This window comes from Crocodylus porosus, unplaced genomic scaffold, assembly GCF_001723895.1.
Source record: "Crocodylus porosus isolate Cpor-Errol unplaced genomic scaffold, CroPor_comp1, whole genome shotgun sequence".
NCBI lineage: Eukaryota > Metazoa > Chordata > Crocodylia > Crocodylidae > Crocodylus > Crocodylus porosus.
This window is the reverse complement of record NW_017728906.1, coordinates 79417076-79474278: the sequence shown is the minus strand read 5'-3', so window position 1 is coordinate 79474278 and position 57203 is coordinate 79417076. Positions and strand designations below refer to the sequence as shown.

The window sequence follows — 57203 nt, the reverse complement described above, 5'->3', positions numbered from 1 at the left end:
GCTGGGTGACCCGTGCCTTTCTGGAGGAAGCTTAGGCCCCTTTGAGTCAATGAGTCTTAAAGGGGCTGCGGCTTTATCCTCCCTTCCTGACTTCAGGCTCTCCGGGCTAGGCCCTCTCCTCTGGGGAAGAGGAAGAACAGGCTGGCTCATCTGGACTCGCTTTGCCAGGGGAATATGGTGTGTGTGTGTGTGTGTGTGTGTGTGTGTGTGTGTGTGTGTGTGTGTGTGTGTGTGTGTGTGTGAGAGAGAGAGAGAGAGAGAGAGAGAGAGAGAGAGAGTGGGTTGGGGGGCTGGGTGATCAGCAGGGTGCCAAGCCAGGTGCTGTCTGCCCATAGCCGCCCGGCTGCATGCACTGGGCCCGGCTTAGGCTGCAGGTCCCCCACCTCCCAGTGTGACCCTGAGTCTTTAAGGACTGGGAGATGGTTTCACGCTGGAACCGCTGGAAAGCAGCTGGCAGAGGCTGCCCTCCCTGCAGTGTGTCTGGACGTGACACGAGGGCCACGGAAAGACTCCGCTCCCTGCCTTGCCCCCAGCATGGGCGCTGGCATTAGCATGCGGCTGGCCCCCATCTCCCCCGCTTTGGCGCTTTCAGGGTCTCCCTCCTCACCAAGGTGGGCGGCTGGCTGCTGTCCAGCCAGGTCGAGCTGTTCTTCTAGCCCTGAGCTTCGCCTCAGGCCAGGAGGCTGTGCAGTGGGGAGGTGGGGGGGATGGCCAGGAGGAGCTGCCAGCCAGCCCTGCCTGGCCAGCCTCGCCCATAGCAGGAGCCCTTGCAGATGGAGCCCCAACCTCCCAATTAGAGCTTCAGGCAGGGGCAGAGGGGGGGCTCCCATCGCCTTTTTATCTCCTGCCCGGTGGGAGAGGGATCCACTTCGGGCTTCAGGATCCAGACAAAGGCGGGGATCCTCCCTCCCCTTTTGCCTGCCCAGTCGACCGCAGCTGGCACCATCCCTGCTTCCCTACACCCTGCCCAAGCGGGTGCTCCCTTGCCCCTGCGCGCACAAGCCATGCATGGAGGCGCCTGCTGCAGAGGTGGAGCACGAACCGCTTGGACAAGACTTAGCATCGCTTGAAACACTCTGGACAGAGGGGTCCAGTCTCCGGACTGATCAATGAACACAAGGGCCACAGTGTTGGGTGCATGGTTTTGTGCCTGTGGACAGCCACCTAGAGCCAAGGAAACGCACACAGCAGGGGTCATCTTTTGCTGTGTTTTCCAAAGGCAGCGCCGGGTAAAAACACAGGGAAACCCACGGGCTGCTGCTCATCATGCACTTCTAAATGAAATTATTCCCCCCCCCTTGCATATTAACCCACTGTCTGATTTAAGTTGGCTCTGTTTCAACGGCTTCACTCCAGCGAGGAAGGTAAAAAAAATAATAACGCCCCCCCCCCCAAACCAAACAAGACAGTTGTCTATTAGACAGAATAAATAAATAAAAACCTTCTCTTCTGTGGGGAAGAAGTTAATAGACTCAATTATTTTTTCCCCCGAAAAAGATCACAACATCTGGAAATTGATATCAAATGGTGGGCAATCCCGGAGAGACGATAAACTTCCACTGTATAATATTTCCACTCGAAATCTTAATAATCCCATAAATCTTCCCTGTGAATTGGGAAAATGTAGCAGTTCATTGAAAGACTCATTGGGAAATCATTGGAAAAAAATTTAATAGGTCGCTGGACTTTTCGCATGTTTTGTTTTGGGTTTTTTCTCTCTCTTTCTCTCTTTTTGTGCTGTTGCTAATTCCATACATGTGTGTAAATATTCCTACTTCGTTTCTAAAGACATACAGGGACTATTCCCTGGAGCACTGCATACCATAAAAGAAAAATATGCCCTTTTGACTTATTAATCATTATTACAGTCCAAAAATTGCAGCGTCCCCAGCACATTATTGGAGAAGTCAAACAATGCTCTGTGTAATTTGTGTTGCTAAATCAGTACAAACTTTGCAGCCCCAAACTTTTTTTTTTCCTTGCAGATTTTATGCCAGGCTCTGTCAAATCCTGCTCGGTTTACTCAAGGCAACTGGTCTTACTGAAGGCAATAGGACAAATCGCCTAGTAGAGTCCGCTAGTCCATTATAATTAATTACACACAAAGGCTATTGGTGATGGCTATTACTTTAGTATTTTGCTTTGAAGAGGAGCACTAACGGCAGGGATGGATCTGAACACACCTACGTTGCCTTGCAAAGACTATATGAATCCTGAACATAGCCAGAAAAATGTAACAAAATGAAGCGTGTATGTGCATGCATGTGTGTGTGTGTGTGTGTGTGTGTGTGTGGATAATGAGAGAAAAAATTGTGTACACGCGTGTCTTTTTTTTTTAATTAATTCTCTCCCCCCACCCTTCTGGCTTCCTTTAGAAATTGGGGATAAAAAGACGAATTTACACCTTTAAAATTATGTCACACTCTTTTAATTACGATAGACATTCCTGTCCAGAAAGCTTCTTAATATGTTCCTCAGGTATAATATCTCTCCAGCAGACTCAGCCTGGAAAGTAACCTATTGTTAGTTTAAGCTATAGCCATTAAATTGTTCTTTATTTTACTTTTCATCTAATGTTGTTTTGCTCTCCTTTTAACATGTTTTTCTAAAAATAAAGCTCAACATAAACGTTTTAAGATTAGATTTGCGAGGAAGCACTTTAATTTTCACCATGTGTTGCCACAGTAGATTGGACGTTTTTAAAAAAAATCTTTCCACTGAAACTACCAACAAAACATGTTCTAATATAAAAATGTATTCATCCCCATGCATTTCCCTCCTGTGGACCATTTTTATGGGCCCAAAATAAATCTTTAAGTTGCGGGGGGGAGGGGGGGGCGAAGAGGGGGAATGACGGAAAAGCAAGCCCTGCCATGATAATGTCTTTTATTAATATTATAGATGTGTAGTGTGCTGGATGGATCAATCATCTCCATTCACAATCAGGATTAAGAGAGCCTATTTTAATGAAAATCTATTAGCCCCTCATTTGAGACACGGGCGTTGCTTAAATCAATAAACAGCATAAAAGAGAATACGGCGCAGGTTTCTAAATTAAAAAAAAAATCCCATCTATGAAATGTGTTAAGACGTCTGTAAAATCCTGAAACCCTCGATCGATACTTATAAATATTTAATGTTTTTTTTTAAAAAAGAAAACACAAATTGAAAACCATTAACACTGCATCCATTCTTATTATTAAAACAAATTGTCCTTGGAATTATGTGCTGTGAAAATGGAGGCAGATTGAAAGGGTATCCTCTGAAATATGTTTACTCGCTTTCATGTAAACCAATAAAATCTACAGGAGTCGGTAGCAGGACCAGAAAGGTTTGATGTACAATGTCGATGATTACAGTCTCTGAATTAATCACGGGGTCGGGGGGCGATGAGGAGGAGGGAGAAAACTGAGTACTGAACCAAATCTTGATCTTCAGATTTGGGTTAATTAAGGCGTGGATTAAAATGTTAAAATGGTTATTGCCTATTTAGTTCATGTGGACAAAAAAAAAAAGTGAAAAGAGTTTCACTCTAAGTCACATAACAAGAATCCGAAAATGTTAATTTCCTTTATAAATATGAAAGCCCAACACTTTGGCATGTTTAAAAGTATGAACTCCGCATTCGTAATTAGTTCTCTGATTAACTAAAAGAAACCCCCGATTGATCGGAGGGCCCTTTAAAGGGCAGAAAGAATAACAAATATTTATTGATATTATGTTAAATATATGCTCTGCTCTGAAACCGCTTCCGAAGCTGTTACTGAAGACGGCTATATTTTACGTTAAAACGACTTTCTTTATATGTATTCATAACTGTATTCAGTACATTCCCAGTGTGTTTCTTGTTCCTTCTACAAACACACGCATACAACCTATAAATCTCAATCACGTGTATAATATATGTGTTTACTACATGTACGCATTTACCTCTATATAGGATCACACACATTACGATAATACATATTATGTAGCTCACGGTACATATTGCATCCTGCATAATATACCTTGCCTACTGCATGCTATATTCTATTATTTGAGCAGGAAAAACATGACGAGTTCAGTAGCATCAAACTGATGATGATAGTAACTTTTCTAGTGGGGTGCTTGGAGGAGTCTTAAATCATAGAGGAGTTTGCCTCAGTGATCCTGACAGTTTTGTTCTCCTAGTTTCCCTGTCCAACGCTGTTGTTTGCAAAAGCTGTGCTGTGGCCCAGCTGCCCTGATCCAAACAAATCCCAGCCACTGTCATTTTGTCATTTTTAGGGCTAATGGCACTGGATTTCTCTGGGTAGGACAGGCGGGGGCCCGGCCCCCCTTTCTCAAGAGGCTGTGATCTCAGGGGTGCAGGGCAAAGCCCCCGCACCTACAGAAACTGTTGTTTTCTCCCCTGCCTTCCCTCGAGGTGGGGCTGAAAGGCTGGGTCACTAGGCTGGAAAAAAAATCGACTTGACTGTGCGCCAGTTCGAGAGGGAACGATGCTGGCAATTACTTCACCGCTTCTGGAGTGAGCAAGAAACATCTAATGGACATGGAGAAGTAGGGGTAGGGAAGACGAAGAAGGAGAAGGGGGAAAGAAGTTGGGTCCCATTTTGCACTGGTCCATCAGCCTGCCCCTAGCACTAGCCCACACTTGCTCAGAGACATGACTCACTCCTTTAACCCGGAGCAGGAGGGAGGAGGGAAAGAGAAGACCAGTTTCTGCAGGTCATTTAGGAGGCAATATTCCGAAATGACTGAAAAGACCCTGTTGGGGGGAGGGGATTGTTTCACATGCTCAGGTTATCATCTGCCAGTTTTCTCTTCCTGCTCTCTGAAGTCGGGGACTACACGGCACCCGAGCTTTAGATTTACCCTAGAAAATGCATAGGACGGGGCCCTGCGATCTCGATCAGGTTTGGGTAAAGCTGCAAGCAAGACACCCAGAAAGGCCAGCTTGTCAAGCAAAGTTTCCAGGACAGTTTATCACCTCTTCTCAAGTTAAAGCAGCCTGAGGACTTTTCAGACCCTTTGGTCAGGAGGCTATTCCGAGGCAGCGCGGTGCTTGCTAAGGTAATTCGGCATATATGCCGGTAACAACCCGGTCTTTCAGCATGAGCAGAGGTAGCAAGTTCGTGGCTGAGTGTAAAACTGACTCTTAACCCCCTTGGAAAAGGCGATGGAAACGTTTGCCAGAACATGATGTTTGTCGAGTCACTGTTGGGATTTGATAAGCAAACTTCCTGTGAGAGTAATTTGTCTAATACTGATTTCAGGAGCAGATGATGCTCTCCGGACAACTTGTGTCAAACTAGCATCGCGTGTGTCCGTACACACGCACACGCACATTGGGAGTAGTGTCGATGTATCGCTCTCTCTAGACATTGCAAATCACCCGCACGCAGTTAGACGAGCTCTTTTTGGGGGGTGCAATGACAAGTGTGAGTATTTTCCAGTAACTTTGTTACGTCTGTTGGTGGGACTAGTGTTGAGCCTCCGCTTTTCCCAGTGCAAGACGAGCACTTTTGCTGTCCTAGCAACTCGGAGAAAGTTCACACGACCAGAAAGTCCCAGTCTGTAATAAAAGACCAGTTTTTGGCTGTCAGGACGGGTTCAGAGGGTTAAACGGCTTTAAATAACCCAAGAACATGCTGGCACCTTTTTAGTTTATGCAGATTTTTTTTTAATCACCCGTTGCAAATATTAAAAAGACATCAGGATCCGTGTTGCGAACAGACGAACCTAAGTTTTCCAGGGGAAGCTCGTAAAAATGTCATTGGAAAAATATGGACCCGCTTCCCTCAGTTTATTTCAGAAGGGCTCTTAGATGGGACTAACGAGTTGCCCCTCTCCGCCTCTCTTCTCCTTCTTGGGACTGAGGACTTGGGAGTGACTCCACATCCAGCCCTTCATTTCTGTGCAAGTGCCCAGAGCAAACCCCAGGCCACTTGCCCAGATGGATAAGAAGGAGAAGGGCAACCTCAGGACCCGGTGGGTTTGAAGCAATGAGGGTGATCACAAGGCAGGGGATGTACTGCCCTTACCTGCAGAGCCACGGGAGGAAGAAGGGACAGGGGCTGAGGTTATTGCTGCAAATTTTCTCGGATAATGAAAATAAAATCAAAGCCATAGGATGCTAGGGCTGTGGAGCACGGGGCATATGAATAAGAACCATAGGATGCAAGGGGGAGGGGGTAGCAAATGCTTACCCTTCATTTTCTATTTACAGAGAGAGGGGGGGAAGAGGCTGTTAATGGAAAGCGGGGGGGGGGGGAATCGATAATGAACGAATGGAGGGATGTCAGAAGTTTCCCTGATGCACAAACTGCAGCTCAAGTCAGTTCAGCTGAATCCTGACCTAGAAGTGAAGAGGGAGACACGTGGAAGCTGCGCTCTCCCTTCAGCCTGGCCTTGCCTAGGAGCCTCCTTTCCCATCAAGAAGAGTTTAACTTGAAAACAAATCTTTCACTACAGAGGTGCGCCTGGTTTCTGAGCCACCTAAAGGGAAAGAAGCGCAAGCCACGACTCGCGCACCTTAGCACGACTTGCATACACCCATCTGCTAACAAAAAATATATGTGCATAAGTGTGTATATATGTAAATATAGGTGTGTAATATATATTACACACACACATATATATACATACATACACATCTATGTAATATATATACTTATGTATACACATACATGTATAATATATACCTATAATATCTAATATACATATATAATACATGCATACACATACATATATTATACACACACATATATTGTATACATATAAAAATGCCCGCACGCGCACACACACAATCAACATATTTTACCAATGTCTTTTTATCCAAGAGTATATCATTTCCATCTATTATTTATGCGGTGCCGTGTGATATCCATTAGAGCCTGGGATTTGATTGGCGTTTGCGATGACAAGACCTGTTTGTTAAGTTCTAAGGCTTCCTCGGCTCCCCTACTTGTTAAATGAACTCTCAAGGAAGGATGCCATTGAGACACAACAATATAATAAATGTCAGGGATATCCGCAGTGCCAAGATCAAATGATCAATCCTGGCCCCCTAGATAATCACTTTAAAATTCACACTGGGGGAATTGATTTTTTTTTAAAAAGCTTTTTATTAATTGTTTCCTCGATTTTCTTTCTTTTTTTTTTCCTCCCGCGGAGGTGTTAACTCTGGTGTTGGGGGCACCACTGGATTAATTAAAGGCATTTTTTTTTATTGTTTTAACGTACTGTTAATTTTCAGAGCAATCACACACACTTTTCCTAGAAAGGAAACAATGGCCCCGTTGCTCGAGCAAGGAGATCTCATTTGGATACAATTCAGAGGAGGGGGTGGACACGATGATGTGGTTTGATTAACTAATGCTCGAGACGAGGAACTGACATTAAACAAAACCCATGGAAAACGAAGGCCAGCGGTAACTACAAAATTCCCTCAAATGCCAAATCCTTTGTGTTAAATCCAAATGGGGGGGGATGAGCTTTACATTCCGATTGAATAATGCAAAAATATCACTGCTATTATCTGGAAATTAATTTCAGGCAATTATCCAAACGTACAGGATGGTAATTAATATACGGTGCACAGCAAAAAAATAAAAATAAATTAAAAAATATATAGCAACAGCCCACATTGAATAAGGCGAAAAAAATAGTGACAGTTCCCTCTTATATATGACAGCATTTGTTTGTCGTTTAAAAAGGCAGACAATTTAATACTCCATTTGATGTGTACAAACAGGAGCACTCGTGTTAACAAATGATCCCCCTCAACAACCCTCACCAGGACAGGTTTGCATTAAAACGACACATTTTTAGATCTTACATTTCCCGGACAACATCTTCAGGCGGCATAATAGCATTAGCAAGAAAACAGATCCTACAATGTTTACAAGCATCTGGAGATCTCCATACATATAGGTACAAACTGATAAGGACCTCAGAGGTTTTTAGCAACTTGTTCAACAGTCATAAACGCCCCCCGCCCTCCCCTTACAGAATAGACAAGACGTTAAAACAGCATTTTTTTGGCTCACTTGCATATTTTGACAATGTTTAATTAACAGAAAACAGCAAAGCATGAGGTAGAATCATAAATAATTACAACAAATCCGCATCTCCAGCTTTTATTAATTACCTTTTTATTGAACAATCATTTCCTTTTCCTCTTGATATCGATACATTTAATTGCACGAACAGAGCTATTTGATTAGCCAGGTCCGTTTTTACTCACAGTGTTGGCAAGCATAGGATGTCCTTACAATCAATAAAGTCTTCCTTGACTTTCATTTCTGCAGCCCACTTACAGACTGCAGATACCTGTTTTTGTGTTTTTTCCCCTCTTTCCCTCCCTTTTATTCCTCTCTCACTGTTTCTCTCTTTTTTCGCGTGTGCTCTTTGCCTGCCTAAATCAAGGTGCAAAGATGCCAAACAGTGATGAAATGAAAAGAAAGCCAATTGCTGGACTGAGGTGGGGGAGATAGCTGCTAGGAGTCCGCCTGCGACTATGGAGCAGTCAGTAATTGCTGGAGACAGGGAGAGCTGGGGGTTGGGCTGAGGTAGCCATGTATAAATAGTGTGATCTCAAATTGAAAGGCATAAATAACAGCAGGAGTGATCTAACCCTATACAGCCCATCTTCTACGTGCAAAAAAAAGCGTGCAGAGGGCGGCCAGATCTCCTACTGAAAACAAGTGGATCTCTGTGGATACGATCACCGGGCAGCCATGGAAGAACTTACAGCTTTTGTATCCAAATCTTTTGACCAGAAGAGCAAAGAGAGCAGCAGCAGCAGTGGCAGCAGCAACAAGAAGGAGACTATCACGTACAGGGAAGTTTTGGAGAGTGGGTTGGCTCGATCTAGGGAGCTGGGAAACTCTGACACGAACCTGCAGGACATTACTGAGAGCAGCAACCATTGCCCGGTGCATCTTTTCAAGGAGCATGTGGAGAGTGACAAGGACAAGCTGAAAGAGTTCAGCACGGGCAGGACCGCGGAAGGTAAGCACGGTGCAGCCGGCGGCCCGGAGCCCTTCTCCCCCCCTGCCCACGCCGAGGCCCGGCAAGCTTTTCCCATCGCCTTCCACTTCGGGGAGAAACTCCAGCCCCTGCCTTCCCGACCAGCCACCGGCCCCGGCTATCTCCTGCCCCCCTGTGTAGGCAGCTGCATGGCTTGGGGTTACCCTTGAAAATCCCAAAGTAGGAACTGGAGTTTCCCCGTTTTCATCCGGAGCCCCGCGCTCCCTTAGCTCTGTGCGGGGGAGAAGTTCAGTGGGTAGGAAAATCCAGGCGATCTCGTGTCCTGGGAGCGTGAATATATGCGAGGACCTGCTCTCCCTGTTCCGGGCCATCCGGGATGCTGCTTTTCTGGGAGAAAGCTGAACCTTAAGGAGCTATCCTTGGACATTTTTAAATGCCCCCCACCTCCCTCCTCCCTCCCCATCAGCGAGTCAGTGCATGGTCGCCAGATCTGTAGGAAAGCAGCCTGTCTGGGGAAGCACTCGGCAAGGGGCCTGAGCCAGGCGTGGGGACCAGACACCTTTCCTGAGCCTCATTGCATCGTCACCTGGGCCGGGCTAGTGCCACCTCCAGCAGCCAGTGTCACAAGGCTTATTCTTAGTATTTATTTAAAAAAAAAAATTTAATTCGCGCACACACCGGCAGGAGGAGAGAATCACAGGGAAAAAATCATCATAAAAAATAAAACAAAAGAATTGGGGGGGGGGGGGGGAAGAAAGTTGAGAAAGTGTCTCCAGGCAAGTCAGACAGGTGGAGCTGCCAGAAGGGGCTAATGGCAGGGCCGGGGTAATAAAAACCAGTTAATAGGTTTGTGAGCCACAGCCAGGCTTTCAGCTGTTTTCTGCTGTTTGATCCCGTTTAATATAACGCCGGGTGAAAGGCATGTGAACACAGAGCTCCGACCCTTATTTTATTACTGAAATTACTCTTCTTCTTGTGATAAAGATGAGATCTATATATTTTTTTTTAGCAGCAGAAATCCCCCTTCCTTTTTTTTTTTTTTTTTTAATTTCGCTTAGCAACTGCCTGCTTTTATTTTGGAGTTCTCCAGCCCAGCCATGCTGCATGGAAGAGGCAGTCTGCAGGATTAATCCACCGAGGAAGTCTTTTAAAAAGACGAAACCTGGATTTTCTTCAAAAGCTTCCCCCCCCAACCCTTTTTTGTTGTTGTTGCTATGTGTATCGAAATCCTGCCATGTATGTTTATCTAATCTATGAAGAGGGGTGGGGGTAGGAGTAGAAGGGAGGAGTTGGACGAGATGAGGCGCTTGACAGCTTAAATTCATGCAAAGGCTCCGTCTAATTTCACTCATTTAAATATGTTATTTAAATCCCGCCGAAAGATGCTAGTTCATATTTCATGTGGACGGGCTTCAGCGGAGAAAAGGGGAGGCGGGGGGGAATAGCTCGCGAAGAGCAGAGGGGCTTTAAACCCCTGCGTGGATTAATTTTGTTAGCCTGAACTAAATGGGGTTTCCTGACAATCGCACACCTCCCAATTAGACAAAGGGCGTTAAAGTTTCAAGCAGTCGAGCATCAGCCCGCTGTGGAGGTAGGAGGAGGCGTGACACTGCTTTGCACGGCCAGACTTTGAATTTAAGAAGTACTGACTCGCGTTTGGGTCCAGGGGCTCCCTGGCCCTCGCCTCCTTCCAGGATGACACTGCTGTAGACCCCACGCGCGGCAGGATTTTAAGCGAGCCCCGTTTTTTAATGGGAGATGTCGCCATCGCTTTGGTGGAGGGGCGCGGAGAGCAATCCGGATTCGCTCTGAACAGCGGTCCGTGCTCCCGGTCCAGCAGAGCAAAAGGAGCAGGCACAGACGGGAACTTCCCAGGACTCCTCCGATGCAAGGGCCACGCACAGATCCAGTGCCTCTTGCAGTGGTCAGGCTGCATGGAGGAGATGCCGCTGGAGCCGGCTGCATCACCATCTGATGCTCTCTCCTTTTATTCCCTGCCTTCAGATAGGGGTTTGGGCCCCTTTTCAGGCATACCGAAGGGGTGGAAGAGAATAAAAAAAACCACTCCAAACAACGCCCCCCGAAAGAATAAAACAATACAGTGCTCTGCACCCTCCCACTCCCTCATTTTCCCGGGGTAAATGCCCATAGAGGTCGATGTCAGACGAGAAATGCTCCCCCGGCGGGGGCATCTTCCCGACTCTTCCTTTGCCCAGAGGAGGGCAAAAATCGAGGTTGAGGTCTAGAGCCAGAGCCAAGTGAGTCCCCGAGCTGCGGGAGAGCTGTCAGCCTGCCCCAGCCGGGCTTGCAGCTGCTTGGGGGTTGGGAGCTTCCTCCAGGTGTCATTTGGGGCAAAGCGTCTCGGGCCCACGTCCCTGTGCAAGGGAAAGTTTCTCTTGCAACGAAAAATATGTTGTCTGCGCTTCTCCATAGTTACCGTGGGCAATGCCTTGCATACCACTATTTACTTAGAGACAACAGCAAGGCAGGACCCTCCTACGCCCCTTTCAGACCTCGGGAGCATCATGATTTTGTGGGCTCTCCCCTTCGAGCCCTCCGCTTGCTAGCTGGCCCGGTTATGCTTTCTTTTTTTCCTTTTTAAAAAAAGGTCTGGGCTAGTGGAAGTAATCAAGGGACCCACACCAAACTGTATCTCCCCCCTCCCTTCTCCTCAAAGATGCCTTTGTTGTTTCAGATCCTCCTGATGTTTCCAGAGGGTCCTTGTGGTGCTTCTCAGCACCTTCTGCAGTGCAGCCACACCGTGGTGGCCGGACGCTGCAGCCTTTGCTGAGGCTCAGCGGCCAGTGGGCCTGGAGATGCATTTTTCTCTGCCAGTCGGCTTCCCCAAATTGTTACTCTCAGAGGATAGCTGAGAGACCTCGTCCTCCCCTTCTCCCCACTCCGTGCCAGTCTTGTTACCCATCGGATGGGGCATCGCATTCTTCTCCACCCAGCAGTAGCCCCCCATCCCTTCCCCGATGCACCCTCTCTGTGCCTGATATAAAGGGGGGAGGGGGGGAGGGATGCTGTTTCGTGGCACTTTGCTCCTGCTTGGGGAAGAAAAGAGAAACTTGTCCCTGGTGCAAAGAAACTTTAGTGAGGTATGAAAGTAAAGCTCTCTTGTCCTCCCTCCCCCTTCCCAACAGGAATCTACGAGTGCAAAGAAAAGAGGGAAGACGTGAAGTCAGAAGATGAAGATGGACAGACCAAGCTCAAACAAAGGAGAAGCAGAACCAATTTCACACTAGAGCAGCTGAATGAACTGGAAAGACTTTTTGATGAGACTCACTATCCAGATGCCTTCATGAGGGAAGAGCTAAGCCAGAGGCTGGGACTCTCTGAAGCTAGGGTTCAGGTAAGAGAGAGGCGATTGCGCTGTTCCTGGAACCGTCCTGGCATTCAGAGCAGAAGGGACACGTGCGATAGCAAACGGCTGGCAGTTTCAGTGGACTTGTCTTGCTAACTATATTGTGTTCCCCTTAAGATCCCCCATTTGCTGCATTTACTGGGGACGCTTTTGCAATTATCTAATTAATAACGGCATGAATTACTTTAGCAAACGCATCGGATCAGTAAATAACCTCTCGTCTAATCCTCCTCTTCTCCTTTCCCCTCCGCTCCTTTTATGGGGATGTTATGAAAAAGCATCAGAAAACAATTGTCCTGGCTAAGGCTAGACGGGCTGGGTGCTTTGGGACCTGGATTATCCAGAGCCGGGGGAAAGGTGCCCCCATCTGACTCGCATAGCAAGCATATGAATTCATGGCACTCCATCTGGTAAATTTCCCTCCTGTGCTTAAAAAAACAACAACCAAGTGATTTCATAAACCTTGGAAATAAGTTTTATTGGCATATTTTTGTGGTCACCAGACCGTCTTCTTGTTGTGTCTATTTTTAAGCATATTTTAGCTTTTGTCCCTGACAGCCAAGGGCGGGGGGGAGGGGAGAGAAAGAATAAACAGGGAGGCCATTCCAAAAACAGATGTCACGTTAAAAAAAATTAATAAGATCAACCTGTGGAGTAATAATCAGGACTACAAGGAAAAGAAATTTTAAAGAAAGCCGCTTATTAAATTATTATATGGCTCTTGGCCAAGGGATGGGGAAAAAATCCTTCCCTTTTGATCACATTAGCTTCTTTCTGAGGGGAAAGTGTGTGTTTTATTTGTTGAGAAATGCTTTCACACTTCCAGATAGGAGGTCTTTTTGTTTTCCCTATTAAATATTATAAACTTCTAGGGTTTGAAAGGCACAGAGGAAGAATCTGCTCCCCTCTTCCTCTTCCCAAATCTGTTCAGTACTTAACTGTCTGAGTAAGTGGCTATCTAGTGTTAAATAAGTGCCTCCTCCAGGCATTTTCCGAAATAAATAGGGTAGCTAGTTTTCCCCAGCCGTGATGTCTTTCTTCTGTATAAAACAGGCTGAGGAAGGGATCATGTCGGCCTTATGCCTGAGAGAGGGATGTTTCTAGGGGAATATAGCAGCGGGTGGAAGGGCCCGTGGCCTACATCTCCCGGAAGATTGATCTAACCGCACCATATACATTAATGAAAAGATTAAACTTTTGCTGAAGGGGACATCAACTCTTATGTCATCTTCCCAGGTCTTCTTGCTCTGGCTCTGTAATATCTTTCCAGGGCCTTGATGTACTGTTTCTATAAAAATAAATTACTTGTAATTGAATTCTGCACTCTTTTCTTTCAAGTAGTTTATTACTGAGTAGCAGCACCTTAGCAGGATGTTCATAGTTTCAGGAAAACTGGCCCTTCAAGTGCTTTCAGATCGTGACACATCACCCCAGAGTAACTAACTAAATAAAAAATCAGGTGGGAATGGCATGCACGACACAATTTTGATTGTTTTAAAATAAGGGCTGCTCAAAAAGAGTGGGGATATTCGTGAACAGAAAGGAAATAGAAATAATAAAAATGAGGGGAATAAGTAATTAATTATAGAGGTCTACGGATATTTAAAGAAGGGGGAGGACAGAAAGAAAGAAGTGGGGGGGGGCGGAGGATATTTTAATACTTTCAGAATGGTTTTCTAATCCCTCTCTGCAGTGCCTGTCCCTTGTTGTTAAAGGATATAGTTTCAATTTAGTGTGGAAATTTGCTGTAAATAAATTGAAGCTCCTATGGTAGCTACTCCTTATTAACCTTTTATTTTTAGTGTTGTACTGGAAACTCATATCACCCAGCTGTCAGGGTTATAATTGAAAGTTATGAGACCATAGTGAGGAGCAGGCAGTAATTCAATTACAACAAATATCTTTGGGTTTATGGTGCAGGGCTAAATTAAATGTCATTATTCACTGTCTCTAATGGAAATCAAAAGGAAATCAGATTAGAGCATTTGTGAAAGAAATCACTGAGTGATCCTTAATGAAGAAATAACTGTCTAAAACAGTGTACTGTGCTTTACTTAGCATATTCATGACTAATTGGAATTGATCGTGAATCACACCGAGCCTGATTTATTATCGCTTAACGCAGTGGCTAATTCATCACTTTTATTCCTCATAACCTTATTTTTTCATAGCTAAAGGGAAAGGGCACTTCGTTTTACAGATTTAAATGTAATTTCTGTTTGAAAGAGGTTGAGATTTGCCAAAGAAGTTGTTTAAACGCTGCTTTAAAAATGACAAAGACAAATCCCCCCCACCCCCCGCTGCAACATTATATTTGAGGTGTTCGTTTTAAAATCCCTGCAAATTGTAATAGCTTGGGAAAGAGTCTTCAATGTTTAATATTCTGCACTTTTGATATGAAAAATGTGATTGATCTCTCTATATATATTTCAAGGAAGTAGTGACAGTTAGGTGAAGACAAGCTGGTGCGGGTTTGAAAGACAGATGTTTTATTAGCACAGGGAAAGGTCGTGCTATTGAGGGATCCGTGGTAGAGGTTTCAGCCAGGCCCACAGTGCTGCACAGCTCAGGGCTTGCTCTGCTTCTGAGATGCAAAATGCTCGGTATTATGCATGGCATCATCTGGCAAACCTGAGCAGGAAGAATTGTGCTCCGGAGTAGAGAAGGCCAATTCCTACTTAAGAAAATCACTGAGGTACCTTGGGTAATTAATGCCGTTGGAAGCCTTTCTTTGCACTAATTACTCCGTTGTAAATGACCATCATTAAGGCAATTGAAGAAAGCTTGAAGGGAAAATTTGATGTAGGAAGTGCAGTTAGTATTAATTAACCGTATGATCACTTGGCAAGTGTAAGAACTTCAAAGGTTGCAAGTGTTTACTTAGCTACAAGATCTTATCAGCCTTGCAAGTCAATGTTTGTCCGCAGCTGCTAGGTTTTGAGCTAGAAAAAGCCCCGGCAAAACATTTTTATCGGGAGCCTCTGATAATGAATTAATTTGACCAGATGTATTCAACTAGCCACTTTAGAAGGGGAGGAGGGAGGAGGTGGAATAATAATTCAAATATTTGAAATGTCCTGGAAAAGGGGGGGGAGGGGAAGAAATAGAGGGGCAACTGGAATTTGGGCATTTAAATTATAATGACCTGGATTAGATGAGGATTATTGGATTACAGACAGGGGTTTTTTTTTGTTCCTTCTCGTGGCTGTGTAAATAATACTTTAAGTTCAAATTTGGAAAGGTTTGGCTGTTGTCTGAAAGTAAGGATGTGCGGAAAAGAAAAAGTAGGAGCATTTCCTCCCCCCCCCCCAATTAATGTACTGGCTAGTGATTCAGTCCATTTGCTCGAGTTGGGATTGATTGTTTTATCTGAGACCTTGAAACCTCTCAGGCCCCATAAAACTGAAGTTTGAGAGACCGGAGCAGATAATCCAGCTGGTAGCTGGTTTTATGGGCTGGAAGTTGAGCACAGAAGTTTGACAAAACCTCGGAGGCTCCGTTGGACGCAGCGATAGCCGCCTTCATGCAGGGGCAGGCTGCAAGGAAGAGCACTTGAGGGCTTGTCCCAGCCATGGCAGACGCTCCCCCTGGGGGGTGGCACGCGCGAGTGCCAGGCTCGGGGACTCGGGGGCGCCTCGCAGGGCTGGGAAAGAAGGGCATTTGCAGGCAGGCAGAGGGCTCCGAGGGCCAGTCCGAGGGTCTCAGCCGAGATTCCCCTTCCGCTGGTTTGGTGTCAAGCCTCTGGGCTAAGCCATCCTAGGGAACTGACAGTCACAGTCACCCGAGCCCTACCCAGTGCTCAGTGCTGCCACTTGCCTCTGCCCCGTGTGTGTGTGTGTGTGTGTGTGTGTGTGTGTGTGTGTATTACATGCACTCCACAAAAGTCAGGTGGCCTGGGATCGCTACTCGGGTTTGTGTGCCTTCCTTTCATATCATCACTATTATTATTACTACTATAGTACTAGTGGTGTTGCCATTGCTATTATTATTGCCATTGCCAACATTACCATTATAACTGTTATTGCCCTCACTGTCATTATTGCCATCGCCATCATTACCATTATTATTGCCATAGTCAGCGTTGCCATTTAGCATTGTCATTATTATTATCACCATTGTCATTATTATTGCCTTTGCCATCCGTGTCATTATAATTGCCATTGCCCTCACTGTCTTTATTGCCATCGCCATCATTGCCATTATGATTGCCATTGCCAGTGTTGCCGTTACCATTGCCATTATTATTATCACTGTCATTATTGTTGCCATTGCCATCATCGCCATTATTAGTGCCATTGCCTGTCGTTATTGCCATTGCCATCGTTGCCATTATTACTATCACTGTCATTATTATTGCCATTGCCATCATTGCCATTATTATTGCCACGCTTTTCATTATTATTGCCTTTACTATTATCACTGTCGTTATTACTGCCATTATTATTGCCATCATTTTCATTCTTGCCATTATTATTCCCATTGCCTTTACCATCACTATTGTTGTGATCACCACCATCATTCTTCTTGCTATTATTATTCTTGCTACTACGACCACTGCCACTGCATGTGCCCTGACTCTTGCTCGCTTGCCGGCAGGTCTGGTTCCAGAACAGGAGGGCGAAGTGCCGGAAGCAGGAGAACCAGATGCACAAAGGTGGGTGCGGGAGGAGGCGGGTGCGGGAGGCGGCGGGGAGAGCCCGGCGCGCTGACCCTGCCCTTCGTGTGTCCCCGCAGGTGTGATCCTGGGCACGGCGAGCCACTTAGATGCCTGCAGAGTGGCCCCCTACGTGAACATGGGCGCCCTGAGGATGCCTTTCCAACAGGTAGGCAGCACCTTTGCTCCCTAGCCGTGTCCCCCCGCCCCCCGCCTTGATCCAGCTGTGCTGTCCCCTCCAGCGGGATGCTGCTCCAGGGAGAAGCTGGCATGGCACCTATGCAAATACACTGTAAAACTTCCCAAGTCTCCTGTTTCTAAGTGACCCCTCCCCCCCCGCTGGCTCAGGCACTGGTTGGGGTGGGGGAGGAGGCTGGGGCTTGCCTGGCTTGCCCCCCTCTCCTTTCCCCTCTCTTTGGCTCTTCCACGTGGAGCCACCTCTGCCCCAGGCTGAGCCGGTCCTGCAGGACCCAGCTCTGAGCCAGCAAGAGCTGCCCAAGGCGCTGGGAGGCAGCCCCGGGGCTCAGACTTGGGCTCTCCAAGCCCGGGGAAGGCAGCTGGGTGCAGAGGAGATGCTGGGAGGCTCGGGACACCACCAGCATGACTTACGTGTGCCCCAGCCCCTGGCCAAGGCTTACGTTAGGGAAGCCTGGGGAAGGGAAGGCTTGGGGGCTTTCCCTGCCCCTCCAGGAGAGCTCAGCGCTGGGGGTGTGGGCACTGCCCCTGCCAGCCTCACCGCCCTCTCTCTTGGAGTGAGGGGGAAACATCTGCACCGCCTTTTTTGCTTGCTTATCTCTTTCGCCTGGGCAGAGTCTAGATGCTTGGTGGCATGGTGACCTCCTTGCACAGGGCACGGGGTCTTCACCCAGCACAGTCATCTTGGAAGCTAATGCAGAGGAACCCCCCCCCCCCCCAACAACCCAATTCCCGTAGTTTCTGGTACAGACACGGGCCTGATTCCTCTCCCTCTTACAAGGGTGTGAATCAGGAGTAACCGCACTGAAGTCAGTGGAGTTACGTTGGTGTACAGCTGGGGCAACGGGGAAGAAATTCAGGCCCACTCCACTTACACTTGGTAACTTCTTTTCTTTCTTCTGGGCGGCTCTACTTCATTGATGGAGGAATCGGGTTAGGTTTTTGGATTTTTTAAAACTCCTAACTAGTGGAATGGACAGATGAATTGTGACGATTTAAACACAAAACAAACACACACACATATTTGGGGAGAGAAGGGGTGGGAAAGCCCCTCCACCCTGGGCTAAAATCTGTCAGTCCAATGTGTTTGTGTAGGACTAGAAAGCTCCAAAGCAAACATTGGCTACTGGTCCCTTGCACAAGGTTAAAGAGTTTTTAGAAAGGTATAAATAAACATCCCTGGGAAAAAAAAAAAAAGCTATTTAACACTTGCTGGCGCCCGTGCGATGCTCAACTTTATTTTATTTTTTTTAAATATTAGAAACATTAAACATGTCTCTATTTCACTGTGGAAGTGCAAGGGAGAGGTTTAAGGTCAACTCATGGGCCGGTTCTCGTGCCTCTGCGGGGCTTGCTTAAACCATAGGAATGCCTTGCTGGTCTCCCCCTCCCCCCCCGATCATCCTTTCCTGCCTTTGCTGGGTGCAAGGAGTTAAACTGGCGCTTCCAGGAACAAGTTCCTCTTTCAGATTCACAACTCCGATCCCTACCTGGAAAACGCAATAGCCTCCCCAGATGGGGAAAACAAACTGTGCTCGACCAGTTGCTTTATCTTCCCTTTTGGACATGAAAACGAGCCAGGGCTCCCCTCCAATTAAAAGGGGTGGGTGAGGCAATGCTTTCTTTTCTCATCAACACACCTCATCTTCTACTTGATCACGCTGTCCACGAGAAAGGCAGGGGTCAGCGGTCTCCAGCCCGGCCACCGGTGCAGAGTATGTACAAGCTGAAAACCCCCTGAAATTAGGCTCGGTCTGTCTGTAGGTTGCAGAGAGACAACTGCACTGAGATCGGGTTAGATCTGTCTGTAGGCAGCCAGCTACACTGAAATCAGGCTGGATCTCTCTGTAGGTAGCAGAGACAACTACACTCACATCGGGCGGGATCTTTCTGTAAGTGGCCAAGTCACCTACATTGCAATCAGGCTCAATCTGGCTGTAGGCAGCAGAGGCAACTACAGTGACATCGGGCGGGACCTGTCTGCGAGCAGCCCAGTCCCCTGCAGCTGGGGAGTTAGGTGCAGCCAGGAGCCAGGCTGCGGTGCGGGACTTAGCGAGGGGGCTTGGAGGGAGCTCAAAAGCAAGATCCCTTCTCCCCCCCCCCCTTGGACCACGTGCCCCCGCCGCAGGTACGCGAGAAGAGAAGGGGAGCCGCCCAGAGAGAGCGAGCCGGAGCCACATGCTGCGTGGGGAGGTGTGGGCGGGTAGGGGGTGCCGCCGAGCGCTGGCCCAGCTCGCCTCACGCCTGCCCCTCTCCGTGTGCTTTGGCAGGTGCAGGCTCAGCTGCAGCTGGAAGGCGTGGCCCACGCGCACCCCCACCTGCACCCGCACCTGGCGGCCCACGCGCCCTACCTGATGTTCCCGCCGCCGCCCTTCGGACTGCCCATCGCCTCCCTGGCGGAATCCGCCTCCGCGGCTGCTGTGGTGGCCGCTGCTGCCAAGAGCAACAGCAAAAACTCCAGCATCGCCGACCTGCGACTCAAGGCCAGGAAACATGCCGAGGCTTTGGGGCTCTGACACCGCTCAGCGCCCCCCCACACCCTTCCTCCTCCTTTTTTTTGTTTTTTTTGCTCTGTGTGTGTGAGACCCAGGATGGACTTGTAACTCTCTCCTCTCTCCGTTTCCTCTTTCTCTCAGCACCACCTAAGCTTGAGTCTCCAGGCCCCGGGACAAACAACGATCGCTACTTTTTTTTTCTTCTTCTTCTTCTTCTTTAAAAGGCTCTGCAAGTCCTTTGAGAGACCATCTCTACAGCCCCTTCTTGATGATTACTTTTTTTTTCTCCCTCCCCACCCAAAGACTTCACCTCCAATTGATCTGAAGACTGGGCTGCCCATCTTTTTTGTTTTTGTTTTTAAGTGACTTTTATTTTGCAGTGCTCTGACAGCTAAAACTGTTCGACCAGATGAAATGCCAGGGTGAAATCATCCAGAAAACCTAGTTAAAAGTCATCAGATTAAACACACAAGCACACACACACACACAGAGAGAGGGAAATCAAAGACTCCCCCTACCCCCAGGATAAAGTAAGTGGGGGAAAAAAAAAATCTCTAAATTATGCTAATCTGTGAACATTGGGACATTTGGATTTTGAACCTGGCAAAAGCGATCCTTTCAGCGTAACATCATCTGCTGCTGTCAGCTTTGCTACTTTGTGTATGCGTCTATCTAAACACATTGTTTGAAGATCATAAAATATATTAAAACCAAACTAAACAAAACAACAAAAATAATACTAATAAAAAAATCCTTGGGGCTGGTCTCCATTAAAGATGACATTTCTTTGTTGCCAACAGTATTATTTCACTGCCATGAATATCTTCCATCACTGAGGAGCTGCTGCTGCAGAACTGGTTTGAATTTAAATGTGGAATTTCAGATCTGAGGCAAGGCAGTTTTTTTTTTCTAAAAAAAAAAAAGCAGCAATAACAAAAAATGTGCGTCTCAAATGGCTATGTCCTTTGAAAGAAAAAAAAAAGAGAGAAAGAGAGAGAGAGAGACAGAGAGAGACCAGAATTTACCAACCATTAATGGTGACTTGAAAGATGGGAACAATACGAATGCACCTGTTTTACCCAGAATCACCTGAACTGAGATGCATTGTGCCATAGGAACAGGTCGACTTTTAAATTTTCTTTTCCAAATGTCTGGATCTTTGAATTGAAATCTTGCTGTTTTACAGGATGTAGAAGGAATGACTTACACAACAAAGATGGACATATGATTTTAAGGCATAATACTGATGCAGCATTAATTTTAGTGAAATGCAATTAAGTGCAGTAAAGTGCAATACTGTAAATATTATAGATTAAAAATAGCCGTACTTATTCTGTTAATAACCAATTCTGCAAGAACTACAACTTAAATCCTTTATGCTCAGACTGGTGCAGTGCAGTTTATTGCCAAAATGACAGTCCGAGTCTTGTAGGAATGGATAAAGTAATATGTATCACATATGGAAAAAGATAGATGCCATGATTTCTAGTCAAGTTAACGTGCCATATTTCTGGGAAGTAAGCTGAAAAGCCTGTATGACATTTTTTGCAATCATTTTAAGTAAAAAAGAAAAAGAAAAACAAAAAAAACTGAACCCACAAAAACAAAGTAAATGTTTTGTAGAGGTGGACAAGTTCAGTATTGGATATTTTATGGTTTTGCCAGTTATATAAACACCAAATATAAACTTGTCTAAGCAGCATAGCTAGCATAAACTGGGGGAAAGTCCTTGAAATTACCAAAGTGTCTGGGTTTGTAAAAAAAACAACCAAAACAAAACCCAGAGCTCTAAGTTTTATGTAACTCTCTTCTAATCAGTTTATTATGATGTAGATTTGTTTTCTATGGGATGACATACTGGTCTTGTCTACTTCTAACAAGATAGCTATTTGATTGCCTTTGTTATCAAGGCCTGCATTGATGGAAGCTTATCCTCTCAATAGTACTGTCATTAAGCCTATTTTTTTTCTTTCTCATCTTGCAATCTGTTACTAGTTTTGGCTTTTGCTGGTATTTATCAAATCAAAATATTACCGTTGGGCAATTTTTTTTGCATTGTCTTTTCCGTTTTAAACACTTGCAGGTTTATTTTCAAATTTTGATATTTTCTGACAAATTTCTGAAATGTCAAAGTACTGCCATTTCCCACCTATTTATTATGTGAAAAGTGGTTATATTTTGAGCATGTTAGAGTTGATAAATTTTACCTGCCGTTCCTACCTCCTTGTGAGAGTCCAGTACCTCTTTAAGCCATGGCCATAAGGATAACATGACATTAATCATTTTACACGGGGGAAAAACCCAGGCAATTAACAATTTTGACTTGTACAATTTTATCTAGAGTAAAATTGAGGCTTATAAACGTTATTTATAATAGCATCTATATAACATTTTACAACTAAAATAAGAAATATTTTTTCCCTAAAAAACTCCAGCACTTTTAATATACAGGTAGGACTAAATCTTTCAATTTCACTATAAGGAAGCAACAGTCTATAATAAGTGAGCAGTTATACCAGGTACCACAATCCTCCTGGGTGATGTGATGCATACTGTTGGAAGCAAAAGGTGCAGCTGCGCAGCCTTTATTCACTTAGGTTAAAAATCACTGCTCTGCAGAAAGCCAGTGCAAAATTATGCATTAGTTACATCCCACATGAACTCTTATTATGAGGTTTTAACTGGAATTTATGTGATCCATAAGCCTTCTGCTGGACTTCTACAGAAAAGTGAATTTTGCTTTTCAGTTGCATAAACTTTTATGAAACCTAAGTTCAGTAGATGCTGCGGAACTGAGCTTTAATATCTCCCAATAATTCAGGAGTGAGGCAATCTGGCATAAATCTGGTATAACTGAACTTCTTCAAGTGCAGCATAATTTATAAACCATTTCTTTTATATTTTGGTAACTGTTGCCTAATAAGTCCACCATAGCTGTTATAGTGTAGGAATCCTTGGTCAGCTTTCTCCTTTTCCAATTTACTACAGCAAAAGCGATTTTGCTACCTTTTTATATCAAAAATATATGAAGGCAAACTCCAGACACCCTAACACAAAATAGTGTCTGTAAGTACTCAGCTTTCTGAAATTAAAATTTCTATCAGTTTCTTTCAGCTACTAAGACTGGAAAAGGAAAGAGGGTGGCATCAGTTATTAGTCTGGCTGGCCTTGAAATAGGAACCAGAAACCAATTTGGGGAAAAGGAAGTGTGTTTCAGTGCATCTACAGAGACACTGTGGGGCTGCTTTTGCATTACATCCATCCTGGCACTCATGCCAGATGTAATCCTGTCAAGGAAATGAAGAACTGCGGTCATCAGGGGTGGCTGCCAAACTTGGTTCTGATTTTTTTTTCTAATTCAAGAGTAGAATAGTTGCAGTGACACCCTTATCCACAAGACTTGCTGGGTGCAGTTTGGAATAGGGCATGCATAATGGCCCTCCTTTTCTTCTGGGCCTCACTGGGCAGAAACAAATGAGTTTTTAGTTGGCATTGACAAGGGCTGCTTCCTCACTGGTTGTAAATCAGTGTAACTGCACTTATTTACACAAATTGAGGTGCTGGATCTTAGTCCCTTTTCTATCTTAGAAGCTGGGTCCTGTTCTTCCATTCCTTTCAGTATCTTCTTCAACAGGTAAGAGGTTGACAATAAGACTGTTAAGAATCAAAGCTTTTTACTACATTTAAAAGATTGTCTTTATTGGATTAGTTTAGCAGACAGTGTGATATTTATTATGTATCATCATCCACATTAATCTTTGCATAATCTCCCATTTGGAGAGAGAAGAGAATTTCAGAGACCCTTAGAAAAATATGCATTGGGTGGACTTCTTTCAGAGCATTCTTTTCTTATTGAGAACTGGCTTCCTGAAGAGTCTTCCTCAAAAGTTCGCATGCTTTTTGAAATTATGAGAAATAACTTGAGCTAATGCAAAATGAATATTTTTCCCTCCTAGAAACAAGTATCTACAGCTGTAAAAAGGGTCAAAAGAGGAACTTCTGATTATGGATTTTTGGAACTGTCAAAATATGTTTAAGTGCTTGTATTGATTTATAACAGAATAACAATCTGATTCCACAATCCATTTTTTATTGATCTGGGAGAAAGTCTGAAAAAACAATGGCATTGTAACTTTTTTGCTTAGTAGAGTTTTAGAAGTAGTGATATATTGGTTTAATATAATAATAATCAGCACCTATGTTCTTTTTGCAAAGCACCGCATAAACTTTTATTAATTAATATTTACCCCTCACAAAGTAGGCATGAATAATTATCCCCATTTTGTATAAATTGAAGCATAGAAATGAAAGGCCAGATTCCACCACCTATAATCATGTAAAACATTTTTATTGTTGTTTGTATTGTGGCAGTGCCCACAAGCCATAACCTAGGGTGGCATTTTATTGTGCTAAGCACTATACAAACATGCAACAATAAAGGCCCCTCATCCAAAAGTCTAGTATCTTAATTCACGAGTAGTCCCAGAGGGAATCAGCATGGTCATGGGTGGCAGGCCATAGCTCTAAGTTATTTTGCTAAGACTGTACAGTTACTGCCTATCCCTTTAAGACAGGAGTTTTATTATTGACTCCAGCAAGGCCAGGATTTCAGCCCAGGTCTCCAGCTTGTGTCACCACTAAGATGAGAAGCGAGGAATTTTTAGCACCTAAGTTCACTAGAAAAACCCTGATTTCTGACCACTCAACTACTATCACTTTCTCACAGACCAAATCAACTGATGCCATACCTCTGCATGCTAGCCCTGCTCTTATATTCATACATTTTTCCCATGAAATAGTAATAAAATGCTCTAGCAATATGATTTTGAATTGACATAGTGTTGACACATTGGGGCCATTGATTCAAATGTTAGAGAGACATTCCTATGGAAGTCCACAGGCCAAAAGAGACAATATTTAAGGTATACAGGGTGTTTTGGTAAATATATATATAATGCTCCCTACCCTTTCAATTAAGCTAGGCAAAATAATTGTTTTATTTCTATATAAGAAATAGTATAGTTATAGCATATTCAGACAACATTACTATGGAGATGGCAAGCCTTATTTTTTCTCTCTTCAATTTAAGGGCATTTTACAAAACTGAAAAAAAAATAAGATAATTGCATTTCTTAATAAACATAGTTATTTTATAACGATATCTTGTAATCAGTAACGGCATTCAACCCTGTAAAGTGCACACCACCAAAATGGCTATAGCTTTGCCTTGTTGATGGTTAAAGCAGGTTGTGAAGGTACCCCTTCCATATCTTTAAGCTGCCTGGCAAGTAGTTTATATTGAATTTTTCCCACATTGTGCACAGACTTCCAGCTGCAGTTAAGACAGTGGTAATGTGGTGAATTGGTCTGGCTTCTGATTCGGTGACCTTAATGTGTGTAGTGGCTGCAGTAGGATCTGGTGGAATCAGAAAGGGCTTGATATTCTTTGGAAAGAATAAAAAGAAATCCTATACCTTCATTCCATACATACATCTCATTTGTACCCCTGGTCAGTGCTAAAGAGAGTTATATGAGTGTACACAGAGAAGAATAGAACATTCTCTTTTGTGACTTACCCCATCAATAAAATTGTATCTCCTTCTGAATTACTCCTCCTTTCAAAGCTGTGACCCAGGTCACATGGACACATCCTAGTGGTCAAATGTTATCCTAGTTAGTTTTCACCATATGGCCTTTTCCTAGCAAGGTCAACAAGAGCCATGGGATTTTGTTTGAGGCATTCTTCAAGTGGAGTACAACATGTAATGCCCCTTAAATTTTGCATGTCTGTTTGATAAGTTTTACGTTATCAGTTGGTGCCTAATTTATTAGAAGTTAGCCTAGAAATCTGCTGATTTACAAGAAATATTGAAACTTGATGCAGTTCCTACACATTATACTGAAATGTGATATTTAACAAAAACCAGTCGAAGAATGTAGAAAATATCAAATTTTGAAGCTGAAGATATTTATTGAAAGGCAATACTTTCATGAATCTAGGCCTATGGTATGTAACTGTATCAATGACAGGCAAATATCTCTGTTTCTTTGTATTGATGTATGTGGATGTTTTATTTATTGTTTTGTTTGAAAATTTTTAAATGTATTATATTTTAATTATGTTGAGTGTAAATTTGACAATGCTTTGCATTTATTTTTATATTTTTTAAACCTGTTGCTTTTGCAAAATTATGAGCAGCCAGTATAATTTACAGTATCATTGCATTGTTTTTGTTATGTATACATAGTGTGTCTGAGTTTCCAGACATTTCAGGGATTGCTAAAATGAAAAACTCTCCAAAACTAACTGGTCTTAAAGTTTTTATCCCTTTGTTATTGTGGAAAAAAAAATAAAAGCAACAACATTTTTTAGGTTTTGGTTATGCCAGCATGCTCCTACATGAATTCACCAGACATGTTGAGTTCCAGTTCCAGAGTGTATTATGTTGAATCACATGATATGAATGTACATCTTGTAAAAGTGAGATATGAATAAACTTATAAATATTTGTAATTATGTGTTAAAGAATACCCAGAATAATTAACACCAAAGGGTTTATTTAGCATTGGGACATTTTATTCATTAAACATATACACAGCTTTTCATTTATTTATCTACCGTTTTCCACTCTTAGGTTGTTCAAGGAATGAATGCAGCATACCACAATCTGATACCAAATCACTCTGTATAAAATTTTCATGGACTTCAGTGGTAGTTTTATATAGAAATTGATAACAACAGATAGTTACTTTTATCTCTCTGGATATTTTTGTAACTTCAACCTAAGCATAGCTCTTTTTGAACAAAAGGCTATACACATATGATCGTCGGCTGGCACCATTCTATGTTCCACAGCCATTGACATTAATGCAAGCCTTTGAAACAGACTCCTATTTGGTGGACATTTAAAGAAGTTTTCCAAATCCTTTCCTATCAGTATATTGGATGCTGTTTTTTCTCATGACTTAACTCCACCCCTAGCAGTATACTCAGTTTCCTTCTATTGAAAGAGAAATGAGTTACCTTCTTGCCACGCTACACTGTATAACTTCATCTGGTAAGCCAGCTTTTGGAGTTTGGGCTAGGTGACCCTTAAGATCCCCTTCCAACCTATGATTATGCTTAACAGCCTGGTTCAAAGCCAAATGGAGTCAATGGGAGCCCTCCTGCTGGATGAAGCCTTTCCAATAGAAACCTTAAGTTCAGAGACTATTCAGTAAGCAGACTAGACTCCTAAACCACCACACACAATAACCTTCACCAGCCTTACAAGAAGGGTTGTTCCTTATCTTGGCTCCTCCCCAAAGTCTTTCCTTATTACAGCCATTTTATTTGATTTCTTTTCTGTTGTAGCTTATGTAAATTGAAGTCAGTACAAGTACTTGGCTTTTATAATCCTGCTTTTTTTTTCTGAATACTTGGCTCTATTTAAGGCTCCTACACTTGCTTTTTGTTATACAGCAAGAATGCAAACAGTACAAAATTTCCATATCACAACCATAGTTGTACACTGAGCCAAAACCACGCATTGATATCCTGTTTGTCCTGAAAAAGATTCTGATGTTGTTAATGGTTGGATGGACAGGATATTAGGAAACAATAATCTTTCCTTTCTGCTCCTCAAAAACACTGAGACAATGGATGGCAGTCAGTAATGTGCCCAGAAAGGGTAATCAGATGAAGGACAAGCTGTTTAACAGAACATGCTGTAAGAAGAGCTCCTCCAGAAGACAGCTTTATGACAATTTATAAATAAAAATGTTTCTACCTGTTTTAATGTCTATTCATCTTCTGCTAAAATACTGAAAAGAACTAAAGAAAAAACAGTTAAAGTCTATTTAGTAAAATAAAGGAAAATAATTATAAATTATTTTGAAGCTGTGGTCTGCAGGAAGTCTTTTTTTTTTCAACTGCTTCATTCTTTTCTTCTCCATATTTGTTGATAAGTATGTTTCATCAAATATTACTTGTTCAGTCACTTTCTGAGGCCATTTTCAGTTTTGAGGTTTTTCCTCATGTTTTTATATTTATTTTTTTCTTCTACTCTGAGAGTTTATTTTTAATTCCAAAAATTCATTGTTTGACCTACTGCCAATAGCATTTTTGGCTACTGTTTCTCGTTATCTTTGTAGAGTTTGAATTGAATTCAATAAGAATTAACACAGTAACAAAATAACATCTTTATAGGGCGAGACTACACGTGTTGATATTACTGCACAGTGTGGGCTCATGTCTACACGTGCATGCCTGAACTGTGTAGTAAATATGGCAACTTACACTTACTTGAGTGTAAATTTGACGTTTGCATTGTGTAGGTTTCAAATTTATGCCTGATTATTTAGTGCTCGGTAACACATGTGTAAATGCATTACTGTGCAGTAACCCAGCCCCACCCCACCTCCAGCTGGGTCTGCCCAGCCATTAAGGGGCCAGTCTGAGCCCAGCCTCAGGGCTCCTGGCTAGCTGCATCTCCTGGCTTCAATTTGGGACTAAAGTTAGTCCCAAGTGCTGGCATCTGGCTCTGGCTTCAATTTGGGACAACTTGGGACTAAAGTTAGTGCCAAGGGCTGGCAGCCATGTGGCTGAAGGCTAAAGCTCTCTCAAGTGGCCACAGCGGCACATGGCAGGCTGTTCTGACCTGGGATTAAATTTAGTCCCAGGTTGCCTGCATGTGGAGACACCAGCCTATTCCTGTTTACTGCAAAGTAAGTTACAGTTTATGGGCATGTCTACATGTACATATAAATTGGCTTAAATATACTGTGCAGTAATTTAGTGCATAGTAAATTTAAGCTGCAGTGCATGTACATGTAGACACACCCATAAACTATCAGGAAGGATATTTATTTATCTTGCTTTCTTAAGGAGCTTCTTGCAGGCTTTTATTTGTTCTCAGCTACAGATTTTTAGTAGTAAGCTAACAAAAAGCTGGTGACATGGCAGTTGGACATGGTATATATGCAACATGGAAAATGTCACCTGTACATGGCACTGTTCTATTTAGTCACATTTTCAAAAACCCTGCTGAAGTCACTGAGACATTTGAGTATGCTAGTATGGAGGGGCATTCAGAAAACAAACAAACAAACAAACAGACTTTTAATCTAAATTCAAGCATTGTGTCTAAGTTTTCACATCACATGAGTATAGGAAGAGTAACAAAATAAACAGAAATGCACAGAAGGTCTATATCCATTCTCCAAATTAAATATCTAGAATTCAGAAACAATCTAAAGATATTGATCTTATCTTTAACTCTATTGGAACTCAAGGGAATATTTCCAGTTGTTAAATTAGGTGCCAGTTTAGGATTTTGGTGGAATTAAAGGGGCTAAGTCAGAAGAAGAGATTCAGGAAACCTACACCACGAGCCCTCACACACTTACATCCTTAAACTCCTAAAATTAGATTTATAAGCATGCACAGAATATGCTATCTGAAAAACTGGATGCCAAGCTCCAATTTAAGATTTGTAATCTAGAATGGAGCTGGAGAAACACTTAAACTCTGCCACAAACAATTTTGCATTCATCCCAGAGCCAAACAGGCTACTTTCTTTCAAAAGGCAGGGGGGCTGTGGTGTTCCTTAATTGCCTAGTGGTTAGATCAGTCATTCAGGAAGTGGGGACTTTGGGTTTAGGCCCTTCTCTGACTGAGGGGGTTTTAATCAAGCTTCTAGAAGAATTATTTATTCTCTAGGCTATAGAATAATCTGGGAAAGACACTCTCCATCCTTTCTCCTGAAGCTGAGGCATTATGTAGAAAGTTATGCCACAGAGAGAGTTTGCAATGAGGAGAATGACTTGGTTGCCCAATGATGATGGCACTCCCATGGGAGGCAGGGGTGCTGGGTTCTGATTTGAGTTCCCAAAGCTTTTTATCCAATGATTGTCTAATGTAAAAATTACATATAATCCTGGAATAGTAGTGGTGGATGGTAGCTCCACCTAGACCAGTGGTGCCCAAACCATCCAGTTCCAGGGGCCAGATGAGTGGACTGGATTGGAATGCTGTGCAGGGCCAGGTAATGACTGGATCTGACATGTGGAGTTGGCTTGCAGACTGACCCCGCATCCTAGATCCAGTGCCGGACCAACTCCACATGGAGAGGTCCTTTGCAGGCCCATGTTATCTGGCTTGTGGGGCTCCACAGATCCAGAAATTTGGTGGTAGGTAAGTGGTGGCATTGTTAATTGCTGCAGCTCCCAGAGATGTGGCAGATAACAATCCCCCTGCTGACAAATTTCTGGATCCACGAGGAGCCCCATGGGCCAGGTGATATGGCTCTGTGGGTCAGATCTGGATCATGGGCCATAGGTTAAGCGTCACTCAGACTCTTTTATGGGTTGGTAGTCAGGAAACTCTCCTGGGAATCTGAGCCTCCTCAGACTGCAGACAGCTTAAATTCCAAATATTCCACCTCCTGTGTGAATGAACTAAGCTATGATGCAAAATGTGGGAACCATCCTATCTTGGAAGAGGGCTCTGGATCCTGACTCCATATCAGGAACTGGTGTGGTCCCAGAGCTAGCTGACAATAAACTAATTGTCTGGCACCTGGCTTTCAAATTGGCAGTGCAGGGGGAGCCTGGGATCATGATCCTGGGCTCCCCCTGTGCTGGCCAGTGGGCCATGATTGGAATGTGATCTTTGAACCCAAAACTGCATGTCGTCCCATGCATGTGTGGCATGGTAGTTGCCATGATTGTTGGGATTGGGGATCAGATGCCATCACTCCTTCAAATGAACTTCTGTCAGCAGCCTAGATCCTGAAAGTCCCTGTTCTCAAGCTCTGGAGACATCTGAAACCTAAAAATTCTTCTTCTGCTGAGACCCAGAAATACTTGTGACAGGGCTGAGCAGTTTAAGGCAGCTTATATATAAGCCTGATTGGGAACCAGGAACTAGGGGTATGCACAGGAGTTCAGGCAGCCCGTTGGGGAGGTTCTTTAACTATGGTGCTTTACACAAAGCACCATGAGTTGGAATACTATTGAACCCAATAGGCAATCACCTGTTTGTTGTGGTGGGCTTGGAGCCTGCTTGCACTGGCCCAGGACAGCAGGCACGAGCACTCCAGTAGCCTCCTGGGAGGCTGCTGGACCACCTTCTCCCCAGCCCTGTTCCCCAACTCACCCCACCCCACCCCACCCTACCAGCTGGCAACTGTCAGTAGTGGTGCCTCCCAAGACCCCAGCAGAGGTAGTCAGGTTGGGCCCATGAGGCAAGACAGTTTCCAGCCTCAGCTCCAGGCAGGGCAGCCATGAGGCTGCAACTGTTAAGACACTTGCATGGTGGGGGATGGGGGGGAAGGTAGTCCCCCTGCTGAATGGGCTTAGCTCAGCTCCCCACAAGACCCAAACAGGGGTACTTGGGGGGCAGGGGGGACACATGTGGCAGAGGGGGCTCTCTTCCTCCTCCCGGCTGTGCAGGGAGAAGTTGGAGATTTTTTGTCTCCTCTCTGTGACAGCACTGCAAAAGCTGCATGGGATATGGGCAGAATTGCCCAAAATTAACCCTTGCATATTCCATAAGAAGCCTGCTTTAGTGTGCCCCTGTCTGATACTATATCAGATGATGGTTACGTTTTCAGGTGATCAACATTTTTAAAAGCAGCTGTGAATGTTTGTTGTGTTACTTCAACAGAGCACTTTTAGGGATTTCATCACGTGAAAAATGTAATTTCTATCCACACCCTAGATATTCCTTTGCCTATGCCTGTCTCTGCTGAGAGGTTTGATCTAATAGATTTAACTCCAAACACAATTCAGCTATAGCCATAACTTTTTTTTTAAAGATAGGTGGAAGGGGCATCTCCTTTTAATATAATAGTTCTGTGACTAATACAGTTTCCCAAAATGTGGGAGCTATTGGCTATAACCCTCTATTAGTGGAGTGGGGGAGATTAAAACCCACTGTTGGAGAGTGCTTTAACCATAAAACTATAGATTGTTCTAGGGTAAAGACAATCCTTTCTCCTCCTTTTGATACAGTTCTATTATGCAGAAAAGAAAGATTTACTCGGCCATAGAATGGGAACAAGACTAAGCCTGACTCTGTAGCCTAGTGGCTACAAAACTCAGGTGGGAAAGGGAAGACTTGTGCTTCAGTTTTTGGGTGTCTATTCACATGCTCTGGGGTGGAGGAGGGGGGTGCGTTAATTCGAGTGGTTCTGTGAGCCGTTTTAATTAATGCATTGTCAGTGTTATGTTTTTCAGTGTCCTGTGCTTCAGAATGGTGGTGGTGCTTTAACTAAAGCGTGTTAGGTAAGCTTTATTTAAAGTGCCCCTGCCACCATTTTGACATGTGAAGACACTGGATACACGTGACATAGAGGTGCTGGAGTGCGCTAATTGGCATGCTCCAGCAGACTTGCAGCAGACTTGATCAAGTTTACTCCAGTACATGCTAATTAGTACATGTTGGAGCAGAGGTCTGTCATGTGTGCAAGTGCCCTTTTTTCTTAGGATTCCTGAAGTATTTTATATTGGACAGTGATTGGATAAAATACATAAACAACCTTTGAAGAAAGGACTGGGACCCACATGAGTTCCAGTGGGCTAGTTTGACCTTTTCCTCTGGGCTAGGAGGTCATGCTGGTGTAAAGGTCTTTCTATTCTAAAAAGTGTTGTTTTTTTTATGTTCAGTGGAACAGTCAGAAAAAGAGGTAAAGGGTAGTTTCCAAACAACCTAGAGACTTGTGGTTACAACCATCTCTTAACATAGAAGTTCCAGCATTTTTTAGACTTGAGGCACCCCTGGGTAAACTTGAGGTGTTCCTCAGAAAATGCCAGCTCTTAATTTTAACTTTTTTTTTTACTACAGAAACGTTATAGAGCAGTTTTTCTGTTGCAAAAAACTCAGAAAGACTACAACTATGGATTTCCATTTGAAATCTCTGGGTTTATCTTATTAATCATGTTTGAAAACCTAACTGTGTTAACATGCCATAGTACAATGTAATCCTGGTTGACAATCACTGTCCTAGAAGGTAGGAAGTATGAGGCTGAGAAGAGCATTAAAGCCAGGTAACTTGCACCTTAGGTGGATACTTTAACTACTCGCACCTTAGGTGGATACTTTAACTACTAGTCCATTGAATAAAAGGTGGAAGGCACTTTCTCTTTTGAATGAATATGTCCTCTTTTGCATTATTTTTGAATGATTTCCATTCTGCACATATGTGTTAGGGATGATTTGGGCATGCCTATTAGTTTGATCCTCTGAGAGAAGGTAGGCAAAGTAATTCCTAGCTTGAGGATTCCAGTTGGCCTGAGGTGTGACACACATGCTGAGTTGCTCAGCCCTGACAAGATGGCTGCAGTTCTGGGCATGACCTTTAGGTGGCTGGGAAATTTAGTGGTAGACACTTAGGTTCTTACCAACTTTAGGAACTCATGAGATTATGCAGGGGTTTGAGAATCACATTCTTAGATTCAGGTGCCTACATTCTGCCTAAATTCTGCAGGTTTGCCTCTTTTTGGATCCAACCCCAGAATTAGACAGGACCCATTTACCTCCCTGATAAATGCTTTGCATTATCAGGTTGGGACCTGTATTAGGGAGGAATGAGGAAGGGCTCCAGTTGAGTTGGCCAGAGGCATTATGAATGTGCGGGTGAGGAATTACACCCAGCCACCCAAAGGAGAATGAACCAATCAGCAGTATCATCACTTGTCTGCAAGCAGATTGTGCTGTCTCTATCTGTAAGCATGCATTAATGTATGACTGAGGGGTAACCACATTTTGGCCATCAAGGCTAGGGACAGAAATTACACATAGACCAGTATAAGTTATCAGAAACCAGTTCAAATCTGCAACACAGCATAAATTCAGTACACATAAACCACTTTCAAAATTGCTGAAACTAATTTAAGATAAACTTGGATGAATGTAGTAGTATCAGACTTAACTGATTTCGGTTAAATCAGTTTATTGAGCTTCTGTCCCAGATCCTTCCAGATTCAAGTTAACTCATAGTCCTTCAGCATCCCAGGATGTTTTATACCTCCCCTGCAAGACCTCCCCCCACTCAGGGTGGGTGAGCTAGTCCAAGCTGTTTGCTCCAGTCAACAGGGAGACATGTTCTATCACCCCTTGGCTTCTGGCCTGGGCCACTGCAGGCATGTGGCTGCATTCCCAGAATCAAAAATGAATGTCTGTTCACTTGCTTATTGGTTCAATGTATACAGCTTAGACTAAATTGCAAAGATAGTATTGATTTAGTCTCCAGCTTTCTGACTGTCTGTACTTAGCTCAAGAGATATTTTCAGCTCTGGCTAGTTTCACCACTATGTCTTCTGGAAGGACACATCAACCACTGCTGCTTCCTGTGTACAGAAGAAAGATGTGTTTTTTTTCAATTGTATCTAGCATTGCCGTACCTAGACATTTCCTAGCTATATTGGATATGCATAACAGGGTTCCTAGGGGATTTTAGTCTTCTGTTCTTCTCTCTTGCCTGATTATAGAGAGCTTGGCTCGTGTACATATTACATGAAGCTTGGCTCATGTATACATTACATGATCATCTTAGAAGTTGAAAGAATTAAAGTAGCCCTTTTATTCTGATAGTCTTTATGCATTCGCATGCTATTTTATCATAGGAACCCTGTCTCATTTAGTATATAGGCTGCACTGTGCAGCTTGGGGAATGAATTAGGGCTGTGTTGGCAATGAAGCTATTTCTGTATGACCTGTATTTCATTTGTCCTAGAAATTTGTGAACGTGTTGAGGGTGGGACAGATGAAAGCTAGAAAAGAAAAGCTGGTTTTGTGTTTAAAGTACTTGACTAGTACTTAGAAGTCTATGTTTTTACCTTTTCTGTAGATTTTCCAGGTGATACAAATCATCTGAACCAAAACTTTGGCACGTGGCCACTAATTGTGCAGTTCTTATTTTCTGGATGCTCAATTTGAGACACCTGGAGTTTCATGTTCAGAAATACTCAGTTCTCACAACTTCAACCGAAATCAAGATAAACTGTGGTTGTTCCATATTCCTGGTAGTAAGGAAGTATGATTCAGAGGTATAGACACAAAATCTGGAATCTGGGGGTATCTGTATCCATGCCAGGAGGTTGCTCTGAAGCACTGTAATTACAACACATCAGAGTAGATTCGATTAATTGAGTCTACTGGAGCATGCTAATTAGCACACTTCATCCAGCCTCTGTATCTCATGTATCAGCATCCCCATGCTTCAAAATGGCGGTGTGTGTGTGTGTGTGTATAGTGGTGTTTCATTTTGATCGTGGAAAAGTGTGGATTTTGGATTACTTGTTTTTAACTGGAAAATTGGGTTGGGTTTTTTTATCTGAGAAATCCAGGATCCCTGTTTATTTCACAGGGGTAACAGGGCAAATAAGTTCATTAATATTTGTGATGCACTTATGAGCAGCCTCTAAAAGCCCAGGAAGCAACTGTTAACTCTGTATTCAGTGCAATATTTGGTTGATGTGCTCTACTAAAGTACGAGGATACAGAGAAATATTGAACCACTGACTATACACTTAACACTGTGTATTGAAAAATGATTTTTCATGTAATTAAAGTCTGTACCATAATGTACATGCTCAAGGAGGCAAGATTAGGACTGTACAGACAGTTTTAACATTGTCTAATTTTTTAGTTGCTTATCTTTGTAACTATTAGGCTGTTTTTTAACATTGCTTTTATGTGGAATTTTCTATTTTTTATTAAGAAAAAGAGCAAAACAAATGCTGTTACTTATAATTTATAGAATCATCAGGCCTTGAATGCTGATATGTAAGTACTGCAACATACAGGTCATCACCTGAGCACGAAGCTACTTGTATTAGTGGCTAGAAGGAGAAGACTAAAGTGGGTAGAAACTAATGGATATAGTAGGGTAAATTTGCATAAGCAGCCCCATTTACAGCAAAAAACAAAGTATGACAAGCGACGTATGTAAAAGTTTGAGATTCAATTTTGCTGTTTTAAAGATCAAGTACACCTGATCAGGTATATCTCAGAAGTAATATGGGTTACAAGTGGTACAGAAGTATTAACACCAATTAGTAGAAAGAGTAAGTTTACAACTCAGGGTATTTTGGCTCCCAACCAAGGACAGAATCCCTTTTAACTTTATGTGCATGAATGGTAGTTACTCAGCTGCACAGTTCCATACATGTGTACCTAAATCCTGAAATTGTATTTGGACAAAAACCTGTGATTAGTGAGGTTAAGAAGGAGGGCCTTCCTGTCTTTTAGCCCAATAGTGTAGTAGTTACTAACTCAAGAAGCAGAGGACCCATAATAGCACCCCTTCCATCCCCCACCGAGAAGGGTATGACTATGAAACCTCTGATTTCCTAGAACAGTGCTGTAACCATCAGGCCACAGGTTAGCGATCCCCTCTTCAGTCCTCTTGAAGTTGACCTTAGGGGCAGCCAAGCAAGAGGGATATGTAGGACCGGAAGGATGGTTCCAAGCTCAATATATGTGTCTCAATTCAATGACTACCACTCTGGAAAGTGTGGGGAGGGAGCCTGGCTTCTAGCCTGGACCCTTGCTCCCAGCAGGTATGTAGCAGGAGCTTGGACACTCCAGTCATAGGGATTGGGGCTGGTGCCCCAAGGGTTGGTTCTGGATAAGACTTGAAGCTGTACCCTCCTGGGTCTGGTTAGTGTGGTGGGGCTACCTGTGGTGAGGTAGCCTCTGCAAAAAGGCACCTGTTGCCACCCCAGGGAAAGGTGAGTAGGGGTGCCTAAAAACCTTGGCTTTTCCCCGTTTGGTGGGGGGAAGGCTAGGGGAGCGCACTCTGACACAAAAGCCCCTGGAGGAGCCAAGGAGGGGACCAGAGGTGCAGAAGCCCAGAAAGGAGTTGAGTATGACACCAGTGGGGTCCAGGTGCCTGGAGGGGGGGTAGACTGTAAAGACCAAGGGGCTAAGTGAGGGACTAGGGAGTCTTAGTGTGGGACCTGAGGATCCAATAGCCTGGAGTGGGGCTGTGAGCATAGAGAGAGAACATCACTGAGTGATGACAGGGTCAGAAACGTTCCCAGTCCTCTCCACCTGTGTTATCCGATGGATACATGTGGTGGTTCAGCTTAAAGAGGAAGGGAAGGCACAGTAATACCTACGCTGACACTACTGTCGCACTGGCAGTAGGAGTGATGCTGGGGTGTATGCTGTTGCTTATAATGCTGAGGCAAAACTAGATTGCACTGTGCAAAATACAATATGGAAATGGCATTTTTTGGAAGCCTGGTCAAACCTCAAGAGATTGACATGCCAACAAAAGGTACCTGCTGGGCTCTAACACTGCCTCCATCAAATTTCAAAGTCCATTTGCAATTTATAGAAGCAGTGGATGGAGCTCTTTGGATTAAATTGATAAGAAGTTCTAGGCAACTGTAAGAGCAGGGGTTTCTTCTGTTTCCCTAGTTTCTGAAAGTGAACAGACTGTCACAATTGAATGTAGGTCATATTATAGAGTAGTCTGACTTTGTTTCACAGGCAAACCTGCTTTACTAATAATGTTTATTTTTCTTTCGTGTGCTTGTTTTAGGGCTTTGTGACCTGCTGTGCTCAAGAGAAGCCCAGATTGTCCACGTGGTGGTCAGAGATGTGTATTAATGTAGCTGGGTTCTTACATATTGATGACTCTGAAAAACCCAACTTGAAGTTGCCTTGGGTTGGCAACAGAAGTATGATGGGAGCCCGTTGCAGGAAGGAATCCTTATCCTGTTTATGGGATGTCATGGTCTGCCTGGTTCATACTTTACCTACTGCAGTGGGGGCCAACCTTTTTAGGCAGGCATGCCATAAATTAACCCTACACCCTCTTTTAGTGCCACTTCAATTTCCTCCATTGCCCAATTTGCTGCTTTGCTTTCTGCTTCCTGTCCTATCTGCCACTGTGCTGCTTTCACCCTTGTTGATCTGCCACATGCCATACACACAAGCTACCCATGCCACTTTTGGCACACATGCTACAGATTGGCCACACCTGACCTACTGCATTGTTTTTTTTTGTCTTTAGACCTTTAGCTAATGAATTACAGGAACCCAGCTTGGAGCTGGTAAGTGCATAGATTAGTCTATAAAGATCCTTTTCTCAAAGGAAAAGTCTGTGTTTCCTTTAGCAAGTGGAAGGCAGGAAGCATCAATTTTCACTGTGGACCCTTGCTTCATCTTTATGATGTAATGCTAAGTTGAATGGTATTTTGAAGCTTCTCCCTGCTTTGGTGAACAGAGGGGCTGATAGAAAGGGAAAATGATGTCCTGCCTAGTTCTTCAATTCATGCTTTCTCTTATCTCTTTTATATGGCTGTGCTCTGATTCTTTCTCTACTGGATATGAGTAAATCCCAGTCAAGTTCCTTGTAACTGCAGGGCAGATAAAATCAGACCCCAGACTCTGGCACTTGATCCCAATCTAATTATTTTAGCTTTTCTTCCTTCTCGGTTACTCAAAATCCCTTTATTCTTCTAACCTCCGACACTACTCACATGTCTCCTCTGAATGTTTGCTCTTTCCAGTTCTCCTTCCTCACTATTTTTTCTTTTTGGCATTTTATATCTCAGATAAAACCAGATTGCCCGACTGTCATTGTGCTTCCTGATAAACCTAGATCTCTTCAGCCTTTGTAAGAGAAGGCTGAGAGGGGATTTGGTGGCCATCTACAAATTTGTTGGGGGGAGGAGGGGGCAGCAAGGAATAGGAGATACTCTGTTTATCAGGGTGCCCCTTGGAGTAACTAGAAACAACAGCCACAAACTGACAGAGAGAAGATCTAGACTAGACATTAGGAAGAACTTATTTATGGTAAGGGTTACCAGAATCTGCAATGGGCTTCCAAGGGAGGTGGTGCTGTCCCCTACCTTGGGGATCTCTACAAAGGGACTGGACAAACACCTGGCTGGGGTTGTCTGACCCCAGTGCTCTTTCCTGCCCAGGGCAGAACCTCGGATTCAATGATCTGCTGAGGTCCCTTCCAACCCTGAAAATCTATGAAAGATATGAAAATGTTATCAGGAGCATCAGCCTCATGGCCCAGGGTCTTATTTTCAAAGAGTGGCATATACAGTCCCATTTCTCACATAATTCTGCAGCTAAGGCATTATGCTAGCATGAAGTCTGCATTTGCCCAAGCTTTTCATGTGGAGTTATGATCTGTGGAGGTTACAGGTCTCACCTGGTGATACACCATCATGATCTGAGTGGTCCTTCTCTAAGATGATTGAGTGCTGCTTGATAGGACTTATAATCTATAGTAAGGTATTACTGTGTGCTCCATGAGGGGCTACAACTTCAATCAGCTCAAGTATTGAAGCTCAAATATTTTGGTGAAATTGTATGACATCACAGTTCTGTAATACACAGTGGCTGCCTGTTTATTTCTGGGTGGAGTTTTAGCCTATAAAACTCTTTGGGCTTCAGGCCTGCCTGTATGAAAGATAACCTCTTGCTCTATGTTTTATTAGTCATTTGGTTACTTAAGCCAGAGCCCCTTTGGTACATGAAGGAGGGGAGCTACTGTCCGCGTATTCTCTTTGGAATATACTTCTTGCATTTATCCAAAATAGTCTTAATCTGTTGTCCCTCAAGGCATGCTGCAAGGCACATCTATTTACCCAGGTTTGTAGGGAATGATTTGGCCTACTTTAGCTTCTGTATTGATTGTACCTTGAGTTAGTGCTGTTTAAAAATAATTTAATAGATTTAGGACATCCATAGCTCTTTAAAAAGATTTTGAGTGCCAGATCGTTTGCTTTAATTGAAGTTAAAGCAATTCCACGGATTTACATCAACTGAGAATCTCATCCTATTTGGGACTGGGTTGCAAGAACCAATTTATATCTTTCCTTTTTTGACTAACCCTAACGGGATTTTGTGCCTAGAGGGAACACATGTGGATTGCTTTGTGCATGTAGCTGCTGTGTTTGCACATAGGCAAACACAGCAGCTACATGCACAGAAGGGCTGTGGTTTCTATCCATCTCTGCCTTTTGGGATTCCATTTTGATGCTGCCTTTAATCATCTATGCTAAAGCAGCAACTTTGCACAAAATATAGTCAATACAAAAAGAAGGGAACCGCTGAAGCTTTGTTCTTGGCAAAAGCTAACAGCTTGAGGCAGGGACAAGTTGCACTGTGTAAACTTAGCAGACCTTATGAGGAGAGGCTGAGAGCCATTGGACTCTTCAGCCTGGAAAAACTCAGGCTCAGGAGTGACTTGGTGGCAGACTATAAGTATATAAAAGGTGTGTAGGAACTGGGAGAATGTCTGTTCACCAGGGCACTCCAAGGGAAGACAAAGTCCAATGGTCACAAACTCCTGGAGGACCATTTCAGGCTGGACATAAGGAAAAACTTCTTTATTGTCTGAGTTCCCAGGGCCTGGGGTAGATTCTCTCCAGAGGTGGTGCAAGCACCTACTCTGGACAATTTTTATAAACACTTGGATGCCTATTTTGCTGGGATCATTTGGCTGCAGCTGACTTCCTTCCCCTTGGGCAGGAGGCTGGACCCGATCATCTTGTGAGGTCCCTTCCAGCCCTAATGTCTACGAAATCTATGACATTTATTAAACTAACTCAATCAACAATGCATAAGCTTTTGTGAGCAACAGTTTGAGATGAGCCACGTGAGATGACATACGCTTTTCTCCTTTTTGGACAGCAAGATTTCTGCCATCATACCTCTGTCATCTTGAGGATGGCAGGATTTACTTGCTAAGTCCCTGGGACATTATGTTCTTCCATTGTGTCGATTATTCTACGTTCTTGGCTGTTTGGGCTTCTGAATCTGTACAGCTGTAGACATATGGGGCAAATCATAAGAGGTCTAGGATTTGTAAAATAAATAGACTTGAAGGAATTCGGGTTTTTTTAATTTAAAAAAATGTTCTTGATAATTTAAATTAATCATATCACAATCTTTTCCAAGTTTAGAAGACTCTTAAGAGACATTTCCTTTATGAGAGTTGTACCTATACATAGTAAACAACTCTTCATTGGAGACCACAAAGAATTATAATTTTTCATATTACTTGAATACTTACATTTTCTGAAAATGCAGACACCATAAGAAGACTGTGCAGTAAATATGGTGATTTATGCAAACTTGAGTGTAAATTTGATTCCTGCATCATGCAGCTATCAAATTTACCTGATTAGTGTACAGAATGCACAGTATTACTGCATTACTGCACAGTAACGTATGTGTGGATACCTTACTGCACAGTAACACTGTGTATGTGGCCTGACTTGGGACTAACCTTATTCTCAAATCAGACCACATACACAGTGTTAATGCATTTTAACACCTAGACCTACTATGCAGTAAATTTTAAGCTGGTGTAAATGCATGTGTAGACATGCCCACTGTGTTTCAAATGGGAAATATGAATAGCCACTAAGTTAGAAAAGGACAGAGCATTTCAAATATTTATTAATGCACATAAGAAATATTGCAAGGCATGTTTAAAAGCACAGCTGTATTCAAATTGATGATCATAGATACATTTATATATTCACATAGATTATATACATTATATTACAGTAGGTGTTGGCAATTATTTTGGGCGGAGGGCCACTTACTGAGTTTTGGCAAGCCATCAAGGGCTACATGACAGGCAGCCAAGGGCAGATAAATATTAATTTTCTCAATTTTGTAGGGGCCCTGTGGGCCGGATAGAATGGCCTGGTGGGCTGCATCTGGCCCATGGGCTGCATTTTGCTTACCCCTGTATTACAGTATATACTTAAAGATTGCTGTTATTTCTATTAAATATTGCTTTGGAAAAAGCCTGTTAAATCATGGTTAAAAGGGATTGTTTCAGAAACACATCTCTTAGTGAGCAGTTTAACAAAAATAAAATAAAGTTTGAAATTCCTCAAGAGGACATAGGGTATTAACTTTTTTATGTCTGTCTTTTTTTGTTGTTGTTGTTTGCCATCCATAGTGTCCGTAGCAGTATACTAGAAATTTCCAACTAAATGTCCTCAGGGGAAATGAGATATAACAGAATATTTTTAAAAACAGTGCTCAAATGCTTAGTAAAAATTCCAAACATTTGTGGTAGAGGGATATGGTTCTTATGGACATGTTACAGTATTTTTTTATTTTAGACTTTATTTTAATAATTTAAAATAGTTCTGTTTTTGTAGAGCAGTAAGTGTTGTCCATGACTGCTGCCCCTTTCTTACTTTATGTGTCCAAAACTGTTATTTTCTGATCCTCCTGTGATATGAACTGCTTCCAAAAGTGCAGTAAGAAACATGAGAACACACTTTACATCTCTGTTTACAGCAGCTATGGAGAATCCAGGCTGTGTGCTAATGATCTCAGCAGTGACTAATGAATATAGAAGGTCTCAAACAAGAAGGTGTTGAAAGAAATCAAAGAGCAGAAGTTAGAGACAGAAAGAGAATCTTCAAATACTAAATGAAAGCTGCAAGCATTAAAAGATGACATCATCAGCATGGGTTTGTAGGGTTGAGGGGAAATTCACATCCATCCAGAAAACCAGTAAAAGCACATGTGCCACTTAAATCCCACTTATGCCTTAAGTGGATTCAGGCTCTGCACTGCCTACTGAAGAACTCGACTGTACCATACATATTGTGCTGTAGAAGTGCGAATTGTACCACAGAAGAATTAAACAAAGGAATGCATTTGGAAAATGAATGCAAACTTGGCTAAAGTGTGCACTGCAAATACAACGACAAAACGTAAGGGCTGGCTTCTGTTCCACTGAGTAGTTGCCTAAGTGAGATCTCCTTTCACCCTCCTCAAGTACCTGAAGAACAGATAACACAAACTTCATGGTACATTTTTGTGACTTAGTCCTAAGATTCGGATTGTTACAGATGTAGGTACATTAACCTTTTTTCAGAGCATTGAGCAGGGTGGAATAAGATCCGACTTAGATGACTAAGTCTATATAGGTACCAACTGGTGGAATAGGATTTTGCCCTAAGCCTATGACCAACTACTTCCTTTGAAAAAGCATTCCTAATATCTAGTCTAGATTCTTGATGTTAAACCCAAATTCAGGAACAGAGGGAGAATGAGGTTTCTGACCTGAGCTTTGGAAAAACTTTCCTGCCCTTTGCCATCCCATTGTAAAAACTCTCTTTAGTCTTATACTGTGTCCATGGGCAGGACAAGACTTTAGGACTTTAGTTAGTTTGTGAATTTGTAATGTCCTGACCAAAATTCAATGAAGTCAATAAAAAATTCCCTTTTCCTTTCTCAAATAATTTTACAAAGTAGATTTTTTAAACAACTTGTCAACATTGGGCTTGTTACCTTAAAGAGCTTTTCATTACTGTGATTCACACTCTGAAGTTCATTTCAGAGGGAGATTGGAAGTCACTGTGTCTGCTTTTGATGGTATGCATTTTATAGACACAATGTAAGAAAAAAAACCTCACAGTGAACATTCATTTATATTTGCGTGGTATCTTTGCTGAGTTGCAGGGAGGACACAACCTGACGTTATTAAAATCTTTATGTCTAGAACTGATTATATTTATCTCTTAAATTTAATATTTGAAAAAAATAAACATTATGGACAATTTTCCATTCTGATCTACACAGCAGCTCTCAACTCCAATAGTCTATTCTCCCTACATGAGTGGAACTCCCATTGATGTGTGGATCTGAGAGAAGAATTTTGCCCTAAGGGCTCAATTTTGCTCGAAGATTGACATATGCATATCATCAAAAAGAAAGAAAGAAAAGAAAGAATAATCTATGCATCTGAGGAACTATCAGCAGCTTCTATGTTTTTGCTCTTTTGAGATTTTTGCCATCTACAAAGATATGTGGTAGGGACACAGGATGTGGGTCTAATCCATCTGTGTTACTATGGCCTCTAACGTAGGCACGGTTGGAACAAGAGGGTGAGGTTGTTCATATTATCCTGATTGTTTGTGTTGTGTCATCTTGGATAGACGCATTTAATGAGCAGCCTCTAGTGTGTATCAGTTTCTAGAGTAGCTATTATTTTTATTCCTCTTCAGATGTATAGGCAATTGGGAACTGTCTAGCTATGTGTATGATTTTATACATACTTGAGTAATCTGAAAGACACAAATGCAAAATACCTCATTTGAGACACACACCTTAGAAGAATGAACAGATTACAATGGGTTCTGAAGAATTATATTTCCATCAGAGACATAATTTTACTTCAGTACCTTGATGGTGTTTAGCCCTTAGAACCTGATAATGCTAAAGTATCTGTAGTCAATATTATCTCTCTTTACAGAAGTGAAAACCAAGGCAGAAGTGTCAAATGAGTCTCCCAAAGGACTCAGTGTAAGAACACAAATATTCCTTGATCCCTGTCAAGGGACTTGCATACTTCTGTCTAAGGAATTTGGCAATTTTGAAGATAATTCTTACAATTTTCAAAATCTGAGGCTACCAGAACTACTTTATAGACTACTTGTAGTGAATATGATAGCTGAACTATAATATCACTTCATATTATGCTTAATGTGTGACTAATGAAAGCATGACCAATCATTTTAGTCTATCCATGGCAATCCTGTATGCTGAAAATTCATGTCTGAAGGTTTTACTTGAATAAAATACTGATTTTGTAAATAGTGTCTCAAGGCCAAAAGATCAGCATATCCATAGATGAAATGTGTTTTCCATCCCCAGAAATATCAGAAGCACCATGCCATACCAGGGTATGCATCATAGACACTTAAAAACCTTTCTGACACCAGGACATAGGATATCCTCAAAGTGAAAATCTTCCCTTCTTCAGTCCAGTAAGGATGCAGCCTCCACATTCCTGAATACAAATATGACAGATACTGGTATTAAAGAGCAAATTCCATTGTGAAAATATTTTATTAAAGTTATAGGAATGAATTTAATATAAAAAGAAGGGAAAATATTTAAAGCATAAGTTCAAAATCTCTAAAGCAACATAAACATGGTCTAAGAAACCCCTCCAGGCTAAAAAAAAGGAGCTTTCCTTACAATTTATGCGATATAGCTGATATTGTAGCAGGTTCTTCTACATAGCTTTTCATTAAAACTTGCTTTCCCTGACTTTAATTTTTCCATATGTCATAAAACTAAGGCTCAGGTACCAAAAAAGGTTAGGTTAGATATTAGGAAGAACTACTTCATGGTAAGGGTGGCCAGAGCCTGGGATAGGCTTCCCAGAGAGGTGGTGCTCTCACCTGCCCTAGAAATCTTTAAGAGGAGACTGGATAGGCACCTGGCTGGGGTCTTATGACCCCTGCCACCCTCAGTGCTCCTTCCTGCCCATGGCAGGGGGTTGAACTAGATGATCTGTCTAGGTCCCTTCCGACCCATTGATTCTATGATTCTATGAAAAAATGTTTAAACCATTTGTGGATGAGAAGGGAGATCCATTCTCCCAGCTGCTGAAGAAGTTTTCAGGTCAGGGCATCAAGCACAGAGCAATGGCCTGTTTACTAACACAACCTATTGCTTTACAACCTACTTTAGGGCTAGATTATGTCTCTGGACTCTGTTGAAGGGGATATGAATGTATCCAATGTTTCAGTGGGAGCCCTTTTGGAAGAAATCTGGCTTTCTCAGGCAGAATTTCTTAATTCTGCCATCTACTCTTTTTTCACACTCATGTCCTAAGATGAGGTAGGTTATGGCCCCAACCTCATTCCAATGATCTATGTACCCTTTTTTGCATTGCTTGGAGCCTTGGGCATAATGTGAGGAAAAATACCCTGAAAACAGAATAGAGGCCTTGAACTTTACTTTTTCAGCACTGTAGACTAGGGCTATGCGAAGCTTTGGTCACTGATTTGACTCAGAGGAGATTTGGCCTGATTCAGTGGCTGAATCTCTGAATCTGAATCAAATCAGGAGACCCATTAATCTCTCTGAATCGAATCAGAAGCATCAGATTCAATTTGAAGAGATTTGATTCAGACATAGACACAGCTTTATATGTTTTTTCTGCATACCTTGAGGCATGGCTCGTGATTGCTGAGATGGTGGGCAGATGGAGCGTCCCACGGAGGTGCAGATGGATCCCCCACGTGCTCAGGGGTGGACCTGGAAGTGGACCAGAAGTACTTCTGGTCCACTTTCGGGTCCACTGCCGAGCACATGCGGGGGCCTCCCCACACTCCTGTGGGATGTTCCATCCACCCCACCATCTCAGCGTTCACGAGCTGCACCTGGTATCTCAATGTATGTAGAAAAAACATATAAAGCTGTGTCTATGGCTAAATCACTGATTCTGCAAATCAGAATCAAATCTTCAGGTTCGGCTGAATCCAACTGGGACAGTGATCTGAATCAGTGAATTGAATCACTGTTCCCTGAACTGGGCTGAATCCGAATTGAATACTGCCTGCTTCACACTTCCCTACTGTAGACAGAGTATTCCTTTGCTATATCATAGATTTTGAAATTAATTTGAGATTCACTTTAAATCATACCCTGATCACAGCCCAAGCTACTGCTTAATGACAAAGCACTTTTCTCTTGCTTAAGGACAATCTGTTTTCACAACTTTAAAGACAATAAAGCTTGCAATGTTGATGTCCATTTATCTTATTTACTAACATTAGATACAGTAATTCTATTTCTTCTTTCAGATCCCTTTTCAGTAAGCTTTCTTTTTACCCTTCTCTTTTGCTCTTTCTATCTTTTACTCTTTCTATCTTTCAGGGCTCAACCTTGTCAGAATTCTGGTTTATTCACATTTCACATTACTGGTCAAGATAATGCACTTAGGGTTATGAAATGTTGATGGATGGTCAAATTAAGCTATAATGCCACAGGCCTCCTAATCTATTGTATTTAATTAGAAACTCTTAGGAATTCACTCAATCCCTTGAATCTTTCCTTGAGTGAAAGTTAACAAGCAAGAGCATCTGTGGTAAGAATAGGGGGAACATTTTAGTGCTGATATGTATTTTTATCTTTTTTTTGGAAACAGTCTTCAGAGCACTGTATTGCAGAATATTGCATTACTGAATGAAAAGGATCAGAAAATCTAGCCTCATTATGTATTGCTATTTGGGTAGCCGATAGTAATGATATGAAACTGTTGTGACCCCATTTGGTGTTCCAGTTGAATTCTCCATATGTACTATGTAGCTCAATGTCACCTCATTTTTTATGTCCAGCTCAGATGGTATATCTGACACTCTCCACCTGTCTACTTCATGCTTCTTTCTTGTTAGTATGAGTCCACAAACTTTTCAGATATTTTCCTGGTAGTCAATAAGGGAGTATAAATATTATCTTATGCTTCAGCTTCTCTTAGTGAATTCTATGGATTCAAGATTTTCATACAAATTTCTCGTTTTCATGCACACGCAATATTTTTTTACATGTTCCTTTAGAGATGAAAATTATCCTATGCAGTCTCATTTAAGCAGCAAATACTTTTTGGAAAGAAGACTAATATTTGGAAGATTGGTTTGATCATTTCGTGCAAGTATGTAAAAATAATAAACTTATCATCCTATAGAGATCACTTCATGAGAATTTCTTGTGAACTAGAATATGGTTGCATACATAGGCCAGCATATATACATACAGCAGCTGTATATTACTGTAGTAATTAATACTGACATCAATACACAATACCACAAGAAGAAAAACCTGAGGCAAAAAAGCATGTGGAGCTGAAAGCTGGAGTTTGGCAAAACCAGGACTTGAAGCTGTGTGTTATGGCAAACAATACAGGGCTAGACTCTAAGACCAGAATATTGAAAAAGATGTAAAGAATGCAGTGGTTCATATCAATTTGCAAGAGTTTGTAAGCAGCAGCAGATTGTGCACAACATGAACAAAGTGTAGGAATAAATTAACAATGCAGTCTGCAATAGTGGAAAAGATTTGACCCATTGGGTCAAAACTATGTCAAGGATTAATTTAATCAAATGGGTTCACTAATTGGAGAGGTGGGAGGACCAACATGGAGTAAGAGTTTGAGGATGGGGAATTGACAGCCTTCCAAGAGGTAGGCACTCTCTTGGTGGAGTATAGAATAGTGCTGAAAAAGCCTAAGTAGCCTATAATTCACACCTCTAGGAAAGTTGTCTTCCCCATAATATAGAAGCTATAAGAAGAGTTGGACAGGCTTATTGCTCTGGCAATCATAGAGAAGGTAGAAGAGCCAGCAGAGTAGATTTACTCATTGATCATTATAAGAAAAAAATAGCATTTTTTGCTTCTGTATGGATCTGGAAGAATTGAATATGTAGAAAGAAATATTTTCTACTACCTGCTAAGAGAGAAATTCTTAGGGAGATTGCTGATGCCATATATTATTCTAGTGGCAAGGGAAAATATGTAATTGCCATTGCTATTATTGTTTCTTCTCTGAGATACAAGGATTTCTTAGAGCGATATCTTTTATTGGACCAACTGCATAGATGGGATAAAGGTAAGGCAAGCTTTTGAATGCATTAGCAGGATTCTAGATTGGTGCACGTAGGTTGGAATATGGAGAATATGTTTTTGCACATTTAACAACCCCTTGATAAGACACTGTTTCTTCAGTCTGCCATTTGGACTGTGTTCAGCACCTAAGGTCCTTACCCAGAAAACATTAGTTTTTGATGGTATAGAGGATAAAAAAAGGTTTACATAGATGCCATTCCAATCTGGATTAATGTGCAAGAGAAGCATGATCAGAAACTCTGCATGGGTTTGGAAAAATAAAGAGCTGTGGAGCTGAAACTAAGTTGCACAAATGTAAATTCCATGCAATGGAAATAATTTTCCTGGGAGAGAAGTTACATAGCAAGGTACACATGTAGAGCATAACACAGCTGAAATCACAGATAAACTTGCTCCAGTAGACAAGAAATGCAACAATTACAAAGATTCTGTGGAATGGTGAATTATGCAAGAAAATTTGTGCTTAATGTAGCTCTTCAGCTGAGAGAACTACTGTGTAAAGGTGTATAATGAACATGAGATTCAAATATTAATAAAGAATTTAAGAAACTGAAGGAGTTAATTAAGGGAGTTTTTGTTTTAATGAAGTACTATGACAGTAAGAACACAATTAATTTGCTAATAAATACTTCTAAGAAGGGTATTTGTGGGTTGTCTTACACTGTATGGTCAGAAATGTAAAACAGTGTCTTATACATGCCAGATGGTAACAAATAACTAGCTACTAGCCATATAAATTTTGCTTAAGAAGGAGGCTTTGCCCTTAGCCCATGGATATAAAATATTTTAGGGGTTAATTATGGAAGGACTATGTTAGGTGAAACTGATAACAAATCACTTTTTGTCATTGTTAAATGGGGTCTGCAAAAGACTTTATTTCCCTGGGAATGTAAAGGTATTTTTCTTCATCTATACATGTATGATTTACAAATTTAATACAAACCTGGGTGAGATTTCAGTCACATTTCATAAAGCATCTGGCAAAAGTGTAGTAGAATCATGTACAGAGCTAAATTATGTACATCATTGTTGTAAAAAACAAACTACTTGGTGTCAGATGAAATGTGGCATGTGATTGCCAGAGCTACTACTTAGGATGGGTCTCTTGAGAAAGTAATTGAAGCTATTGCCACAGAGTGGCTGGGACAGCATATTCTCAACTTCTATTGTGATTTTTAGGGGAGACCTGTTAGAATCAGATGGCGTTTTGTTTAAAGGCATAATACCTTTATGTGGCTTAGCCTTATCAGTGTCCCTTGGTCCCAACCCCCAGTTCCCACAGCCCTGTTGGTGCCCCTCACTCCTGACCTGCAGCCCCTGCCCCACACCCCCACCCTGCTGAAGGGAGCCCCCAACTGCCAGGGCTATGGGGCAAGGGACCCAGGCCTGCAGCTCCCTGCCCCCCACCCCCCAGCAGCACCCGAGCCCTAGCTGCTGCCTGTGGGAGGTGGAGGTTGCTGCAGCTGGAGTGGTGTGTGGAGCCCAGCTTCCCCTGCCTCACAGGTGCAAAGGCTGGAGTGGAGCCTGTGGGGCAGGGGCTGGTGGCTGCAGGCTCAGGGCTGCGAGCCCTGCTGCCCTCCTCCTGTGACCTCCATGGCCCACCAGGCAAGACTCAGCATGTCAGGGTAGAGTGGGGTGGGGAGCCTCTGTGCCCCCACCAGAATCCCCATGCCACCATGGCACCCTATGCCCTACTCACCCAGCAGCAGCGGTGGTGGTAGCACAGAGTTGTGCTCCCTGCTGCTGCTGGCCATGCAGGGAATGCCTTGCCATTGCGGCATGAGGCTCCTGGATGTGGCACCGAGCCTTCATGCCCTGCTCCGTGCTGCTGTATTGGGTCCCACCTGCTGGGCTGTGGAGGTCCCAGGGGGGACAGCAGCAGGATGGGGAACACCAAGCCTGCAGTTGCCAGACCACATCTGCCTCCACCCCGACCCCATGCACAAATCTGGGGGGCATGTGCCCCCCTCAGGAGTCTGTGCAGTGGTGGAGAGCCAGCCTACCCACCACCTGTACGATCAGCATCTTAAAAGGCAAGCCATATGAGGAAAGGCTGAGGGATCTGGGACTCTTCAGCGTGAGAAAAAGAAGGCTGAGAGCGGACCTGGTAGCAGCTTACAGCTACGCTAGGGGAGTACATCGAGAGCTTGGTGAGCTACTGTTCACCAGGGCACCCAAGGGGAAAACCAGGAGTAATGGCCACAAACTCTTGGAAGACCGATTCAGGCTCAATATTAGGAAAAACTTATTCACAGTCAGGGTATCCAGCCTGTGGAACAAGTTACCTCCAAAGTTGATGCAATTGCCTACTCTGGAAATCTTCAAGAGGAGACTAGACAGTCACCTGCTGGGGTCACCTGATGCCTAGTTATCTTTTCTGCTTGGTGCAGGGAGCTGGACTCTTCTGAGGTCCCTTTCTGCCTTACAATCTATGAATTTATGAAACCTCCAGGATGAGCCACCCATGGTTCTGTCCCACTCCCACCCCGGCCCTGGGCCCCAAGCCCCCAGCCCCAGCCCTGCCCAACTCCCTCCTTCTCTCCCTTACTCACAATGGAGGCCTCAATTCCCTCCCTCCCTCCCAGATTTACCTTCGGGGAGCTGCAGGAGCTGCTCTCTATGCTGTCTGGTTTCTACATGCATGTGCGTGAATGCACATGCATGTGGCACCCCTGCCTGATTGCCCTCCTCCTGCTCCCCCTGTCAGCCTTCAAGGTGAAACCCACCGTTTCCCTCATTTTTTTGTTTTAAAGGAGAAAAGCTGTTTTTCTCCTTAACATGAGAAAATCTGCTTTTTACCACATTTTTCCCATGGTGCATGGAAAACCCAGATACCTGGTAATGTCTGACAAAGGGTCAAAGTTTAACAGGGATGTTAACAGCTTGCAGTATAGTTTTAGACATGTAACTGCTAGTCCCATTTTTTCAATCCAACAGGCTGGTGAAAGATAGTAACATACCAATAAAGCAGCTATAGAAAAGGGCTGCAGAATTATGCTGTGATCCACAATTGGTACTGTTAAATTATTGAACAGCCCCCGTGAAGCATGGGTTATTGCTTGTTCTCATTTTGGTCAATAGAAACACTGAAAATAAGAATACCTCCATTGTTAACAATAAATATCAGAGCCACTGGGGACTTACAGAAATGTAAAGGAAACAAACCAATCCAACAAGATCAGTAAGATTGGGGGTCCTGGAAGTGTCTCCAATTCTTGAATATGATGCTGTGCATCTGTGATCATACCCAATACAGTGCAAATAGCAACAAGGTTGCAAGACTGCAACAGTTTCATATACAGTTTTCATGCCAGATACATAATGGGTGCGTCTACATGAGACACTACTACACAGTGGTTACTGTGCATTTATTTAGTGCTTGCATAAGCAAGTTACTGCACAGTAGCACTGGCAAACACCTTATAAGTGACACTACTGCAAGGTAACCTAATAGTACTGTGCAGTAGTGTATTAGCATTGTCCGTGCTATGAAGTGCTACTACATGGTCTTATTAGGCTACTGTGCAGTTCGCGTCTCATGTAGACATGCCTACTGAGGAGGAAGAGGTAACATCTTCCCTAGTTATTAGAAGGAAGGGACATAGGAGGCATTGCCTATGCCCTTTTGCCCAATAAAGTTTCATACAAGCACCAGCCACAGCCGGTTGAGACAATAGAGCCCTAGAACACAGGACAACCAGAATAAATGGCCTTGCCACCTTCTGACAACAGTAATGATAGTACTTCTTGGGGGCCCCTTCAGTTCAAGAGACATCACAGAGTGCCTCAAGGACTAATCAAACATTATTATTCAGTTTAATAATTAGGCTGGTTATACATTGTTATAATTACTTTTAAAACATTTTTAGTTTTGGTTCTGAAGGGAAGGTGTGGAATTGGGGACCGTGTCTTTAAGGGCTGAGCATCCCAGCCAGCATGGGAGAGGTGCTGTGAAGTTCTTGTTATGCAGAGGAATTTGGAACAAGACACAAAATAAAGCAGATGTTTTTGCAAGCTGTTTAAGCAATGACTAAACCCTGAACAGTTCAGAGAGAAGAGCAGTAGTGGGTCAAAAGACAGCTTAGAGGCTGATGATCCTAACCATACAATAGATTTGTTAAGTCCTGTGGGATGTAGTCTGTCCACTTTTTTGGGAGCAAGAGGTGCCAGCCCACCCTGAGTACAGAATTCTTAGAAATATATGAAAGGGGAACCTCATGGCATTTTCCTCTTTCCATCCATGTCCATTCCTGTGGGAAAGCAGGGCCTGGCTCTGAAACAGGCTCTGAGAATCAAGCAACTTTTATCTGAGGCAAAAGAAAATTTTGCCTGTTTTCATGATTTGGTCTATAGGTAGTGGGAATGGTGGGTGTTTAGGATCAAGCAGAATCAGGTTGACAGGTACTGCAGGTGAGACATTTGTCTAGTATGTACAACCGAACTCTCACAGGTTGAGATGCTGTGACTAACTTCCAAACCTAATAAACCAATAAAACTCGTGTTCATATGAATGGGCTCATTCATGTCAATGGGAAGGTGTGTGTGTGTGTTGAGGGGGAGAGAAAATCACTATTCTCTCTCTTCCTGATGGACAATGCAATATACTATGTATAATTGTCCTGTTCATTGACTCTTCTATAAGAAACCTCAAAAGAATGAATTCAAACAATTTTTAACAATTCTCAGGCTGTAACTCTTTTTAGCTACATCTTTATTTTCATTGAAAAATAAAGACTGAGTCCACAAATGATTTTACAACTTTTTATGTAAGGTTTGGGAGTTTTAATATTCATTTTCTCAGATTTTTGTTTTAGGTTTGTCTGGATTTAGTGGTGTAAAGACACTGCACTGGAGACTGAAGTCTTCTGTACAGGACAGGAATAGGCTGAGCTCCAGCAATGCAAACTTATATCAGCGATACAAACTTAAACCTCTCAGATTTGACCTTGGATGACCTTTTGTAGTACTTGGACAATTGTTCAGTATTCATATTCTCATTTCTTGGCCTCTCATACATGCTGCATTCTGAAAAATGAAATTGTAGCCTTGCTTAGTACAGTGCTGGTAATCTGGTCATAAGCAGGCCCATGATAGAAAGTGCATGGAGCATACAGAAGCCTAGGAAGGCATGGTAGATAAACCCTTAAAAAGATAATTCCCAATACCACATCCTTTCTTTTGGAGGGGAAATGGAAGCACAAAGGCTAAATAACTTGCCGGCAGTCTTACACCAAGCCAGCCTCAGATGCTGGGAATAAAATCAGATTTCCTGAGACCCAGTTCTGGATCACTCCAGGATACCTGTAGGTTAAGGAATGATAGTGAAAATATGGGGTCATTCTCATTAAGTAGGTACTGGCACAGATAGGAAACTATTTACAAATCTACTAAGACTCCATGGTGGAAAGAACCTTTGACTTAATGTAGAATTCAACTGCTTATCATTACATGTGGGCTCCAAGAATAGGATTGAATCCAGATTAGTTTTCAAATGCATCAGAAACCAGAATGAGGATGCTTATATTTGTAGGTGCTTTGAATTATTGTCAAACTGTTCTCTCTGCTACTTAGCTCTACTGTGTCGGCTTCTCTCCCAGATGTCTGAGGAATGGCACTGGGATTCCTAAAAGCTTGCCCACGTCTATCCCAACCATGCAGTTGGTTCAAAAAAAGACATCACCAACAAGAATTTTTGCTGATCAAAACCAGAGTCATTTGACCTCAGATTACAAAACACGCAGAACATTTTTAGCTGTTCAGATCCTGTGTATTAATTTGGGTCCATCTCTATATGAGAATGGATCCCTTCAGAATAATCTTTTTCACATAGCATCAAAGTCAAGAACGGTTAGTGGAAAAACCGCTATTCTTATTCATTAACTCGTGGCTCTCAAAGAACCGTATGTGTAGGACACAAGGAAAAGCATGATGTTGTTTTTTTAATATTAAGTCACTGCTACTGATTAAGGTTAAAAATAAAAAAGGGCTGTTCCTGGTACCTAAATGTAAGGGAAGTTGACTTCCTCTGGTTGCCATGGTGTCTTCCCAAAATGTCAGTAGAGCAGAGCATGGCGTAATCAAACAATGCTTGATTTTAAAATGTATCTGTAAAAAATCCACGGTTAGATTCCTGCATCTTGGGTCACAATACAGTGTGATTATTAACATGTTCCAGTTGCTTGATGGAGTTTCACCTACCATCTGTGGATCCTTATGTTTTTTGTAAAATAAATCTTTTAAATGACTTTCTTCAGTTTCCTGGAGGTATATTAAAACTTCACATTTTGAAAAAGTCCACATTAAATGCTCCTTTTGTTTCAATGTTGAGGAAATCTTTAATTATGTTAGTGAAAAAAAAGGAGAATAGTTTTGATATTTCTCTGAATTACACTGGTGGGTCTGTCTCCTCAGATCATGTTTTCTGCATTTATTTCTCAGCATGATGTCTCTTTTTAGACCAAATCTTTTGATACAAAAATGCAATCGATACAGTTTCACTTACACAAATTGCAAAACACAGAAGGATATATTTCTAACTCTGGTTTGATGTGTCTATGTACAGGATTTGGGGTGGGGAAAAGACTTCTAATTCAACCTTTCAACTTTTCTGATTCTGGGACCAGCCAGGGGTCAGTTCAATCCCTATTATAATTTACAGATACTTGTGGGTATTGTATGCTTTAAATTACACTTTAAATGCTCTAAATTATAGTGTCAATAACAGTCCTGTAAGGACCATTCAGTCAACTGATATTGGAGTTCAAGGTGATCCAGCCAGGCTACTTGGCAGCCTTGTTACATGGTCATTTTAGACAGCTTCTGGAACTCTTAACCCTTGGATTATCTGCACATCAACACCTTTATGTGGCTTAAAGCACTTGTTATTCAGCTCAAATTTATACCACATCAGGGCAGGATTATCTCTAATCTGCATAATGCCGCTCCTGTTTCATTACGGTGTGGCCACTCCCCACAGCTCTTCCTCCCAAGTTGAAATTTCCCGGTATCCCAGGATGGTCCAGGGCTGCCATGCTTACTCTGCCCAGTGGGTGCAGCAAGCCACCCAGACAGGCTCACTGCTTCTGCTGGATGGGGCAAGGGTTGCAGCCCTGGAGTGCACAGCAGCCATGATGCCTCACATGTAGTCTTCCCCTACAACCAGCAACTCCCCAGCCACAGATGCCCCAGTTGTTTTAACCCTCCCCATCCAGATTGAAAGGGGCTCAAATTTAGGGGGCTAAAGGTTTTAATCACAGAAAAACACCAGGAACATTATGGGGTCCTGCCTCTGCCTGGGGCTATGTACAGTTCTTAGACCTGCCCCTGCTCACCATGCCTTTAGTGGCAAGTCACAGCTATGCAGGTTAAGGACAGTCAGAGATAGTTTTTCACCTTATGATATTACCATTTTAAATTATTACTAGTCTAGCACAGGAAAATTATGACTGAAAGAAAAACAGAGAAAAGCCCAAATTTTCAAACTTAAGGATTTAAAATTAGGTATCTAATGAATTAATCTTTATTTAAAGGCCCACATCTAAACATGACAATTTGGGCCTAAAGCTCTGAGGAAGAGAACATAGTGATTCACTGTGGGTGCATCTACATGAGATGCTAGAAGTGCAGAAGACTAATTCTATTGCTTGTTAGTGCATCACAGCAAAAGCCATGCTAATGTGCTAATGCACAGTAGAATTAGTTTACTGCACATTAGTGTCACGTAAAAAACATGTGCTTACACTACCGATCAGTAGTGCTGATTACAGCATATTAAGTTAGTACCTGTTATTACAACAGGTAATAATAGGTACTAACTTAATGTGCTGTAATTACAGTGCATTAATGCATGTGTAGACATGCCCAGTAATATCTACATCAGATAATCTAGAACAGGCAGAGAAGTTTCAGTGTTTAAAGCTATAGTCCACAAAAACCTAAGGTTCTCTTCAAGTTACGTGTTGTTATGATTAAAGCTCAAGTTTGACTCTGACAGTTTATTGTTAAGTAAAAAGAAAATTGAACTATAATGTTTCCTGTAAGTGGCTGGGTTTACCACATGATTGTTCACCCAGGCTGGAAACAGATAACAGATGTTGCTTTTGGGCTGCCATAAAAATATTTATGGTGGTACTAAGACCAAGTGAACTGACATCCCAAAGACATCTAAAATGCTCCAAGTTTGTGGCTGCAACATAGAGGGTATAACATTGTGCTGCTTTTTTGCAGCAAATATCTGTTTCCTTTATGACAGGAAGGCACGGGATGGGAATTCCCAGAGCACGCAAGATTGGGCCTCTGAAGCCAAAGGATTGCCTGCCTAGGTTCGCCCATTGGAAAGATGCACCTTGGGAATTGCCCAGCAGGAGATTACCTAGGCATGTATTGCACTGCCACTCCCTGAGTGAGGGAGTGCCTCTGCAAATGAAGGAACTCAGGAGGAACCCAGGTTCCTCACTTACAGGCACATGCCCTGGGAATCCTCCACCAGTGAATCCCCTGAGTTGGGGTACAGCAGATGGGAAATCCCCTGCCATCCCCTATTTGCAGGTGCGTCCCCTAAATTGGGGTACAGCAGCACAATAAGTCTGCACAAGCAATCCCCTGCTGGGAGATTCGGGGTGTGCAACTGTTTGCATTTGTCCCTCAGGATTGGGTTCCTGAAGTTTCAAGGGTGGCAGGGGCCTGACCCTGTGGGACAAAGTGGATCAGTTATGCCAGGACACTTCCCAGCACAGCTAAGCCACATGATTTGGAGACATCTGTTTATAGCCCCAGAGGCATGGTTAGCCATGTTAGTCTGAAGTCAGAAAGAAAGTTTATTCATAGCATCTGATGAAGTAGGTTGTTGCCTATACAAGCTTATATCTCTCTTAGCCAGCCACCTTATTCTAAGGTGCCATCCTGCCTTACCTTCTACCTATTGCTTACTCAGTCTACATCTGTATGAATGCACAGAAACCTTGAAAGTCAGTTCAGTTTCTAATAAACCATTAAAAAAATTTCCCACTTAAGTAATGTAAAGATATGTTTTTAATTCCATCAATCTCTGGAACTTCTGGAGGGACTGGACATATTTAAATCAGCAGGTCCTGACGATCTCCACCCCAG

At 42.8% G+C, this 57203-nt stretch overlaps 1 protein-coding gene across 1 annotated transcript; it reads left to right on the top strand.

Annotated features, from left to right (window-relative positions):
• Window positions 1-8613: 8613 nt before the first annotated feature.
• SHOX (short stature homeobox) lies at window positions 8614-26231 on the top strand. Its single transcript, XM_019529408.1, has 5 exons — window positions 8614-8994; window positions 12120-12328; window positions 16937-16994; window positions 17075-17163; window positions 19460-26231. The coding sequence occupies exons 1-5, from the start codon at window positions 8721-8723 to the stop codon at window positions 19703-19705; spliced, it is 876 nt and encodes a 291-aa protein (XP_019384953.1). The 5' UTR covers window positions 8614-8720; the 3' UTR covers window positions 19706-26231.
• The last annotated feature ends 30972 nt before the right edge of the window (window positions 26232-57203 follow it).

What these genes read in the sequence shown, in the direction of transcription:
- SHOX (XM_019529408.1), top strand. Translation starts at nt 8,721, where the DNA reads ATGGAAGAACTTACAGCTTTTGTATCCAAATCTTTTGACCAGAAGAGC. An exon ending in CACGGGCAGGACCGCGGAAG is followed by an intron (nt 8,995 to 12,119) that starts GTAAGCACGGTG and finishes CCTTCCCAACAG; the next exon opens with GAATCTACGAGTGCAAAGAA. An exon ending in TGAGGATGCCTTTCCAACAG is followed by an intron (nt 17,164 to 19,459) that starts GTAGGCAGCACC and finishes GTGCTTTGGCAG; the next exon opens with GTGCAGGCTCAGCTGCAGCT.